Source organism: Coregonus clupeaformis, chromosome 15, assembly GCF_020615455.1.
Source record: "Coregonus clupeaformis isolate EN_2021a chromosome 15, ASM2061545v1, whole genome shotgun sequence".
NCBI classification, from domain to species: domain Eukaryota; kingdom Metazoa; phylum Chordata; class Actinopteri; order Salmoniformes; family Salmonidae; genus Coregonus; species Coregonus clupeaformis.
The window spans coordinates 58,633,462-58,705,550 of record NC_059206.1 but is presented as its reverse complement, the minus strand read 5'-3'; the positions used below and the strand labels follow the sequence as shown (position 1 = coordinate 58,705,550).

The window sequence follows — 72,089 nt, the reverse complement described above, 5'->3', positions numbered from 1 at the left end:
ATATTCAAATTTTTTCTGTCAATTACGTTTTGCTTTGATTTGATGTGACTGGTGTGAAGCCAAATCCAAACTGGCTTCCCTTTACCTTTTTTTTTTGGTGCACCAGGACCATTTACAGTTGAGCTCATTCAGTTTAGTTCACGATGCCAAATGCTCGCTGGCTTCCCTTGCTTTTGAATTCAACAGCATCAGCTAGATGGGCTACACATACTTCTTTTTTTATTGGTCAATGTTTTGGGGGAAGCCTGGCTTCCCTTGGCACCCATGAATACACGCCACTGATAGGGAAATTGTTTCCTAGTAGCAAGTATTTCTTGTTCACAAGGTTGACCGAATATTTAGCTCTATCTATCAATCTCCCTGTATCTACTACAGTATCTATCAATGTAGCTATCAATGTATCTATCTAGCCATATATCTGTCTGTCTGTCTCTCTCTGCCTGACTATATCTCTGTCCGTGTGTCTCTCTGTCTGAGCCTCTCCCTCCTTCCCCCCTTCTCCTATCTTTTCCCCCGGTGGTTCTGACGGAGATGCATGGTGTTTCTAATTTGGCATGCAGACATTAATTCCAGCACAGCTGCTGCCTCCTCTCTCTCCTCCCCATCCCCCCTCCTCCGCCTCCCTCCATCTCTCTCCCTCCCTCCCTTTCTCTCTCCCTGAAGGCTTCTCTCTAATGTGCAGCTTCAGAGACGTGCGGCAAATTAACACCATTTGTTCTGCGGAGCATGCCTTCTTCTCAACACTACACGCATATCTTATTCCTTGATGTTTGTCTAAATGTGAGAAAGGGAAGAAAAAACAAACTGAAAATGAAAAGACATGAGCTCTATCCGCAGCCTGAAAAATATTTCAAATTGAGTTAAGCGATTGAATTTATTTCCTTTATAAATGGTGCAGTCCCCATTTCCTTTGTCTGTGCAAGGTACGGTAATGCCTGTAGCTACTGTATATCCTATATATATATCCTGTATGTCTTTCCTCTATTTACTGGCTCTTTGAAGGATAAAAATAATTAATAAATAAAATGCCATTTAGCAGACAATCCAGCGATTACGTTCGTCATACATTTTTTTTGTGTTGATCCCAGGATCAAACCCACTACTTGCCAAGCGCCGTGCTCTACCAGCTGAGCTAAAGAGGACCATACAGTCCAGTAAAATGCGGACGCTATTAGCCAAAATCCTTTCAACTACAGTACAGAACTTGCTTACACATTATACTTCAATAAAAAAAAACTGTACACTGTACTAAAGCGTATGCTCAGGTAAGTCTGCCCTATCACACAATGACCAGAGCACCATGAAAACATAGTTTTGTCTAAATATTTTATAAGCCATCACATTCACAGTGGGAAAAAGTCTGTTTTGTTTTGGGATCAGATGGATAGGAGTAAAGACACAGGAGCGAATAGGGATGAACGTAGCAGGAGAGGAGGAGAGGAGGAGAGGAGAGGCTGGAGCATCTGCAGCCTCTCAGACAGGTTGTTTTGGTATTCTTGCAGTTGGCTGACTGGAATATTGAAGATGGCAGGCCTTGCATAGCTGTGTTGTTGTTTTGGGCAAAGGGGGAGGTAGGAGTGAGACAGATATCAGTCTGCCCCCACCTCTACCCCCTTCCCTCCACCTGGCAGCACCACCTGGCCTTCCCGCTGCAGGCCCAACAGGACTCACTCTCTCTGGGCAGAGCTCCCTTTGTACCACCAGCTGATTTATCCTTCCTCCTCCACCCTCCAGCTCAGATAACAGCCATATTAACTGGCCCAGTTGACCTAGACACCTGATAGACCTGTCCCACTGAGAGTCCTCCCTCCACTCCCTGCCTGTATGGAGATTACTGTCTCCAGGGTTACTGCTAAGGACAAACAGAGTGTGATGGGAATGCAGCACTCACTCACACACGACATGCATGCATACATACACACGTACACACACACACGCACACGCACGCACGCACTGTAAATTGTGTGCATATTTTTTTTCACCTACATACTCTACTCAGGTATGCTCATTCAATATAGTCATACAGAATGAGCATACCGTAACTATAAACTATCCAGATATGAGGTTGGTGCCAAGATAAAAAATGAGACAACCAGGACCCCACAATTCCCAATCCGTATGAAGAGTAATTACTTATTAGTTTCTAATTAGCTGGTAATTTAAAGTGAATGTGATTAGAGAGGATTAGGGTGGGATGTGGACTACAGTGTAATCAGGTGCTTCTCAGGTGGGAGAAGACTGGAAGACTGTCTGGCTGGCTGGCTAAGGAGGCTCTGTACTGCAGTAGGTGGAGGGGAGAGAGACACATGTTTTGGAAGGAACACTGACACAGATACTGGAGGGTAGAAGGGAACGAGTGAGGTAGGAAGTGAGGTAGGAAGTGATGGAGGAAGTGATGGAGGAAGTGATGAATGGAGTGGTGAGTGGCAAGGTGAGAGGAGGAAGTTGGTGAGACAGGAACAGGGTTGGTTGAAAGGAGAAAATGAGAGACTCATGTAAGCATAGTGTCAGTGTTGGGGTCAGTTCTGAATTGCTGAATTGCTCTTTAGTTGCACTTTAATTCCAATTTAATTTCCCTCACAGGAAGCAGAATTTGAATTGCATTTGAATGAAAGGAAGTAGAATTAAATTCAACAAAATTCAAATTGCTTATTTTTCTGCTCATCACCATAGAAATGTTTATTTTGACATCAGGTATGGTTACCAATACCATGTAGCATGAGGTTGAATCATTTATTTTATTTTATTCATTCTCCTAAAAAAAAATTTTTTTATGGTGGTCTGGAAATATTCTAAGATCATGTTGTGGGTTGTCTATAATATTTAATAATTCCCTTAATCTTTCTAAATATCAGAAAAAATTAATGTCCCAGAATGCATTAGATCAAACACTGCAGTGGGGAAGGGAACAATCTAACGCAGTGATTCCCAAATTTGGGTCCCCCTTGGAAAATCTGTAATCATATGAAACAAATTAAGAACTTGTTTCTCTTCAAATGGGTATAGAACACAACCTTTTAGTGTCAACTAAGGACCTCTTACACTATTAGAATGCACTTTCATGTCATTATTATGTGTCTGGACAGCCGGCAGGATCTAAAATTGAGTGAATGTGAACACACAGCATTAACTAGGGGATATAATTTTCCCAAGTTGGTGCATATTCTGGGGTCAGTTTAGGGTTGTGTGCAGTAGAAGTGTGGGAACATCTGATCTGACGTTTAATGACAAAGAAAAATACTGTTTGACATATTTGAGTTATAATCAAACTAATATTTGAAATGGTATGTGTATTATTTGCATTAATAAGTGGCATATCCTTTAAATAAAATAGTTTTCAAATGAATGAGACTTTAATGTTTCATGTCTCAGTTGAATTGGTTTGAATTAAATTCTACTTCCTTCATTTCAAATTCAATTCAAATTCTGCTTCCCGTGGGGTGTGGCCAATTTATAATCAAATTCAATCAATTGTTTGAATTGAATTAAATTCTGAAATTCCAAATTGACTCCAACCCTGTACAGAGTGAATGGTGATAGTAGAGAGATAGTTTACAAAGTGGAGGGAGGAAGCGAGTGGTGGCGGATGGCAGTGCTGCTGCACTTGGAAAGCTGCCTCCACATCTGCTCCTCCATGATGTGAGCTCAGCACCGCTGCCATCAGCTGTCGGCTTGGACCGCAGTCAAGTGGAGCAGGAGAGCAGCGTGGCTCTGTGCCTCTGTGTTTCCCTGTGTGTTTCCCTCAGTGCCGACTCTGTTTGTTTCAGCTCCCAGCAGGGCTCTGTGTGTGTAGGGGGACCTCCCCTCTCCTCTCTGTGGAGAAGACAGCCAGGCTGGGTCGGGTCTCTGCTCAGAGACAACGTGACATAATCTCACTTTCAGCCCTCGACCCCCTGACGATTTACAAGGTGCTCTTGTTTATATAGAGATCTGTCGTGGTAGAGCGTCATCAAGGATGTTATGTTTGAGAAATGAGATTTCCGTGCTACCTCCTCCTCGCTCTAGCCAGGCATTAACATGAGGGTCTGTGGTTCCTTGGCCGTGTTTGATCCATGTATGGACAGAGCAAGAGGAGGACACATGAAACCCTGAGGGTGTGGGGTTGAGTGGGTGAGTAGGAAAGGGACTGGTCTGACCTATCAACTGGCACACACTATACCGCCCTATTCCAGAGCGTGTCTGAGAAGAAATAACCTGCTGACTATATCTCTGTCAAAACAACAAGCCAATCTGTCATAGAAATGCTGGCACCCAAACAGGATGCGTGTAGAAATGCATTACAACATCCAGCCCAATTATCAAGACCAAACAAAGAATGTCAAGTGTTCCAATGCATTAGAGAAGGTAGTAAATTATGCCTCGATGTATTTAAGAGCCACCATTAAGTTTCGCAGACAGACATCAGTTAGTCAACACTCCCATTCACTCCCCACCCATCTGCCTAATAAAACACTGAGAGGAAAACAGAGAGGAGAGAGCGAGAGAGAGATGGCTAGGCTACAGATATGGAATAAGACTTTGGAAAAAAAGCTAGAATAATGTCAGGGGAAAAAAAGAAATGGAAATGCAAAGAGGGCGAGAGGGAGAGGAGGAAGTGAGAGGAGGGAGAGAAAATGCTTTGTACGTGGCCTGTTGTTGTGCAGAATGACAAAATAAATAAATAAGTCAGTGCCTGGTTGCCCATGAATATTACATTAGGAGGCGAGTGAGGAAGCGTGCTGCCTGGAACATCTGGTCTGGTCCACAGGGACCCTTGTGGCGAGAAAGCTTCAACTTCGGGAGAAAAAAACTGCCAATAAAAAGAACTATGAGCAGGCCTTCGCATCATATGGCTGATTTGTTTTGCTAATTTAGATTTTAACACCACTAGCCACGACAAAAGCTGATAGAAATGACGAAAGGCAAACGATGCTATTGTTATTTAGGCTTGTGTTGGTAAATTCTGGATGAGGTAAAACATTTAGCGTAGGCTTAATTATATCTTTTAAAAAAGCTGCACAGTCATATTATTGGTGTTTTTGAGAATTAGGTTTGCATTTGTGTTTTAAGTGTGGAGTCCTAAGGTGCCTATTGAATGGTTTATAGAGTTTTTGCCACCTTTCTCGATACCCATATTGAATGGGCTCAATGAGTGTATGAGTAATGGGAGTCCATGGCTGAATGGCTTATTGTCCACCTCCACAGAGTTTGTGTGGGAGACAGAGATGGCAGTGGGAAACTGTGATGAGGGAGCTCAATAGCCTTGACTCAGGTGTGAAGAGCGCTGTTAGCAGAGAAAGTGGGAGAAAGAGAGAGAAAGGGAGAGAAAGAGAGAGAGAAAGGGAGAGAAGGGGAAGAATGGGACTGTCATCAGCATAATGGCGGTAGCAGAATGCGGCAGAGTGCACCGGTGTACAATGACAGCGGCCTTGTGCTTCTGCTCCTGTGTGGGGACAGACCTGGCCCATTGTAACTGGTCACAAAGAAAATAGAAGCTGCCCTCTCTATTCCAGCACCATTTCAACTTCAACATTTCAACATCATCTAACCAGCTATGCTTAGTCTAATACAGTGACAACTAAAAGATACCAAAAACGATTTAGTCCAATCAACGTAAGCTAAATATGATGTGGCTGTCCATGGTTCTGATGTATCTGTGTGTGTGTGTGTGTGTGTGTGTGTGTGTGTGTGTGTGTGTGTGTGTGTGTGTGTGTGTGTGTGTGTGTGTGTGTGTGTGTGTGTGTGTGCGTGTGCGTGTGCGTGCAAGTAGAAAAAACATGTTGACTCACCCTACTTGTAGAGAAACGCCAATGCCATCCTCCTCTTTCATGGTGCCTAAACGGTCTATGACTCTGTCATACAGTACACGCTTTTAGTTGTTGTTGTCCTAGGCTACCTGGCTAAAATACTTGCTCGGTAGCGATACGCCAGGCCAGCTAGTTAACATTAGCATACTACATCTAGCTACATGTTGAACTTCCATCCTCTCAGGCCAAGGGCACAATGTATGAATTTATGGTTGGATCAGAATCGCAGTTATAATAATTGGCCAGTACGGAGAATTAGTCCAAATCCCTATCTCCATCCATGGCTAATTTAGGAAAGGGACGATTTTAGCTGGCTAACTAGCCACCGGAAGACAACAACACAACGAGATGCAAAAATTCAAGTTTTTTTCTTTCAATAATGACGTTTGGCTCGTGATGTGATTGGTCTGAAGCCAAATCCAAACTTGCTTCCCTTGACACTTTTTTTTTGGGTGCGCCAGTACCATTCACAGCTGAGCTCACTCAGTTTAGCTCAACGCTGATTGGCTATTATTTAATTATGGGATGCCAAATGCTTGCTGGCTTCCCTTGCATTCGATGCTACGGGTGGCAACAATGTCATACTCTTTCTGACCAGACAGCATCAGATAGATACACTACACATACTGAGACAGAGGGGCGCTGCTTCGTTCGCTCTGATGTTTTCTTCGGTGAGATACATTCAGCCTCTTGCGAATTGAAGGAAATGTATGAAAGACGAAAGATATATCATTTTGTATGTTTTTTTGTTGGTACATTTTTTGGGGAAGTCTGGCTTCCCTTGGCATCCATGAATACACGCCACTGACTGTAGTATGGAATAATTGCACTGGATCATGAAAGATCTCCTCAAGGTCATTTTCTCATTAATCTGAGTACCCATCAGTGTGACAGAGTGCATTACGGTGACGAAGAACATGTGTCCTTTTCTGCTTCATTTGTTAGTCAATACTACTTCCTTTCAGATGCTGTACACTGTATTGCATGCTGAGAGCACTCTCCCTACATTTTTATGACTTGAGGTGGAACATTTAAGGGGGCCCCAATTATCACTATAAGGTAAAACTATGCTCAGTATTCAGGTACTTCATTCAGCAAGCAAATAGTCTACCTCTGCAACAAAATTGTCATTTTACAGTATCAATCAATTCTGCTTCTATTATCTCATCATTCCGTCTCTGATTAAATTGGGACCCCAAGGTCTGACTGGATATTTCTTGGTCGTTGGCCATTGAGTTTCTGACCAGCTAGCCTCATCATGTTCAGCTGTATTGGAGTAATGTGTCAGGTTCAATGACCTTTTCAGAGGGGTGGGTGCAACTCAGGCTATTGATGACAGAAGTCAAGGGTCATCCATCTAAAGATTAAATGCTCTGAACAGCGCATATATCCCCGCAAAGTCTTTATCTTTAAAGTGTGAGATAAAAGGAGTAATATGAGGTGAGGAAGAGGTTGACTTTGTGCACGGTGTCTTCTGATGTTTCAATCTCACACACAACACAGACACGGGCAGAATCAGAGAGAACAATGGTAGTCGTTGAGGCTATTGATTTCCATTTGATTTGATCAATAAGAGCTTGTGTGACTACATTGTTAAACAAATGGATGGAGCTGTAACAGTCAGAAAAAGGTACAGCAGCAGTTTTTCCATCAGAATTAGCATTTAGTTCAGATTCCCTATCAACGATGGAAGGACACTCTTTCTCAAAATACCTGCACCTTTATATGTTGCATTCTCTCTGTCTCTGTTTCTCCTATACCATAATCTAATCAATCATCTTTTATTTTCTGTTTCCATCCACCTCTCTTTGTTTCTGCACTGCTGTCTCTCTCTTTTTCCCTCTCTCACTCTCATCCCTCGTTCACCCCTTCCTTCCTGTTGACTGGTGGCTGCACAGATGTAGAGTGTGATATTGTTATATAAGCATGGAGCTGTTTGTGTATGGATGGTGTGTGGAGTGGCTCCCTGGCCACCTCAATCTATGACCTTCTATTTGCCAAGAGCCAAGGGATGAGAATCACACAGCTGTCAGTGCCTACCTCTCCCTCTCTCCCTCCCTCCCTCACTCACACTCGCTATCTATCACTCTCTGAATGTTACATATGGGAGGCTGACCAAATATCGTCCTCTTTCCATTTATTTCTTGGCTCAGTCTCTGAGTTGGGATAGCATATGCAAACATGTTCTGTTGTTGGGATGCTTGTTAGTTTAGATAAACTTCATAGGAGCAGGAGAGAGAGTTGTTTTGAAACACAGATATATAGCTGGTGGGCATGTGCAATTAGTCTGACTTGGTGAAATGTTTATTTAAAATGTTTTCCGCTTGAGGATCGGAGAATGGATTTTTGTGGGGATATTTCAAAATATTTTTGACACTCTCATTAAAAAGCATTGGTTTTGCTTCAGCAAATGTTGTTTTGTCTCCTCCTGTCAGTGGAGTTCTTATTTTTCTTCAAAGACCCATTGTTTTATGTTCTTGTCTCCACCCATTTCTGCACTCATGAGATCTTCAATCCTTGTGAGGTTAATTCTGAGTCTTTTGTGTCAGAGAGCTTTTAAACTGAATGGAGCCCTTCTTACATTGTAAGTAGCATCACAGGGCCTGCAGTACGCTTCAGTCAACCCCCCCCCAAATAACAAAATAATGTAATGATTCACGTTAAAACAAAGTTGGCAACCTTGTACTCTGGGGGAATGCTTTCAAAAAGCAGAAGATGTTTTATTTAGATTGGTTTAATTGGTGTCCATGTACAGTGATACAGTACAATCATTATATGAAGTGTAATAACCCTGTTTGTGAGCATATTGTATAAAGTGACAGGTAGTGGTGTATGAACAGTATTTGGGGCTATTTCCTGAGTTCAGTTGGGTCATCTACGTCCATAAAATGGATCTTGCCGTGGCTGGCCAATCTCTTGTTTAAACTGCCCTGGTTACTCTGCCTGTGCTAGAGGGGCCTAGGTGCTGCTGAAAGCCTGGGGTAGGGATTGCTCTGGGGATGGGAGGTCAGAGCAGCCTGTCCTGGTTGTGTGCTCACAGAGGTCCCCTCATTAGGCAGACCCAACGGTGTGATGATCAGCCTGCACTACCCACCACCTGAGCACCACTCTCCTCTTCTCTCCTCCACACAGCTGCTGCTCATCCCTCATACACACTGAACACAGCACCCAGCTCCACTGGAGGCAATGTGCACAGGCACACACATGCACGCACACACACACACAGTTGAGTGCACACACATGCACCTACCCAATAGTCCCTCTGGAGGTAGGTTGGGTCCCTATGCACAATGCTGATTCTAAAGCGGTTCATCATATAGCAACACACACAGACACACTATCTGTTATAAGGACAACATTCCTTTTCCATTTCACTCTCATGTCAAATTCCATCCCACCAATCCAAACACTTATTTATGCAGTCTGTGTATCACAGAATACGTTATTTGGCATCCTCTGATAAAATGATAGGCGGTTGATGTGTACGGATGTCACTCTGGGAGACCCAATTCAGCAGACGCAGCTGCCACATAAGATGTGTAATATGTGGGTATCTCTTCCAGTGTCACATTATTGCCAGGTTTTTCAGGGACTCAGCGTGAATTCATTGGCAGGCATCTATAAGGAGCTTGCACCTGTGTATGTTTTAAGAGCTCCTTATACAGGCAACAACACGCATCCGAGGGTCCCCGCTGAAACAGCTGCTTGTGAGCATATAACAGCAATTTCTAGCCGTGAGTTTGAATGCATTAGCTGTTTTAGTTATTTCGATGTAGATGAGATATTCGGTCTATGTAAGAGGACTCAGTAGAGCATGCTGATCTGTGTAATACTGTACTGTACAGAGAATTGATCAGTGTGTAGGAATCCCCTGCTGTAAAACGCAGCAATGGATAATGTATTTGAGAATCTGTGGTGAGAGACCACATGAGATCACTCCATCCATCATCTAACCTCCCTCCAAGCACACACACACACACACACACACACACACACACACACACACACACACACACACACACACACACGTGCACACACAGACACACACACACGTGCACACACACTCTCCACCTGAGACCTTCACATACAGCAGACGAACCAAACCACCCACGTCTCTCTCTCTCTATCTCTATATAGTTCAGATACTTTTTGGCCACCTGTGAGAGTAAATGTCATTCCGGTTCACCTGTTCTGTTGTATTGTTAACACATGTTAAGGTTGAACACTGACAGTTTTGTAGCTTCAATGAGGCTTACACAAGTGTTTGAGTTCCTTAAAAGTGTATGTAAATCCCAATGTTGGGATAATTAACACTTTGTTACAATATGAAATCATTATTATTATATTAGAAATGTAACGTGCAGAAATATTCAAGATTTTTTTATATTTGTAGTGCACAAACTTAACATGATGAATAGGAATTACATTTACTCTCACGGGTGGTCAAAAATAACTACCTGAAAGCCACGTCCCTAATAAGGCACGCATCATCAAAATAACCTAAGGATTACATTAAAAAAGACCCAGCTGCTAGGTCATCCCAGCATGAAAGTATAAAACATCCCAACTGATGGTTAAAGTAATTCCATCAACCCAACATGTTGGGTTATTCACACCACCCAACTGGCTGGTAAAAAAAAACAGCGTGTGTTCTGTCCAATATTTACCCAGCACTGGGTTACCAAATAACCCAAATTGTGTTGTTTTTAACCCATAACCTTTTTGTGTGAACATAATTGTTAGATTAATTTGGATTTTAAGAATAATGACTAAAGGATTTTACCCCAAATACAGTATAAATGTTAGAATTATCATGTAGTGTCAACCCACTAACAGAGGGGGCGGTACAAAGGTGGGAGGAGTCAAGTCCAGGAGGTATAAAATCGTATGTTTGGGTCTTTGGCCCCAGAGCTCTCTCCATGAATAAAAATACAGATAAGACTTGTGAGTTGTGGACCTTGAATCATTGATGATTAAAACCAGAGCCTTACAACCTCTGGTAATGATTCAAGCTTAGGTTGAATTAGAGATAGAAATTCACATGACAATAATATCGAGCAGGGAGCACACACATATGCAGTAGCCTAAGATCCTTCACACCCTTGTAAGAAACATATGTTCCTCCACTGCAGACATGTAGTACTCTTGTGTTATTGGCACTTTGCCTCCCTAGATCATGAAAAGCCGCCTGAGATATAAAGAAGGACGAGTGGGTGTAACAGCTAGGTCTTCTGGAAAGTGTACTTGGACAGACACTCTCTTTGGCTGGACAAATCACATTCATCCTCTAAAGGTCACACAGGCACAGCAGCACCTTTTGGGGAATAGTGAACGGAACACAATGATTTTTACTGCTCAGATGCACAATGTGTGCGAGTAAGCAGTATGTATATATATGTGTGTGTGTGTGTGTGTGTGTGTGTGTGTGTGTGTGTGTGTGTGACTGCTAGAGTATAGCTCTCTCCTCCATCGCTCCTCGCTCTCCTGATTAAATCAGCAATCCAGATAAATTGTTGGTCTGTTTTCGCAGCAGACACAATGAGTAAATTAAAAGCAGGCGCTGACAGAGAACCATATGGTACAAGTCTCTGGAAGAGGGGAAAAAAGCAAAGATTAATTGATAATAGCTAGCTCCTTCACCACCTCCAACAGAGGTTTGTAGACGCTGGCGGAATTTTAACAGCAAGCTCATACTCAAAAACCCAGGAGGGAACAGCCAGTCCCAGACAATATGGTTTCTATGTTGATAATGTTGCTTTCTTAATTTTTTTAAGCTCTCCATATTGAAAGTGATGCTGAAGACTTAAACAAGCAGCAAATCCCTCATGTGTGAGAGAGAGAGAGAAAGGGAGAGAGAGTGTGAGTGCTCATAGCACAGTGGGACGTGTCTGTGTCTGTGTGTCTGTGCAAAGCATGGAACCACACCAGTGGAGGCTGCTGAGGGGAGGACGACTCATAATAATGGCTGGAACGGAGCGAATGGAATGGCACCAAACACATGGAAACCATGTGTTTGATGTATTTGAGACCATTCCACTAATTCTGCTCCAGCCATTACCACGAGCCCGTCCTCCCCAATTAAGGTGCCACCAACCTCCTGTGAACCACATCCACCTCTACAGATACTGTATTGCTAATAGATGTGATAAGAAAATAGATACAGATGTAGGATCTTAATTTGAGCCAGTTTGCTACAGCAGGAAAATAATGCACTAACAGGAAATGTGAATTATTATGTGGATTATAATTAATGGCATTTTTTGTAGGGCTTGAAACCTCAAATACGCTACTGTGCAGGAAAATTCCTGCAACAGGATGGACAAATTAAGATACGGCATCTGTAAAGAGGAAATTAGATATATAGCATCTGTTCTCAACTTGCACATAATTACAGTGAATGTTTCAAATGTTAGCATTCACCATAGGAGAGAACAGGCAAGGCATTTATAACCATAAACCTATGCTATATGTATGTATGCTAGGTTTTGTTTCTCCTTAGGCATTATGGACCAGCTGTTATGGAGGAGTAAGGCAGTGTAATTGCTTCCTTCTAAACACAGTCAGTGAGGTATAAAGATCCATGTTACTGTGTGGTGTTGTTTTCTCCGGCCCACTGTGAGTGTCAGCGGTCAGTGACACAATGTGTTGGTGCTGACCTCTCCAGCCTGTGATTGGTTGTAACGATGATGGTGTGGTGTTAGTGGGGTCTCTGGTGCAGGGCCGCAGGACCGCAGTGCCAGCCAACCCCAGGCTGCAGAGCTGCAGAGCTGGAGGGATCCTCACTGGGCTGAGGCAGAGAGAGAGAGGCCACTCAGGGGAAATGAGCACTCTCCACTCATAAACAGATTCATCATCAGGCCTGACAAGCGACGCACCGCATAAAGATGAGCTTAAGTGCAGAGGGAGGGAAGAAGAAGGGGGAAGAGATGGAAGAAAGGAGGGAGGGACAGGGAGAGAGGGAGGGAGAGGAAAGGGGGGTTAGAGCGCAAAGGAGAGAGGAAGTTCAATCTGAGTAAGGTGGAGATGAAAAATTAAAATAGATGCTGAAAGGTGCAAGGATAGTTGTACTAACAGAAAGCATGCATATAATAAGTGGGATATTCAGGTTTCCATGGGAAACTGGCATATTATTGTTGTATTTTATTTTTACCCCATCCACTACCCCTGCCCCTCTCCACATAGGGACAGAGTGGAATTTTTCAGGTGCACTTCCTGTCATTGTGGTTCGGTGATAGAGACTAAAGCTGAGTGATGTTGACAGAATAACATGTTCCTTCCATGGTGGAGGTGGACAGTAGAGATGTTGGGTGATGGGTGGTGGGTACAGGGTGTGCAGCAGAGGGGGAAGGGGGTCTGGGCGTGGGGGAGCAAAGAGAGCAGCCAGGCAGCAGAGGAGATGACATGGACCTCTGAAATGGAGGAGCGGAGGGGAGCCGTACATCGGACTGACAGCCCATAATTATGGCTCATTTTCAGTCATTAAACCATGGAGAGTGAGCAGCACTTACACAGGGAAGGGCCCTGATTAATAATGAAGCCCCCTCCCGTCTAATACACACGCGCACGTGCACTTGCAGATACGCACGCACACACACACGGATGCACATACACGCATGTGCACGCACGCAAACACACACACACACATGCTCATCCCATACACAATCACATTCAATATACCCAACGCTAAAAATTTATATATTTCAGATAAAAGAAGGGGCTAAAGACGAAAGGGGGAAAAGAAAACCGTCCCAGTTGTTCCATGAGAACAATGCCCAATCAGTAGTGCCCTTCGTCTTCCACTTCCTGGTTACTACAGACTAGTCTGGTTTTATCCAATTGGTGAGAGGCAGCTGGACCTGTCCACAGCACGGAGGTGCTGAACACAAAATGTGTCATTTTCAAGAGTTACCGTCCTATGTGTGACCAAACCAAACCCTTTACAGTCACTTTCAAGAGTTACCGTCCTATGTGTCACCATTCTATTGTGACACCTTACAGTCCTTTAATTACCCTTTGACCCAAACCCTTTACAGTCACTTTCAAGAGTTACCGTCCTATGTGTGACCAAACCAACCCTTTACAGTCACTTTCAAGAGTTACCGTCCTATGTGTGACCAAACCAAACCCTTTATAGATATGATTTCTTTGTGTGATCTACCTACAGCAGTCAGTAGAGTAGACAGTCCTTCCCCCCATCTATCCATCCATGCTGCTCCTCTCCTGCAGGAGCCAGTTGTTCCTTCCTCCTGCTCCAGGGCAGGTGTACAGTAGGGCTGCTTTGGCTGAGCTTCTGTCAGAGTCAGGCTGTTTGATGGCTGACACCCCCTCTCACCCTCCACCCTCCCCTGTTCCCCCTCCACCTCTCCCCCCTCCCAACCCCTGCTCCTGCCTGTCGTCAGGGGACCTCCATTGCCTTTGAACTCCTCCACTGGCACCCCGCAATGATCAAGCTTGGAGCTGCTCCTTATATGAAATATTAAAAAGACAGAAGGGACATATTCTAGTAGTCTATGTGGGCCAGGAGTGGGGAAGGAAACAAAAGGAGAGCAGAAGAGGGAAAGAGAGAGAGTTATGGGAGGGAGAGTAGAGGAGCTCTGATCCTTGTTCTGAACCCAGTGTGAGTGATATAGTGGTTCCTATCTCTACAACAGTTTTACAGTGTCTGTCAGATTTCCATATGACAGAGAATATAATACTGCTTTTTTGATTTTAAAGATGTGATATTTACCCCTCTACCAGCCTTAAAGCGTCAATCAGCAGTTAAAACAATAATTAAGCTGAGAGATGGGGTTGGAGATATGTAACCACACTCAAAATCATAGACAGAGGTATGGATGCAAGGACTGATATCAAAATGATAGTTTTAACCATGTTTTGTGGCTATATAGTGTTTGTTTACATTTACTTTGGGCGGCAGGTAGCTTGGTGGTTAAGAGAGTTGTGCCAGTAACCGAAAGGTCGCTGGTTCTAATCCCCGAGCCGACTAGTTGAAAAATCTGTCGATGTGCTCTTGAGCAAAGCACTTAACCCTAATTGCTCCTGTAAGTCGCTCTGGATAAGAGCAGGGCCTCTGACAAACAAAAAAAATAATTACAAACATCGGAGTAAAACAAACTTGTATTTTAGGTTCTGATGGGGTCGACAGTTGAACTAAGCTCATGAGACATTTATAAGTTATATTCAAGAATCAATGGGAACATGTCATTCATTTATAAGTCAAAAAATGGATAAAGCAACTGCAGAATGCCCCTTTAAAACTATCATGCAATATATATTTGCCCACCAAAATTATTATAACCATGCTCTCAGTGCTATTTGATCAAATGCACTGTTAGATTAAAGGCAAACATGTTTCTGTTTCTATGCTGTGTGGATGAAGCATGGCTTTACCATGAGGCACACCACACACCACAAACAACCCAACACTTTGGAGGAGATTATTAGTGTGTCTATGTCAAGTCCCATCAAGTCCCATCAAGTCCCATCAAGTCCCATCAAGTCCCTCAGTCAGTCAGTCAGGATGTTGGACCTCCCCTCTGGAGTCTGGCTTTGTGGCCAAACATCATGAGATAGAAATCACAGTAACACTTTATTTGTAGATGCTCTACATCTGTCTGTTGACTTTCAATAAGAAAGTGTCTATAGTCCATCTACAGATGTTCAACAAACTATCTGTAGACTATCAGCAGCATTTCAACAGCATGTCTTTAGCCTTTCAGTAGCATCTCAACAGCGTATCTCATCATTTTCAACAAGTTAGTCTATAGTCCATCTATAGATGCTCAGCAAACCATCTGTAGACATGTTACTGATAGTCTGTTGATAGTCTGTAGATCATCTACAGATGGACTATCCAAATAAAGTGTTACCAAAATCACACACTCTAATTCAGAACACAATCTCTCTGATCTCCGTTAGTATGACTCCTCATTCCCTCTCCCAACGCTGCCAGTCTTATATGACACCCTCTCTCACCACTCTCCTGGCCCTCTACAACCCCCTCTCTCACCCCTCTGCCATGCCAGCCCATCCAGTCAGGCTCCGGTGCAGGTGCCCCCTCTGGCCCCACCACTCCCCCAAAGAGAGCCAGGCTGGTCCCAGCTGGTTGCTCTAACACATTCCACTGCAGCCTAATGACGGTGGGGACCAGTGGGCCTCTCTGACCCCAGCCCTAACACCCCTTCATGGCCCCCCAGGGACGCAGCGGGGGGGGAGGAGGGGGAACGTGACACAGATAAGGGAGGACACTCCAGGTGGCAGGATAGCGCAGGGAATTGGAAGTCATGAATATATTAACTGACTGGAGTAATGAATTCAAATTAAATTATACGTGCTGAGTGGAAGGCCTAGTGAACACGCCGGGATATTTAGGTGGCAAATAATTACACCTTTCAGCCAGTATGATCAAAAAGGAACTGCACAAGACGTACAGACACCACTGTCAAATTCCCAACTCTAACTCAAGCTCTCAGAAAGTTAGCAGTGGAAAAGGAGAAGGGTAGTTATTAAAACCCAGTGTGTGGAGCTGGATCAGTGGAGTTCTCCATCCCCCAACAGCACCAGAACAGCAGTGTCCTCCAGCCTCCAGCCCTGTGGTCCTGAGTTGGCTGAGGCGGAGACTGACCCCATGAGGCAGGGCCAGGCCAGATCAGGAGGTGAGAGAGTGTCCAGCTGTCACTCTGGGCTGTGATTGGGGCACATTCAGAACGGCCCTGGGGGCGACTGTCAGTCCAGAATTCCCTCTGCTCTCCTCAGCTCGGGGCTGGGGGGCCAGAGGGATGGGGGCAGAAGGCTGGGGGCTGGGCTGGGCTTGGCATTAGGGGTAGGAACCAGGACAGCCTCCCCTGAAAATGTCCCTGGCCAAGGAGCGGAGGAGGAGGACAAGGGAGATAGGAGAGGAGAGGGAGGAGGCCAAGGTCCTCCAAACAGCCTGAGGCTAGAAGGGAATGATTCCCCTCTCTTTTGTTCAGCTGATCCTGTAAACAATCAAAGTCCCTCTTGGCCTGCTGAACACTAGTCTGTCCATACGGCCCGGGACCGCTCTGTTCGGTTCCATCAGCAACCAGCCAACAGGATCTGCTGCCAGGGTAAATAGCATCCAGATTTAAAGAGCTATTTTGATTTCCTCATGAAAGTGTCATTAACTGCCCTGGACATCACAGAGTCCTTTGTTTTCCTTATTCCCAGCATCCCTTGGGTCCTACTCTGCGCCTGCTTTATGTGCTGTAGAATTGTGGGATAGTGGTCTGGTAAATAGCAGTCTAATCAGAGAGAGCTGGGGAGGATGAGGCTGAATATGAAGGGGGAAAAAATGAAACACTTTAATTTGCTCTTGCATGGGGTAATGTGAAAATGACAACAGCAATCTGAAATTAATGGAAGACAATGTAGGATCTGCACGTCGAGGCATTGTTTTAATTATGAATGCTGAAAGCCAATTAAACCACAACCACAATGGCGGTGTATTTTCAGACTATTTGGCAAGATGGAGAGATGGAGAGAGAGATATGGAGGAGGCAGAGTGAGAGAGTCTCTCTCTCTCTCTGTGTCTTACTATTTCATTGCCATCTGATCTCCTCCACATCAACACATAGCTCCAGTGAATAGGCCTAGCCTTGAAAAATCACAAAGAGGGAAAACATATTCATCTGACTCTTTTCTTTATAAAGTGTATGACAAAGTGGCTTTGTGCTGTTACAAATAACAGAGAAAGAAGCCTCTCACCTCAGTAAAGCTACACACTGAAAGTACCACTGGACAGAGAATGTTTTCCATTGGGAAACATAAAGAAAGCTGATCAACAAAACACAGGAGAATAAAAAGTATTTGTGACGAATAAGTGTTTCTTTTGAGTATAATTGTCACGATCGCCAATAAAGTAGGACCAAAGCGCAGCGTTGGGAGTGAACATGATGACTTTATTAACTAAAAGCAACCACGAAGAAAACAACAAATGACGATCCGTGAAGTTCTATACTGAATACTACTAACAGCAACAAAGAAACAACCCACAACACAAAGGAGAAAAACACACAGAATATATATGGCTCCCAATCAGAGATAACGAGCCGACAGCTGACACTCGTTACCTCCGATTGGGAGTCATCGACCAATCACCACCTGACACAAACAAAATGAAACTCACCCATCCCCAACACCACCAAATGAAATACACCCAAACACATGAAAATGAACAACCCTGGCTCAATATAAACGTCCATAGAGCCAGAGTGTCACAGTACCCCCCCTAAAGGTGCGAACTCCCGGGCGCACCAACATCAGGACTAGGGGAGGGTCTGGGTGGGCGTCTGTCCATGGTGGCGGCTCTGGCCCGGTCGTGATCCCCACCCCACCACAGTCACAACCTGCTTCGGTAGCCTCCCAATGACCACCCTCCACCTAACCCCACCTGGACTAAGGGGCCACCCCGGACTAAGGGCAGCATCGGCCTAAGGGGCAGCACCGGGATAAGGGGCAGCACCGGGCTAAGGGACAGCACCGGACTACGGGGCAGCACCGGACTACGGGGCAGTACCGGACTAAAGGGCAGTACAGGACTAAGGGGCAGCACCGGGCTAAGGGGCAGTACCGGGCTAAGGGGCAGTACCGGACTCAGGGGCAGCACCGGACTCAGGGGCAGCACCGGACTCAGGGGCAGCACCGGGCTAAAGGGCAGCACCGGACTAAGGGGCAGCACCGGGCTAAGGGGCAGTACCTGACTAGATGGCGGATCCTGGCTGGCTGGCTCTGGCGGATCCTGGCGGGACGGCTCTGGCTGATCCTGGCGGGACGGCTCTGGCGGATCCTGGCGGGACGGCTCTGGCGGATCCTGGCTGGACGGCTCTGGCGGATCCTGGCTGGACGGCTCTGGCGGATCCTGGCTGGACGGCTCTGGCGGATCCTGGCTGGACGGCTCTGGCGGATCCTGGCTGGACGGCTCTGGCGGATCCTTGCTGGACGGCTCTGGCGGATCCTGGCTGGACGGCTCTGGCGGATCCTGGCAGGACGGCTCCTGGCGGATCCTGGCTGGCTGACGGATCTGGCGGATCCTGGCGGGCTGACGGATCTGGCTGCTCATGGCTGGCTGACGGATCTGGCTGCTCGTGGCTGGCTGACGGATCTGGCTGCTCATGGCTGGCTGGCGGATCTGGCTGCTCATGGCTGGCTGACGGATCTGGCTGCTCATGGCTGGCTGACGGGTCTGGCTGCTCATGGCTGGCTACGGATCTGGCTGCTCATGGCTGGCTGACGGATCTGGCTGCTCATGGCTGGCTGGCGGATCTGGCTGCTCATGGCTGGCTGACGGATCTGGCTGCTCATGGCTGGCTGACGGATCTGGCTGCTCATGGCTGGCTGACGGATCTGGCTGCTCGTGGCTGGCTGACGGATCTGGCTGCTCATGGCTGGCTGACGGATCTGGCTGCTCATGGCCGGCTGACGGATCTGGCTGCTCGCGGCTGGCTGACGGATCTGGCTGCTCATGGCTGGCTGACGGATCTGGCTGCTCATGGCTGGCTGACGGGTCTGGCTGCTCATGGCTGGCTGACGGGTCTGGCTGCTCATGGCTGGCTGACGGATCTGGCTGCTCATGGCTGGCTGGACGGATCTGGCTGCTCATGGCTGACTGACGGATCTGGCTGCTCATGGCTGGCTGACGGATCTGGCTGCTCATGGCTGGCTGGACGGATCTGGCCACTCATGGCTGGCGGAAGGCTCTGGCTGATCCCATCTGGCGGAAGGCTCTGGCTGCTCCTGTCTGGCGGAAGGCTCTGGCTGATCCGATCTGACGGAAGGCTCTGGCTGCTCCTGTCTGGCGGAAGGCTCTGGCTGATCCTGTCTGGCGGAAGGCTCTGGCTGATCCTGTCTGGCGGAAGGCTCTGGCTGATCCTGTCTGGCGGAGAGCTCTAGCGGCTCCGGTCTGGCGGACGGCTCTGAAGGCTCATGGCAGACGGGCGGCTTTGTAGGCTCAGGTACAGACGGGCAGTTCAGACGGCGTTGGGCAGACGGACAGTTCAGACGGCGTTGGGCAGACGGGCAGTTCAGACGGCGCTTGGGCAGACGGGCAGTTCAGGCGCCCGTTGGGCAGACGGGCAGTTCAGACGGCGTTGGGCAGACGGGCAGTTCAGACGGCGTTGGGCAGACGGGCAGTTCAGACGGCGTTGGGCAGACGGGCAGTTCAGGCCGGCTGGCGACGCACTATCGTGGACCTGGTGCGTGGAGTAGGAACAGGCCGGACCGTACAGGGAACACCCACCACTGGCCTTAACTGGGGATCAAGAACGGACCGGACCAGACTGGGAACACACTTCAGTCTCTCATGCCGTGCCACAACAACTTCCCTCCCTCTACTCGCCAATGGCTCCCGTAATCCGATAGCCTTCTCTCCTTTTCTCCCTGTGGCAGCCTCCTGCTGCCCAGGCGCCAAAGCCATGTGCCCCCCCAAAAAAATTTTGGGAGTAACCACGGGCTTCCAGCCTCGACTCCGCGCTTCCTCTTCATACCACCTCCTCTCGGCTGCAGCTGCCTCCAGCTCTTCACGAGGGCGGTGATATTCCTCCTCATACCACCTCCTCTCGGCTGCAGCTGCCTCCAGCTCTTCACGAGGGCGGTGATGTTCCTCCGGTTGTGCCCAAGGACCCTTTCCAGCCCGAATCTCCTCCCATGTCCAAAAATCCTTAGGAGGCGTCCATAAATCCTGCGTAGGTAGGTCTTGTTGCCGCTTGTTACGCCGCTTGGTCCTCTTGGGGTGGGTTATTCTGTCACGATCGCCAATAAAGTAGGACCAAAGCGCAGCGTTGGGAGTGAACATGATGACTTTATTAACTTAAAGCAACCACGAAGAAAACAACAAATGACGATCCGTGAAGTTCTATACTGAATACTACTAACAGCAACAAAGAAACAATAACCCACAACACAAAGGAGAAAACACACAGAATATATATGGCTCCCAATCAGAGATAACGAGCCGACAGCTGACACTCGTTACCTCCGATTGGGAGTCATCGACCAATCACCACCTGACACAAACAAAATGAAACTCACCCATCCCCAACACCACCAAATGAAATACACCCAAACACATGAAAATGAACAACCCTGGCTCAATATAAACGTCCATAGAGCCAGAGTGTCACAATAATAAGAATTTGTCATAATTAGAAAACACACAGGGGTTTATACTGATTTTAATATCAACACTCTTTATTTCTAAATATACGTAGATACACGTATCTTACATCTAGCCTACAGTACATTCCAGATGACAGGTCTATAAACGTCCCTGTGTGTGTGCATGTAATAAGCATATGCAATGTGGCTTAATACAATGTGAGCTGTAGTATTTGGTTACAGGGGGAATATATTATGCACTGGGTGATGGGTGGGTAGGATGGGGACAGGATGAGGAATACGGTGCCATTGGGTTCCGGGGGGTGGGATGCAGATTAAAAGGTGCGAGACAGCAGATGGGTCTAAAAAAGCCCCCCAGCTCCCGACACTGAACAGCAACTGGGGGTGGGGGATGATATTGAGGTGGCAAATTATTTTAATGGTAGAGGGATAAATGTATTATAATCATTATAGTATGAAGTCTTAATCTATAGCACCTGATTAATGAGGAAACTTACATTTTAAGAGTATGGAAAACAGCAACAAAACGCTTAAACAAAAACTATCTTAAACAAATATTTCTTAAAACGTCCCAATACATTCCCAAACATATAGCATCCCTCCACTCCTCATTAAAAAAAAACAGATTGAAGACATGAGTTTAACATTTTAATCTAAGACCGACTGATATGTGTAGACTTGTATAATCTCTTCAAAAATACATAAACACAAGCACGTCTTTGTCTTTCTGTCAGTAATGTGTATGTGGATCATTTGAGAGAGGACTTGAGCAGAAGAGATGTTGACGGGAGATGAGCAAAGTCATGATGCCCCGACCATATGGATAGGTACTGTGATGCTCGTCTCTCTCCCAGATGGCGCCTGCAGCTAGGATAAGAGCACAGCCATTGTTTTACCATCACAACTATTATAATAATGGAGCGGGAGAGAAAAAGGAAAAAAGATGTATGCATCAGAAATCTGTTCCCTATATTGAGCTGGTGTCCAGAAGGGATCTTTCCTGAGAGAAAGCACCCAGTAGTCTAGTAATTAACTGATATGATAATGAATTCCTAATTATGTCCATAGACGACCATGCTAGGCTGCCTACTCCCTCTGCCCCGTGACCCGCTTTTGACAAACTGTCACTTCATCTCGTCACATCATAGAAGGGCTTATCAAACATGACCTCGAAATAGACAGGCTTCTGCACACCCCTACCTCCCCCAACGCCCCGTCTGCCCCCACCGCACCCACTCTGGTCCTGAGTGGGTGTGTGGACATGACACCTAAAGATGATTGTGCGCGATGGGGAGACTGGAAGAGAGGGGGTCTGGCAGCAGTGCTTTGTGGGTATGAATTCCTCCTCTGACAGAGTAGTGTCTATTTGCCCTGGGTGCTGCTAGGATACGATGTGATGGGGCTGTTTTAGCAGGCGTGGCACGGCGGGAGGATTCTGTTGTCTAGCGAAGCTGTCATTACTTTTAGCCCTGTGAGTCCAAACGCATTAGCCCCAGTGAGAGTGATGCCCCTTCACTCTCCATTTGACTGTGTGCTCAGATAAAACTCACATAATGGCATGCCTGTCTAATTTCTGTGCCACTCATGCAGGCTTGAAAGTGATGATGAAAATCGATGGTATTGTTGCATTTTCAAACCATATGGTTTACAACCATTATGATATCCTCACATGCTGTGTACAGATGAAAGAGGCAAGAGGTAAATAGAAAGAGTAAAGTAGAGAAAGGTGTATTTGTCGGTTTATGTGTAATGACTAAATATGACAGAATAATCTGCTTGGTAATGTATAGTACCTGTCATACAATACAACGCCCCCTTCAGGGCTGTACATACTACTGCAAGTCCATGACCTTCCATGGGCTCACCCTCAACATCTCCCCAACATCTCAAAGCTCACCTCTTCAATTAGCTATACGGAGTTATGAGAATTTGGTTTCCATTACGACCAATACTCGGCAACGTTTTCCATTTTCCTCTCACATAGACACTAGTATTGCTATTAGGTGTTGAGACCTACCATACTATTACTGAACAAAAATATAAACGCAACATGTAAAGTGTTGGTCCCATGTTTAATGAGCTGAAATAATATATCCACAACATTTTCCACACGCTCTAAAATATTATTTATCTCAAATGTTGTGCACAAATTTGTTTACATCCCTGTTAGTGAGCATTTCTCCTATGCCAAGATAATCCATCCACCTGGCAGGTGTGGCATATTATAAAGAAGCTAATTAAACTGCATGATCATTACACAGGTGCACCTTGTGCTGGGGACAATAAAAGGCCACTCTAAAATGTGCAGTTTTGTCACACAACACAATGCCACAGATGTCTCAAGTTTTAAGGGAGTGTGCAATTGGCATGATGATTGCAGGAATGTCCAACAGTGCTGTTGCCAGAGAATTGAATGTTCATTTCTCTACCATAAGCTGCCTCCAACGTCATTTTAGAGAATTTAGCAGAACGTCCAACCGGCCTCACAACCGCAGACCACGTGTAACCACACCAGCCCAGGACCTCCACATCCGGCTTCTTCACCTGCGGGATCGCCCGGACAGCTGATGAAACTGAGGATTATTTCTGTCTGTAATAAAGCACTTTTGTGGGGAAAAACTCATTCTGATTGCCTGGGCCTGGCTCCCCAGTGGGTGGGCCTTGCTCCCAAGTGGATGGGCCTATGCCCTCCCAGGCCCACCCATGGCTGTGCCCCTGCCCAGTCATGTGAAATCCATAGATTAGGGCCTAGTGAATTTATTTCAATTGACTGATTTCCTTATATGAACTGTAACTCAGTAAAATCGTTGAATGTTTTTAATTTATTTTTAATTTCACCTTTATTTAACCAGGTAAGCCAGTTGAGAACAAGTTCTCATTTACAACTGCGACCTGGCCAAGATAAAGCAAAGCAATGCGATAAAAACAACAACACAGAGTTACATATGCGATAAACAAAACGTACAGTCCAAAACACAATAGAAAATATATATACAGTGTGTACAAATGTAGTAAGTTATGGAGGTAAGGCAATAAATAGGCCAAAGTGCAAAATAATTACAATTTAGTATTAACACTGGAGTGATAGATGTGCAAAAGATGATTTGCAAATAGAGATACTGGGGTGCAAATGAGCAAAATAAATAACAATATGGGGATGAGGTAGTTGGGTGGGCTAATTACAGTTGCATGTTGCATTTATATTTTTGTTCAGTATACATGGCAAAATTAAGAAATATTGAATCGAGAGCTTTCTCTCTCCTTTTGTCTGTCTGTCTCTCACTCTGACACCCATATATTAGCAAAATACAGGCACAGATATATACATTTGTCTACATGGAGTCATGCACATGCTGTATGTGTGCTCTCACACCTGCTTTTACAAACACACATTCACATGCACACCACACACACAGCAACACTAACACATACTCTGTCATTCTGTCTCCTCTTTGTGATGTGTAACTCATCCATCTGCAGTGCTCTCTGGTGTTTTTCTCCTGTCACCATGGGGATCCACATCTGCTGGAGCAGGAGAGGAGATGCAGCAGCATTGCTACAGAGCAGAGCAGAGCAGAGCTACAAGAACCAGTGATTAGGGTTGCAAATGGAGGGTATATTACTGGAAACCTTCAAAGTTGACCAGAGCTCTACCAGAAACTTTAAAGGATTTTTTGTAATCTGTAGTGACCATTTTGGGTACTCAGATGATCACAGGTGTCTGTAATAATCTCTGGCCCTCTGTGTGGCCGTATCACATGTAAAATATGAATGAAATAATTGAATAAGTTGATTTATTTAATGTTATTGAATGACAAAGCTGTGAAACATTATCCTAAATATAAACCATCAACTTAGTGAATACCATTGGTGTTAAATATGAGGGTTTCAGCATTAGATGTCCTTTAAATATGATTTTTTTATTTTACTTTGTCAATAAGCATTTGTTGTCAATGTTTTGGCGTCAAACTGGTAGCAGTTGTGAAAAAAGTCAATAGTTGGAAGAGTTCCAGAGTTAATTTAAAATAATGCTATTGTTGATTAGATGCTTTTTTCATTAATTAGGCAATTTTCTCTTGAACCATATGGTCTATCTACTAGAAACTCATGGACAATATGGACACCGTTATAATAAATTAATACTATATATTAATGATTTTTTTTAAAAAGTTATTCAAGTATAAATTGCCAAAGTTAAAATAGATTGCCATAGATTTTCTGTTAATTACCAACATTACTGAAGATTACGCTAATTTAAGTAAATTACCGGTATAATTGCAACCATACCAGTGATACACACCTCTGTCTCACCCTCCAAGGTGTGACAGAGCTACACCTGAACTCTACCCGGGGTGTCAATGACGCTATTTCTGATCTATATATCTTATATTTTCTATTAGGCAGTGTGAGAATTGTTAATGTATGTACAGCAGGGCCTCCAAAGCTTTCTGATAGGTCCAGATGTAATGGAAGACAGGAGATGTCTTAGATGGAAAGACAAAGAGAGAGAGAGACGGTTTGGGGTTGATGGAAAATGATAAGAGAGAAAGAGAGGGAGGGATGTGGAGGTCTGGAGAAATGCAGTGTCATGCAGGTCAGTGTAGAGTGTATCATTGGGGTGTGGCCTTGCTGGACAAAACGCCCCCACCCCCTCTTCACACACACACACATGTGCTCATGCACACACAAACACACACACACAGAGTCTCAGCCTCCAGATGGCCCCAGGCCCAACAGGTGCTCCCTGGGCGTGGGGGGGCTGAGAGGTCTGACATCTGCTGCCCACACACTACACACTACACTACCCTACACTACCTACCCTCTCCTCTCTGACAGACTGCCTCCTCCCACCCACACACCCTGTGTTATCTCTGGACACATACATATAAATATATGCACACATATTCATCCAAACACAACCACCCAGAAACACACACATTGCATAAATTCAAGCAAACACACAAACAACTGCCAACCACAACACACAAATAAACACAATGGATGCCTTATGGTAAAACACATGTCCTAACTCTATTTTCCCCACACTGACACACACCCGGGCGTACACAGTGTAACACCTCTCCTGCTCACTGAGTCCTGTTTGTATTCTATGACATCACGGCCCCAGGGCCAGGCATTCTGTCTGTCTGTCTGTCTCCTCTGGTTTCTACAGCATCATCCAACAGAGGCAAGGACAATATGGTTTAATGCTCAAAAGGCTGCGGCTGCATGATACAATGACGAATTACCATGTGTGGCCTTGGGTGTTATGAATGACACTGAATGAATATGGACGGCATTGGTTTTAACACTGCAAGATAATTAGAGCGCATTGATTCATTTTGGCTGATCTGTTGCATCAATATGTATTCTGGTCTTTAGTTCACTGTTGGCTTGTTTAATTGCTTACTCAAGTGAGATATTCAGGAGACACACTTCATTGATAAAGCCACAGTCATGGAGGGAAGTGGTTTTCTATTCCTATTACAGCAAATTTGGCAACTTATTGCCAATTGCTTTCAACATTGACTGGTAACTTAAAATACTTGGACAGATTGTTTTCCCTACGTCTGCTCACTGCTACCTTGAATCTATTTTGGAAGAAAATTGCTCACTGGTCTCACACATATTTCTCTGTGACTCCTCTCTAATCATGAAAGACCGATTCTGTTATGGTTGGATGTGGATGTGAAAACAAAGGATGTGTAAATTATGCTTTGCACAACCAATCTGTGAGAATCGTCCATGTTTTACAAACATGCTAGTTGTCAGAGCAATGCTTCATTCTCACATAATGTATGGGTGAAATCATAGTTTCTAATGTTGATGTGCAATAGGAAAATACCCCTTTCCAAATTCTGGACATCCAGACGGAGTGTCCTTCTCTCAGATATGTACAGTACTGCACCAGATCACTGTATAAAATCAGATTACAGTTTAATCATCAGGCCTCTAAACACAATTTTTCAGTTGATGTATTCATTGTGTCATTGACATCCTCTCCTGGCTGTGGGTGACAGTTCTCTGGGTGTGTCCTTATGTAGCAACACAGGCAGGAGCCAGAGGTTTGGACACACATAAACAGATGATAGTGGCGGGCATGGCGGGTAGGAGTGGGTGCGTCCTCGTTAGCACCAGAAGTGTAGGGCTAAATTGGGCACCGTTGTCTCCCCTGATCTGCTCTGCCGTCACACCTGCTCTCCAACTCTGCAGCTGTCAGTCAGCCCTGTCAACACACACACGCTGCCTCCGCCAGGCAAGGGAGAACAATGGAGCCCCGATACAGAGGATCAAATCCATATCTCTCTCTCTACCCTAGTCTTTCTCTCTCCCTCTCTCTCTCTCTCTGTCAGTCTTCTCTCCATCTGTCGTTCAGAAGACTACCGCTGACCTGTTTAGTTACCAGGGATTTGCTGCTTCCTCCTCCAGCACACACACGGTTAATCCTCTCATTACTGGGCTTCACAGGCTGAGTGGGGAAGAGGGGGGAGGTGATGAGGAGGTGGGGGTGAGAAGGAGGAGGGGATTGACAGATGGCATATGGAGCATGTTCTGTCAGGGCAGAGGGAGACAGGGGTGCTTTCAAATAGACCATACCCCTGGCTGGGCAGGGCCTGGGCAGTCTGACTGGGATTACATTAACCAGATGAATACCTCAGCAGCGATGGTCCGCCGCTTGGTTCCTACTACTCCCCCCTCCAGCTCCTACTGCCACATCACCCTCACACCATGTCACTATACTGGTACGGGTCCGAATACGGCACACTAACAGTACATACTGTAAAATAAAGCCGCATACTGTACAGACATTGGCTGTTGAAAATTAGCGTAAACATTCACACTGTGGCGCGACAACATAGCTGATGATGTTTTGTTAGTGTGGCAATGTGTTGATTTCTGTCCCTATTCAAATAAACCATAAATAAATACAATTGTGGAGACTTTGCCAAATACATCTATATTAATGTATTACAACTTCTAATATTTGCATTTTTATTTTTGTGGTGCTCATGAGAAGGCAGCAATAATCTATACTGATCGAAACAGATCGCAACCCCTTTCAACTCATTAATCATGGTGTTAAGTCCCTACATGTTTTGGTCTTTGTATGTCTCCCAGTGTGCACTGGTAAGAATGAAAAGACAGACCAGGCATAAATGAGAGCGAGGTCAAATGGTCAGTGGGGTCATGACCTTATCTGCCAGTTAGCATGTACCTGCCCTGTCTAGTCACCATCGCTGAGGCTGCTGGTCAGCTCCTCTCACATCTGTCTGGTCTGACCACACACAGCTGACCCTTGACCTCACAACCCCGCCAGATTTTTCACCTAGTTGGCTCAGGGATTTGAACCAGTGACCTTTCAGTTACTGGCACAACGCTCTTAACCACTAGACTACCTGCCGCCCACCCCCATCTCCCAGCACCCACATCTCCCCCTGCTTCCATCCCTGACCGCCTGCCCATCTAGTTCAGGCTCACATCCTCTCTCTCTATCCCTGCTCTCTATCCCCCCCTTTCTAACTGAAACAGCGTGACCTCCCTCCAGCACTCACACACTGGCTCCCTCAACAATATTGCTTTTGAACAAGCTCCAATAAACAAACAATTACCAGAGAGGATGACTTATAAGGCTGAATTGCTTCACGATGGCGATGCGTTTAATTTCAGATTTCACAGTCCCCCAGAACAGAAGACAGGAGGCCAAACCAAACATGCTCTCTCTTTCCCAGGCTCTGAGCCTGTTGTGTGTGAGAACACACACACACTCGCGCACAGACACACACACACACACGCAAGTATGCACATACAGCCAGCCAGCCAGGCACACACGTACACACACACACTTACTGACTTCCGCACCCTGGCAATTTTGGATGGTCTTTAATTGACTCATAGCCTAATGTGCCATTTTCATGTTAATGTATAGAAGTAACACATAATGACTTGAAGAGAAGACATTCATCTCTATCTGGGGATTACATGGTCCCATAACTGCATTGCAAATTAAATTGTTAAATTTACAGGCATATATAATCATTAGGGGCAAGTGACCACAGTTTCAATACACATCTAAAGTAATGGATTGATAAAGTTGTTATGGCAGTGCCCTGGAGTAAGTAAGTAGTCCTTCACAAGCCTGCCTGACCGCAACTCGCCATTACGACTAACATAAAAAATACACCTAGATCAATACACAGCGAGATAAAACAATTTGAGGGGGGATGTAAGTGCTGACCTCGGGGAGTAGAGTTCTAACAAAGTGCTCATGTTCACCACTCCACCATGAGGATAACACTTCAGAAAGCTAGGGTCACATTGTCCTATACTGTAGATGGGGTCAAATGAAACACTAGAAAAAAAGAGAAAAATATGCACTTAACAGGTGCAGGACAGAAGAACGTATCAAAGCAAAAATAAATGTCTGCAACTCTGGCAAGGGGATTTAATCAGATGCACAAAAAAAGACAACGTTTTGATCCGAGTTGGATCTTCGTCAGATCATACCACTGTGAAACACACCTACTTAAATAAGCTCTAGAGGAGGCGATATTGACAATTTCCTCCTGAGACAAGAGTCCTTTTGGATACATTCCCTCAACACTGTTTCCAAGAGGTCTAAACTTCAGATTTAAAACATTTTCTATAAAATGTGTTCTGCTCACAGGGTGCATGGCTAGATAAGATACAGCTTATGTCAATTGACGTCTAAAGTAGATTTTTGGGACATTTTAGCTAACCCTAACCTTAACTAATTTATCATAACCTGCTGTGTAAGTTCTCCTAACCTGCTACGAAAAGTATATTCTGACATAAGCTTTCCCTATATAATATTGTATGCAAAATGATTGACACATTTGTCTCACCTGTTTTTAATCTATTGCACACCTATATTACTGACATGGATAAACAAACCAACATGTATTCATGTTTACTGTGTAATATTTATTGTTACGTTAATGTACTATATGTATTAAGTTGACCGGATGTTCACGCCTCTAGGGGTTATTTAAGTAGGTGTGTTTCACAGTGGCGTATGACCTGATGAAGATCCAACTCGGAGCATACCATTTCTTTTTTCGTCAAATGAAACAGAACATGTTTCCCCCATAGTCTGTGAGTACAGTATAGAACTAGGGCACGACTGTCCCCCTTGAGCCAGACAGGTACATCAACTCAGAATACCAGTGTCTCAGAAATTGCTGCAGGGAGGTGTCCAGACAAAACTCTTGCTTTGAATTTTGTTAGTCAATTTCCATTTTCAGGCCATCACTGGAGATAAGGCAAAACTAGAAATTACATTTCCTATTTAATTCCTGTATCATTTCCTCTCCTCCTGTCATCTCTGCTCTCTGCAGTAACCCTCCATTGTCCTCCTGCTGGTATTGTTCTGTGGGCTTTGTCTATGTTACTGGCTCCCTGTTGCATCTGCCAGCCATGAGCCATTGTTCAGCTCCATGCCACACAAACAGAGCTCAATTAGGCAGACGTCCTCTCTGTAGCAACGTGATTGTTTTGGGCAGATCTCCATCGCAGCACCTGTCTCACACATGTTCAGCCCATTGATGGGCCTTTAACTTCACCCCTCTCAAATTGTTACGATATAAATAGCACAAGCCACACATGTCTCGTTCCTAGAAAAAATTACTCATCTCATGAATACTTAAAATGAACAATTAGATAGAAAGATGGGAATGAGACCCTCTCTTTTGTTGTGTTTGACATTCTATATCCTCAATGAGGATCTTTAATGAAAGAGGGCATGACTGGAGCATCATCCATCATCAGGCCTTAGACCCCAATTTTGTATCCCAGAAAGAGCATTGTTGTTCAGGCTGTGGCCGGTCCATCTCTGGGTCCAACGGGCGTCCTGTGGCTGGAAGTGGAAGTCCCCAACGGGCAGTTAGTCAGTCTGTGGGTTGGATGCAGGAAGTACAGAGCGGTGATTGCATAATGAAAGCCAGGCAGTGGGCTGGATCCAATCTTCCTAAAGAGGAACCATGTGGTAGTCCCTTCCTCAAACACCAAATCCACTAAGGGACAAACAAACATTCATATGTAACACACACACTGATAAACACATACACATTGATTACAAACTCACAGAAACAGTCATGTGCACTCACACACAATAGCACATAATACATGCTACACTGCTGAATTGCAATGTCATTATCTGCCTCTATATGGGAACCTATGAGCTCTCCTCCACTGTAAGTCACTGCTGGAACCCTTCCTCACCAGTAGGACTGCATCTGTGACCCTTGATCCCTCAGTTGCTGCCACATTTCACGGTGCTGTGACCAGGCCGTTACCATGGGACCCTGTTGCCTGTAGGGTGGTGAGATGAAACCAGTGACCTCATTAACCCAGCCCACCAAAGATCCATTAATGGCCAATTCATTAGGCCCTTTCAAACACCTCACCACCACAAACGTCTTAAAGGGATACTTCAGGATTTTGACAATGAAGCCCTTTATCTACTTCCCCAGAGTCAGATGAACTTCGTGGTCATGGATACCATTTTTATGTCTCTGCGTGCCTGTTGATGGAAGTTGCTAACTAGTGTTAGCGCGATTGCTAACTAGCATTAGCACAATGACTGGACGTCTATGGTAACTGCTAGCATGATAGTAGATACCATAGACTTCCAGTCATTGCGCTAAAGCTAGTTAGCATTGGCTCGCTAAACTACCTCTAACTTCCTTCATACTGGATGCAGAGACATAAAAATAGTATCCATGAGTTCATCTGACTTTGAGAAAGTAGAAAAAGGGATACTTCGGAATGTTGGCCCTTTAACAAAAACAGACCGATAGCAAATAGAGGGGAAGACATGCCTAAGAATGTTAATTCAAAGGATCGTATTTCTCTGTGTGTGTGTCTGTGTGTTTGTTTGTGTGTGAGTGTGCGTGCGTGCATGCGCGTGATGTAACAATGTGTGGCTGACACACAAGCATGTCAATTGAAAAGCGAAGTGTTTTCTTGTTGTTTGCCATCACAGTGCTTTTAGAGACTATAAATAAATAATAACTGAACCAGTGGTATTCAGTATTAAGAGATATCCATATCCATCCAACTGTTGTGTCACATCATAAGGTTAATTCATAAGTAATAAGATCAGCTATCTATCACCAAAGGATTTATTGTACCTACACCCTTACAAAAAAGGTGCCATCTAGAACCTAAAAGGGTTCTTCAGCTGTCCCCATAGGAGAACCCTTTGAAGAACCCTTTTTGGTTCCAGGTAGAACTCTTTTTGGTTCTAGGTAGAACCCTTTTTTGGTTCCAGGTAGAACCCATTCCACAGAGGTTTCTACCTGGAACCCATAAGGGTTCTAACTGGAACCCAAAAGGGTTCTCCTATGGGGACAGCCAAAGAACCCCTATGGAACCCTTTTTTCTAAGAGTGTACAGTGGGGAGGATGCAACAACAAAGGATCATAATCATCATATTGTAAAAGCATCATTGTTATTATTTACAGCACAGTTTGGAGCAAGCTACATATCAGCATTAAAGGATAATTTACCTGACAACACAACAGTCTCCACCTCTTTAGAATGACATACCTTTCTGTTAAGTTTATGATGGCATATCCTAGGGACAAATAATAAAGTATGCTTGTCACAGACAGTTACGTAAGCAATGTGTGCTCAGCTTTCTATTAACACCCAATCTGTAATTATTTCATGCAGATTTACAGTACATTACAAATTATAAACATGAGTGTATTAGAAACCACACTAATGTGTCGGTGTACGCATAATTCAGTGGAAAACAGTTTGTTTTTACCTATTATTTAAAGAGACTTTAAAAAAGACATTAAAAAGCAACTATATAATTCATACCATACATATTATCATCTGTTTTGATCAACACGACTACTGCTATCTAATTCAACAGGGTCAGCTCTGATGGAATACGTATTATCTTGTCACTGAAATAGATACTCTTAATCTGTTCACAAACTTCATGGCTTAAGAACCACAGCTAATTAACCAGACATGAAAACAGGAATACATTTTAATATTGATTTTCACCGCCCCCTTTCTCCCCAGTGCATTGTGTGTGTGTGTCTGTGTGTGTGTGTGTGTGCACGAGTATGATTATGAATATTTTAAGAGCACATTTAACACGGTGAAGCCAGACTGCCTCAGAGAGGGATTTGCGCCCACTCTTCAGCTAATGACCCTGGGCGCTTCCAGCAAGCTTCTTCATATTTTAAAGAAAGTCGATAGCGCACCAGCCCAGTCAGCAGCATTAAGATTCATACAGACGCCACGGGACCTGAAAAAATTAATAACACGCGTGCCTAACAATCCTTCCTGCGATTTAGTGGAGCACTGAACCCCTCTGCTTGAAATGCAAAGTGGTAATGAATACACAGACAAGATGAATTCTGAACACGCATCCCCCTCAACGCACACACTCACATCCTCTACCTACACACCCCCTCCTCCCCCACCACCACCACCACCACTCAAAGTACACAGAGGGAAAAAAAAAGTTCCGAGCATCTTTAAGACTTGAGATACGGAGCCTCTGAACAAAAGCTTTTCACATACATCACTGCCTGTGATTAATTTTTGAAGACTGTGGGGAGGCATTGACAGGTCCACTCCCTACAAGGTGGACCATTTTCAAGAATCAATCCCAACAGCTCTCTGGTTGTTTACGACAGATGTGAAGTGTTCACTAGTACGAACGGCTTTCTGAGGCTCCCTTGTTGAAAAATGGGAGTGGTCTGGCAGGAGCTGGCAGCTCACAGAATGAACACAACAGCTGAGGGTGCAGTCACAGTGCACCGCTACACAGAGGAGTCTGCCCTCAGCCACAGAGAGAAGGTGAGGACACAGAACTAGAGGACAATGATGAAGATCCACTGTAGGATTAGAGAGGAGCTCTGTAGATACGGTGTGTGAAGTTGCTGGATGGAGGGACAAGTTAACTGTATGTCTGGCTGTCAGATTATTCCCAAGAAATCCTGGATATTGACTATACTATTCTCCTTACATAAAGACCCTTAGGTTAACACTTTACAGTAAAAAGTTATAATGCTTGATTGATTACTTGTTAAGCATGTATGAGCCTTTAGAGAGCCTATAAACTGTGATGATAGACTCTTCCATGTACAGCCACAGTCCCAGCCACAGCATTGCAGCAGAGCTGGTACTGTTACATTCTCCATGGGAGGCTAGACAGCATATGGCACTGTCTCTCTGTGAACACGCCACCCAAGCAGAGTGCCAGTCTCAGATAGAGGGGGAGAGAGAGGAGAGGGGATGGGAGGGGAGGAGGTGGGTAATGTAACGAGAGAAGAGTGAAGCGGAAGACAGACAGATGTCAAGCTCTGTGAAGAAAAATATGATAGGGGAAATAAAAACAGTTCTACATGTTAAAAGAGGAGGTTGTATGTTTCAGGTGATTTATTTCTCTCATGGCCACATAAACCATAAACATAATGTATTGCAAACACATGCAATGCCTTAGACATAATAAACACAATCCCTCCATTTGAATTTAGGAAGGAATTTGGCAATTTTACTTAAATTAGGAACATATTGTGAAAGAGGAGGTATATGGATTAGATTAAAGAATCAAAGTTGACATCTGGATGTAATACAAAAGCACGTTCAGATGAATTAAATACTTGAACTTTTCCAACTGCAAACCCCAAACAGAGCAGAGACATTTTTTGTGGTGGCTTGCGTTGAGGCCTCATCTCTAAAAGCGACTGCTAAATGACATATATCTCTGAAAGTTAAAGTTAGTCTGGGAGTACAATTGGGAAAAGTCCTGATTGTCAGTCCTGCTCAATTGTTTCAATTTCCTTGGAAGGATGATGAAAGGGAAAGAAGGGAAAGTATAAGTGGGAAACCATCAGCCGGTCCATTGCTCTATGAAGCTTATAATAAAGCCAGTGGAGCAAGCCCCTCAGTGTCTGGTTGGTTGAGGATACCTGCTGGAGGCACCTTCACTAGTTATCACACTCCTCCTATTCATCAGACTTCTTACTGTTTCTACCTGGTGCCTAACTGTACAGTCACTATACAGTCACTGTGTGACCTAGAGGAAGCAGCACCTACCTGCCACAAGGCTATCATCTCAGCCCTGGCCTGGCCTGGGTTGGGTCACTTTGATTGAGTCAAAGCTCATATAGAGTAAGTAGGTAGTAGGCTAGAGAGCCATTAATCCCCCATGCAGACGAAGCAGCTCTCCAAGGCCATCAGCGGCTCACATAAGCAGCTCATCACCAGCCTGGTGCTCCATATGTGCCTCACACACCAAGGTCCCCAATGGGCCTCAGCCCTGTGCAATGATACTGTCTGCACGACTGTCTGCCAACAAAGGGCATTTGTAAAGTCTCTAGTGCCACTGCCCTGGCTATTGAGCTGCATGGCTAGTCTGCCAACCCCATGGTTGTTTGTTGGCCAGCTCAGTACTGGAGGGTGGGGAGACAGGGGGGTGTCAGAGGTCAGACACTGAGCAGCTGGGCCAATGACAATGCACACATTATAGCCGATATTAGATTGGCAAAACATCACATACACATAAACATACAAACACATACTGTACAAACAAAGACACAGAGAGAGAAATATACACCCCCACCACACGCCCGCCATAACCTCATTTTAGCAGTTGTCACACAAAGGAATACCCCTCAGAAGGAGGAGGGTTTTTCCAAATCCACCTTCAGAGTGAGTGTGATTCTTGGGGGCCAGCATTGATGACATATGCTGTGGGAAGATGGCCAGACAGGAGATGGGTCCAGTGTCATATCTGCAGTGTGTGTTTCAGAGTCCCGAGTGGTGATGATCGCTTATCCCCCTGCCACACCACATATGTTTGGGATGCGGAACAGTTGGACATGGCCGAGGGCTAAATTGGGTCAGAGCAACACAGATGGAGCCAAACTCCCAGTGCGTCACTATCAGCAGAACACGAAAAAGAACTGCCTTTGAATCTTGACAGAAATTATCTGCTCGCCTACAAAGTATTATTTGCTGTTTAAAAAAAATCCAGAACGGAACAAGCACTTGAAATCCAAATTAGGTCACGAAGCTTGCTAGGAGCGAACCCCAGGCTCCAAAGTGATGTGGATGTCTGGATCGCTTAAATGTAATGGAAGATGTGCTTTTGTCAAAATTCTTTGCCTGATGTCAGGTCTCACATACGTGGTTAATGCAAAATCCTGAAGGAAAAAAAAGTTGTTTTGCACTTCAGTCGAGACTCGAGAGGTTTCTTTTCATGTTACTTTGAAAGGACATGACAAGAGTTATCCTGAGAAGAGACACTGTATATCCCTTACAACTGGTGTGAGTACTCTGTAATCACCGTAGGAGATGGAACTGCTGACGTTTGGAAAAGGGTACAGTACTAAAGCTCAGGGAATTGCCCCAGAAAGCTAGCATGTGGGCCTTTCATAGTAGACATTTTAATTAACGGTTCAGCATAAACCAAACATGTTTTTGCACAGATGGGGAGCATTAGGCATCAGTGAGGTCCCAGTCAAGTCCCAAAGAGTGTATGGAGCACAGCTATCCAGTCATAGCAAAGAATGTGATACAATTCCTCTCCAGACAGCTCTGCAGGAAGATAAACACTGTGTTAACCAAGGAGATTGTCTCTTGCTCTGTTATTTATTTCCTTTCTGAGTTGAAAATAATTTTAAAGAGCTTTTCTAACAAATGACCTTGGTGCCTCCGCATCGATCATTTTGAAAAGACTCAAAAGAGAGTGGAAAGGTCATCCATTCATTCAGAATCATTCCTTAGCAAAAGATTAAATGCATTTTTGTTCGCTTTGTACAGCAAAATCCTCAGCTGGCTTTTTGAAAGCATCAACAACTTCTCCCAACAAGAAAAATGCGGTATCTCCATCTTTCACCTAGAATAAACCATCACCCAAGGAGACATGTCCCAGTACGCTTGGTTACAGCCCAAACGCAGTGGTCCGGCCGTGGTGGTTAGTATGTGGGTGGTGTGAGACAGTCATATGTTTACAGAGCTGCATCTCTTGGATGGAAGTCAAGTTTGCAGCTGCAGCTCGGAATAATTCATCGCCCCCTCCACGCCCGGGAGGATCCACAGGTAGTTGATGAAGTGGCAGTGCCAAGCGTCCCAACTGGCGAAGACAAAGCGCAGCTGCTGAGAGTCAACGCGGCCAGATGCCGCTGCCGACGTACCATGTGTTCCAAGTGGGGCAAGAGGGGGAGAGTAGAGGCGCTTGCCAAGATCATTCTCACATGGTGCCAACCTGACACATGTTCTGGCACTCCCAACGCTTTCTTCTCCCAGCTCGCTCCTCTCCTTCCCTCAGATATGAGGGGGGTCCTCTCTCACTCTCACGCGCTCTCTCCTGTCTGAAGTCTTCTATGCCAGTCCTGTGCCAACCGAAAGGGGAGTTGGCGCCCGCTGCCGGCCAAGTTGCACGCCCGCTCCGGAGCTCCGTCAAGACGGCAGGCGCTGGCTGGCATCCTGAGAGGAGAGCGGTGTGCCAAGCGTCTGTTCGCCAGGTCGCCATGCCCCCTATTGTGTCCATCCCAGTACGTCTCTCCAGAGCAGCTCCATATGTAGTGCTGAGAGGCTGGAATTCCAGATCTGCCTCATGCCATGTGTCAGCAACATGGCTGACCTCGACAGCTGAAAATAAGCAGTTTTAATCCAAACAAACATGGTGTTTGTGACCAAAGTACAAACGTAGAAAACAAAAATATTTATCCACATTCGACAGTTTAGGTTGTACCAGTATAGCGGTGTCATCTGTATGAATAATTACTGAGGCAATGTTCTGATAAAGGGATGCTCTATGAAGATTATATAGCTGCTGGTGGCATCTTCTCGACTGGCGTTTCCTCTGCGAATGGAATGGCTCTCCCTTTGACGATACTACTTCTGAAACTGGAGGGGAGTTTTTCTGAGACAAAGCCTCCAGTTTCATAGGAACATGCCATCCTCGTTTGCAATGTAGGGGTTCAGGGAAGTGAAAACTTTTTGAATGAGTGCCATGTCTGAACAATTCTTATCTGAGGCCCGCGACTGCCAGCTGGTGGCTGAATGTGCCCGGCTCTGTGAGATGATGCCAAGCTAGTTGGCACGCTGGAGAAGTGGCATAGAGTGATCTAATGCCAAAACAACTCTGTGTGGTGCATATCCCACTTTTTCTCCTCTCTCTTCCATCTCCCTCATGGCCCATGTCTCAGTTTGAATTGACACGTGTTCACAACAGAAGTCTTAGTGAGACTCTCAACAACAGATGCCACCCGGTTGAGGCAAGAGGAGGTGGAAAGAGATTCAAGTTTGCAAACTCCACATATTGAGATTTGACATAGTTTACATTCATTAATGGGTTAATCACAGTCATAGAGGTTATTTTAAGAGGTCAGTGAAGTCTTCTACCACTTGATTCCTCCCCACTCTTGATCCAGGAAAACAAATCCTGAAGAAACTGAAGAAAAAACAACTAGAATTAGCAAATTGCATAAACATAACTCAACAAAATGTACAACAATCTAGCAAGAAGTTATTGGCTCTTTTGTGTTACAAAGTGGAGTAGCATCTCCTCCTCCACACCTTTTCCTGGAAAGTGTAGCCTAACATCATAATAAAGCACAGATACATCTGTGTTTTAAAGTAGTCAAGCACTGCAGTATGAATAGCACATGTTTGTACTATTGTTTATATATCCTGCAAATTTTACAAAACTCACTCACCTGGATTTTCAGTCTCAGATTGCTTTGTTCCGTGTTTCACAACCAGAACCCTAAACTCTAGCTGTAGTTTCCATTCGGAATTTTATTCTGACGCACCGTCACAAGAATAACCGGTGTTTGGGTAAGGTTAATATTTACATTAGCGGTAGGTTTGAATTACCAGGTTAGCAAACATTGCCCTCTTTGTGAAAACGGGTATCGTTTAAACATACTAACATCGCATGTTAGAATGTAAAACACAGTCGGGTTTTCTTGCTAAAATCACAGTCTTCACCTTCAACCACCGGCATGAACTAGCTAGCTAAGTTAGCTAGCTGCTATGAGCATATTCATTGAGTAGTGTTACGTTAGCCAGCCAGTTAGCTAGCTAATTTATCGTATCACTCATGCTGGCTCAGTAAGTTATATAATATGTTAGGCAACTTGCGAACGTTGTACATAAGTTAAAGCAACAGGATAATTAACTTGCAAACTGCACTATTACCTCAAGTCCAAAGATCAAGTCAGGTGACAGACAGACTGTTTGCTGAAATTCCAGAGCTACTTCACTGTCTCTGACTTGAAGCAAAAACCATCACTGTGGTCACACCACAAACTGAATATATTCTGTGCCACTGCCTGTCCCTGAATGTTTTGTTCTTTCAAAATAAAAAGCGTGGCATAGCAAGATATTTGCCAGCAGGCTAGCCTGCACAGTATTCATAGAGGTGTCACTGTGGATAAAGGCTAACTGCAAGCCTGTCCGAAGTACAGTCATATCACCATAGCAGGTATAGCGCCTATTCTTATGAAAACAATTTCACTTAGCCTATGTTAATTATGAATCTCTCTCAAAATGAACAGGTATTCCATTGTGACCGTCGTGTGGCTTGACATCATGAATATGGACTTTTTATGAGGATAACACTGGTAGCTTTGAGCAGCATAGTCTCCCATCATGTTGTCAGGGGCAGTATGTCACTCAGTCCCTCTGTGGCGCTCTGCCTTGGCTGCTGGCTGCTTACAGTGTGAGGCAGGGCCAGGGAGATGGCTGCTGGGTGGGGTCCTGAGGAGAGCCTACACCTCCACCAGAGCAAGGCAGGCTACAGCAGGGGACAGTGGCCCTGTGTTTTCCAGAGCCCCAGCGTACAGGGACAAGCTGGCCATAGTGGATGACAGTGGAAGCCACAGCTACAGGGACTTGTATGGCAGTAGTAGGGGCCTGGCTGGGCGTATCAAGGCAGCTCTGGACTGTCCCTCTGGGGACCTGCATGGGAAGCGCATCACCTTCCTGTGTGCCAACGATGCCTCGTACACGGTGGCCCAGTGGGCGTCCTGGATGTGTGGCGGCACGGCCGTGCCTCTCTACAGGAAGCACCCTCTATCTGAGCTGGAGTACATCATCTCTGACTCCCAGAGCTCCCTGCTTGTGGCTGGGCAGCCGTACGCAGACACCCTGGAGCCCCTGGCCCACAGACTGGGGCTGCCCTACCTGCAGCTGCCCCCCACCTCCAGCCTCAGCTCCCTGCTGGAAGCCCCAGAGACCCAGCCTGAGCCTGGCATCACAGACTGGGCCCAGCGTCCTGCCATGATCATCTACACCAGCGGCACCACAGGCAGGCCCAAAGGGGTTCTCCACACTCACAGCAACATCCAGGCCATGGTAAATGGATTATTCAGTTGTTATGTGCATGAATTGTGAGCATAAGATGAATACTAGTGTTATTCTGTACACTGCTTTTTATCATAATGATGTACTGAGGCATGTTGAATATTTGATCAGTCTGAAGGTTGGACTGAATTATGAAAGCTAAACTTCAGCTTTTTTTCATTACTAATACTAACCAGGTTTCCATCCAACCTTTTTAGAGTAAAATACATATCTGATAAAAATGTCATAACAGGCCTGATGGAAACAGATCATTTTTACGGTAAACTTTCCAAATGTCGACAAAACAAAATACGCTAGACAAGGTGTCGGTAAAATGAATTATGCAAGAAATGTAGGTAGAAACGCTTTTATGCGCAAATATTGATATAATAACCATCATATCAAAGTAAACTTGGAGTCACGCGATGACATGTTTTGTGGTCGTCCCACTACATCTCGTCCGGAAAGCATGCAGTTTATTAGGCTACAGATGAAATAAGTTATGATGAACTTCAAAGGGTGGTGAAAGTGCAAGGTGATGAGCTTGATGCTGCTTTCCAATAAATATCGAGGATCTTATTCTGGTGACATGATCATCGATGCTTGGCTGCCGTTTGACAAATCAAAGTAAATCTCGCTATTTTTTCCATAATAATCTCATCGTGGAGGCTATACGTGCGCATCATGTAGGCTATAACGAACCATTTATTGTGAGACAAGCATCAGTATAGTTGAAAAAGCGATGGAAACCCATTTAGCTTGTATTTTTTATTTGGTACATGGGAATTTAACCGCATAAAATATTTTTATATGCACTAACGTTACGTCATCACGCACAGCCTTTTATACGCAACAAGTCAATTAGATGGAAACACAACTCATATTGTTTTTATAAGGATTTTATAATATTCGCATGAAAACCTGTCGCCAATTGGATGGAAACTTAGGTCATGTTCGTTTTTTAAATTTCCTGGTGTAGGTACTGTGCACTTCAGAAGTATTTTTCTTTTGAGGTATTAATAGGGGTTCTGTTGAGACAGTTTTCTGTAGCCCAGTGGTAGTAGGTAAGAGGGTTGGGGGGGTTCCACATACGACAAACACAGTGTCATTTTGCTTTTGTTCCACATGAGCTTTCTGAATAATCGCCCAAATTATTTCATTACATGGGGCACTTCAGGCTGTGGATTATTTTTTGGGGATAAAATCTCAACCAAAATTGTGGAAAATTAGATCACCCTCAATTAAGGAGCTTCATTTGGAAATGACAAGCCCAGGGAAGGAGCTCAGTGAGGGAACACGGAAGAGAAGGTTCCTGGAAGGTTGAAGGCTCGGGCACACTATCCATTCCCTCTGCTCCTTTCAGCTGTTTGGCCCTGCTCACTGAAGACAGGGTTTTACTCTCTTCTTGCACTGTGGTTACATAAAGTATGTTTGATAAGGGGTGGCAGAAAGAAACCTTAAGGCAGGACCACCATGAAAGCTTTTTAGTGAGCTACCCATCATTTTTTAAAAATGTAACCTTTATTTAACTAGGCAAGTCAGTTAAGAACAAATTCTTATTTACAATGACGGCCTACCCCGTCCAAACCCTTTATGACGCTGGGCCAATTGTGCGCCGCCCTATGGGACTCCCAATCACGGCCGGGTTGTGATACAGCCTGGAATCGAACCGGGTCTGTAGTGACGCCTCGAGCACTGAGATGCAGTGCCTTAGACCGCTGCGCCATATTATATAGAAAGGAAATATCCAAAGAACTGGAAGGAAAACATTGTATGACCAAATAGCTCAGTGGATCTCTCATGATTCTGTCTCCCTCTCTCCCAGGTTCAGGGTCTGGTGTCAGAGTGGGGCTGGTCCAGAGATGATGTCATCCTCCACACCTTGCCCCTGCACCACATCCACGGCATCGTCAACAAGCTGCTCTGCCCTCTCTGGGTGGGTGCCACCACCGTCATGCTGCCTACCTTCCAGCCTCAGAAGGTACATTACAACTATACTACACTACTACTGCTACTACTACTTGTAACATGCTGTTTCAGTTGACTCCCACCTCATGTCCTGTCTGTGTTCTGTCAGGTATTCTACTGCAGTCTGCCTTGTGTGTGTTAGCAGTAAGTAGTGCCTATGTAACACTAACAGTGCTCTGTAAGGGACTTCAGTGGAGGCTGTCTGTCCTCCTCTTGCGGGGTCCACTCCACAAACCTGAACAGTGGAGACACACTGGGGCGGGAGGCGGGTGGGGAGTAGAAGGGGGCTTCTGTTCAACCTTATCGGCTAGTTGTCAGCCATCGGTGCTAATTGTGGCAGTGTTGCTGTGCTGCCAGCACCGGGCCGGGAGCGTCAATAACAGAGCCTGGAGCCGAGCTGACACGGACAGGTCCATGATGCCCCCTCTGCCTAATACCGCCGGGCCGCTGGGGGTCGGGTGAAAGCAGCCAGGCAGGCAGAGCTCCAGGTTGGATACCCCCCCCCTCAGACTGTCACACTAAGCGTTTGGGGCTGGGTGATGGATTGCCCTGTGTGGCTTTGTATCTGACCACGCCAACTCACAGCACAGGCTTTAGAGCCAGATCAATCGATGAGCTGACATTGAAGGATGATAGTGCTTGTTTGGAGAGGTGGTGGTGGTGTAGTGGAGTGGGGGGGGGGTGTCATAGGGGTTTTAAGGTCTAGGAGAACTTAATGGGAGTCAAGGGTATGAATGACAGGTAAGGGCTGTAGAGGGCAACCAATAAAGAGGAGGTTTACTGTAGTATCAGAGCATTTCACTTTCTTTGTACCTAACCTGACCTTGTGTAGCAAACAGACAGCAGATGCTTTGCTCTCACCCCTGAGGATGCCTTGTAGATTTTCTTTCATTTTCTTGAAGTCATAATGAGAAACAAATCGATATACTGTAATATATTAATATGGCTCTAGGCTATTTCTGAGTGACTGTCTAATAGACCAGTTGGACATTGTACTGAGAGCAGTACACTGTATATACAAAAGTATGTGGACACCCCTTCAAGTTAGTGGAATTGGCTATTTCAGCCTCACCTGTTGCTGACAGGTGTATAAAATCGAGCACACAGCCATTCAATCTCCATAGATAAACATTGGCAGTACAATGGCCTTACTGAAGAGCTCAGTGACTTTCAACGTGGCACCATCATAGGATTCCACCTTTCCAACAAGTCAGTTCGTCAAATTTCTGCCCTGCTAGAGCTGCCCCGGTCAACTGTAAGTGCTGTTATTGTGAAGTGGAAACGTCTAGGAGCAACAATGGCTCAGCCACGAAGTGGTAGGCCGCACAAGCTCACAGAACGGGACCGCTGAGTGCTGAAGCGCGTAAAAATCGTCTGTCCTCGGTTGCAACACTCACTACCGACTTCCAAACTGCCTCTGGAAGCAACATCAGCACACTAACTGTTTGAATGGACCTCGTGAAATGGGTTTCCATGGCCGAGCAGCTGCACACAAGCCTAAGATCACCATGCGCAATGGTGTAAAGCTCGCCGCCATTGGACCCTGGAGCATTGAAAACACGTTCTCTGGAGTGATGAATCACGCTTCACCATATGGCAGTCTGGCGGATGCCAGGAGAACGCTACCTGCCCCAATGCAGAGTGCCAAATGTAACGTTTGGTGGAGGAGGAATAATGGTCTGGGGCTGTTTTTCATGATTCGGGCTAGGCCCCTTAGTTCCAGTGAAGGGAAATCTTAATGATACAGCATACAATGACATTCTAGACCAGGGATGCCCAACCCTCTTCCTGGAGATCTACCTACCTGTAGGTTTTCAGTCCAACCCTAATTTAGCATATCTGATTCAGCTAGTTAAGGTCTTGTTGAGCAGCTAATAAGTAGAATCAGGTGTGTTAAATTAGGGTTGGACTGAAAACCCACAGGACGGTAGATCTCCAGGAAAAGGGTTGGGCAGCCCTGTTCTAGACCATTCTGTGCTTCCAACTTTGTGGCAACAGTTTGGGGAAGGCCCTTTCCTGTTTCAGCATGACAATGCACAAAGCAAAGTCCATACAGAAATGGTTTGCCGAGCTCGGTGTGGAAGAACTTGACTGGCCTGCACAGAGCCCTGACCTCGAACACCTTTGGGATTAATTGGAATGCTGACTGCGAGCCAGTCCTAATCGCCCAACATCAGTTCCCGACCTCACTAATGTGGCTGAATGGAAGCAAGTTCCCGCAGCAATGTTCCAACATCTGGTGGAAAGCCTTCCCAGAAGAGTGGAGGCTGTTATAGCAGCAAATGGGGGACCAACTCCATATTAATGCCCTGGCTGTTTTACCAAGAAGGAGGGTGATGGTGTGCTGCATCAGATGACCTGGCCTCCACAATCCCCCGACCTCAACCCAATTGAGATGGTTTGGGATGAGTCGGACCACAGAGTGAAGGAAAAGCAGCCAACAAGTGCTAAGCAGATGTGGGAACTCCTTCAAGACTGTTGGAAAAGCATTCCAGGTGAAGCTGGTTGAGAGAATGCCAAGAGTGTGCAAAGCTGTCATCAAGGCAAAGGGTGGCTATTTGAAGAATCTCAAAAATATGATTTGTTTAACACTTTTTTGGTTACTACATGATTCCATATGTGTTATTTCATAGTTTTGATGTTTCACTATTATTCTATAATGTAGAAAATAGTAAACATAAAGAAAAACCCTTGAATGAGTAGGTGTGTCCAAACTTTTGACTGGTACTGTAAACAATCAAAAGGGCAAACAATTCACACAATGAAACAATGAATGCAGAATTGGTGGGAGACAGCTGAGCCATTCTGGAGAGAGACTCGCCTATATCTTCGCCACACACCCCTCCCCTTCTTCTTGTCTGATTTTTTTGTATTATACTCAAGACACATTATCTTCACACATATTTTAGATGCTTTTCACTGACAGCTTCAACTCAATAATCAACTAGGCCTATTGCCACGCGTGCTGCCCAAATTCGGGCTTCCCAAATAGGCATAGTCCTACAAGCTTGTGATTTGTGTTTTCCCGCTAATTGCATTTTGGCAAATGTGTGAAAATGATGTTTTATTGGCTGCTTCATTACATGAGTTGCATGTTCTGTTAACATGAATTACCATAATCACTGTGGGTGGATGCCCTAGTGGGTTACGCAACCAATGCGTATGGGTCTGGTACATTTCTCAAATGGTGGGTAAATTAAAATCTTCCCGGTCACGTTGTCCAGTGCCACATTTTCCTAACGGAAACCCTGGTGTGTCTTTGTGAGTGGATGGTTGGAGGTCCCTGTGCATGACTGTGTCTGACCCCAGAGGAAGGAGTGCTCTGCTCAGTCGATCAAGCAGAGGAGTGGGTGTGTGGCTCCAGCAGGCCTCCGGTGTCCGGTCTGGAGCGTGAAATCACAACTCTGCTGGTCGGCTACTGCGTTGCAACCTAGCGTTGCCAAAAGCCCTGGTCAGCCCTAGAAAGCCTATGTAAATGACGATCGCCAGAACGGCCAAACACATTTTTTTTGGACAGCAGTTTTGGGCTCAAAAATTTGTTTAGTTTTTGGGTGCCATTCAGCCTCATTCAGGAATATGGAGCGCTTCAAATTCAAATAATTCCGGCTTCATGCGCCATCAGGAGTTTTCCACAGGAATACGTGGATGACGTCAGCGCTATCACCATCTACTGGTTTTAATGTCTATGGGCTCCAGCTCCAGCCATGAGTACAGTAGGAGAGAGAACAGAACATACCAGGACTGGAGTCTGGACCAGAGTCCAGGAGAGCAGAGAACCTGAGGTTAATGGCATGGGAGGTCATGATCCATCCTCACACAACTGAACTGACTGCAGCATTGTGTGGTGGAGAAAAAGTAATGGCTACAGGGCTAGTGGAGAATAGCTGGGTGCTGCTGGGTTAAGGGCTGTTTGGGATGCAGGCTGCAGCCGAGGGTCTCCAACATAAACTCCCCCAGGTGGAGGGCAGCTCTTTGACGGACATAAATTGGCTTTTCCCCCCTCCTGAGTGGCTGCTGGGGGAAGCGCTCCACTGAGCTTGATAGACACGGCCCAGAATGCCCAGAACAGACACAGGAAATAATATTCCCCTCTGAACCCCGCTATCTAGTCTGTCCGTGTGTGGATGTGTGTGGCTGAACAGATAAAGTTTTGTGAGTTTGTGTGAATAGATGTCTCTGTGGGATAGTCCACACTTCTGCCTGTTTATTTAATAGACACATCATTTTTAAACCTTAATTTATTTTGATATTGCAATATTTAGAGCTTGATGATAAAATTAGGAAGCAGATATGTTGAGAAGGGGTAGAAACCTAAAGGGAGTAGGAAGTAAAAGAGGGTGATTTAAGAGGACAGGGAGGAGGGGAAGTTGAGAAATTGGTGGCAGATGAGGAGAGAATCGGTATGGGGGTGATTGAGAGAGGGACAGACAGAGGAAGACTGATAAGAGTAGGGGCAGTGAAGCAGGAAATTATGAAATGGAGAGAGTGAGGGTGTGTGAGAGAGGAGAGAGAAGGAGGAAGAATGAGGGAGGAGGTTCTATGAGGGAGAGACGTGCGCGTGCCTCCCAGGGGGGACAGAGCCAAGGAGAATCTGTCGTTCACCTTCAATTAATTCACACTGTCCTCCTACTGTGTGCTGGGGGTGCAGCCAGGCGTGCCAGGGGTGTGTATGAGGGACTCGTAATATCTGTGTGTGTGTGTGTGTGTTTGTATGTGTGTGTTTGTATGTGTGTGTACTGTGTAAGTAGCTTTGTCCTTGCGTGAGTGTATGCGTGGCGCATATGTATAAATGTGTAGCCATGTGTCAGTTAGTCTCTATTTATGGGCATCTGTCTCTGTGTATGACTGGGAAAGAGGAGGAGGGGGCGACTGGCTCTGGGCTCCTTCACAAATGCTCTTGGAACACATTTGCCAAAACAAAAAAAATGCAGGAAAAAATGTTTTTTTTAAAGGCAACGTGCCCCAGCGTTATGACTGACCTCAATATCATTCCTGTTGAATTCCTCTCTAAGATGCTGTTAGACTGACCTTTACCGATTCTGTCAACGTTTTTGTAATAAACTAGCCTGTTGACAGTTTATCTTCAGCCAGGCCCTCGCCTCGCTCCCCATTTATTGTAAATAATGTACACACAACACTATGGCACCCTATCCATCTTCTTTACATATTGTAATCTGGATGTAATGATTTTGTTGGCATTAATATGGGGTGGCTAATCAATCTACGTACAATGTAAGAGACTGTTTTTGACTCCCTCCCTCTTTTCTCTCCCCCTCAGGTATGGGAGGTCCTGCTCAGCTCCAAGGCACCTATGGTGAATGTGTTCATGGCTGTTCCTACCATCTACTCCAAGCTGATCCAGCACTATGAGCAACACTTCACCCAGCCACGCGTCCAGGACTTTGTCAGGGCCGTCTGCAAGGAGAGAATCAGGTAACAAGAACCTTATGGTCTACTTATACTAGTAGCAATACCACAGAAAAGGAGTAGATCTGCACCAATAGCAGTATCATAATATTCATATAACTGGACGAATATCATTAACAAACTCATTGCTTATCTATTGTGATGAAATTGCATTCTTAAAAACTCTGACAAGACATCTTCGGAGCGAATGGGTTCTCATGAATCTGGACAGTGGTTGCTCATTCCATCAGAGAGTGAAGAGATTGTTTGAAGGGGAAGGGATATGTGTCAGAGATCAAAGGGATGGGTTTTAAAGAGAGACCAGGCTTTGTAGTGAGATGTGACAGACGCTTTCTCCAAATGTACCAGGGCTTATGCTCAAGAGAGATGAAGAAAGCAGTGGGACACGACAGATGGAATGAAGTTATAAACTCTATATAAAGCCTAGCACTTATGTTACCCCAACCTAATGTTGCAAAGCTGCCGGTAATGTACCAAAGTGACCAGAATCTTTGGTAATTAACATGTAATTTATGGTAACTTTGGTAATTTATAATTGAGTAACTTTAAAAAACTGTTCATATAAAGTATAATTGTTTTATGTTTCTAGTGGATAGACCATATGGTTCAAGAGAAAATGGCCTAATTAATGAAAAAAGCATCTAATCAACAATGGCATTATTTTTTAATTAACTCTCTTAACATTGCGCATCGCATAAAAAGTGAAAAAATTTAAGGTAATATACAATACATAATAGTAAATAAGGTTATCTAACAATAATGATATGCCTACAGCAGTAAAATAATATACATACATACAGATGAATAACATATCCAGATAAATAAATCCAGACACATTAAACAGAAGGCATTTGAACCCAGTCTGGCACCAAGAGAAGATCCAAGTGGGAGACAGGCCTTCACACCCCTTGGCATTTTTCCTATTTTGTTGCCTTACAACCTGGAATCATTTGATTTACACAACATGCCTACCACTTTGAAGATGCAAAATATTTTTTGGGGTGAAACAAACAAGAAATAAGACAAAAAAAACAGAAAACTTGGGCGTGCATAACTATTCACCCCCCCCCCCAAAGTCAATACTTTGTAGAGCCACCTTTTGCAGCAATTACAGCTGCAAGTCTCTTGGGGTATGTCTCTATAAGCTTGGCACATCTAGCCACTGGGATTTTTGCCCATTCTTCAAGGCAAAACTGCTCCAGCTCCTTCAAGTTGGATGGGTTCCGCTGGTGTACAGGAATCTTTAAGTCATACCACAGATTCTCAATTGGATTGAGGTCTGGGCTTTGACTAGGCCATTCCAAGACATTTAAATGTTCCCCTTAAACCACTTGAGTGTTGCTTTAGCAGTATGCTTAGGGTCATTGTCCTGCTGGAAGGTGAACCTCCGTCCCAGTCTCAAATCTCTAGAAGACTGAAACAGGTTTCCCTCAAGAATTTCCCTGTATTTAGCGCCATTCCATAATTCCTTCAATTCTGACCAGTTTCCCAGTCCCTGCCGATGAAAAACATCCCCACAGCATGATGCTGCCACCTCCATGGTGTTCTCGGGGTGATGAGAGGTGTTGGGTTTGCGCCAGACATAGCATTTTCCTTTCATCTGACCAGAGTACCTTCTTCCATATGTTTGGGGAGTCTGTCACATGCCTTTTGGCGAACACCAAATGTGTTTGCTTATTTTTTTTCTTTAAGCAATGTCTTTTTTCTGGCCACTCTTCTGTAAAGCCCAGCTCTGTGGAGTGTATGGCTTAAAGTGGTCCTATGGAAATGTACTCCAATCTCCGTTGTGGAGCTTTGCAGCTCCTTCAGGGTTATCTTTGGTGTCTTTGTTGCCTCTCTGATTAATGCCTTCCTTGCCTGGTCTGTGAGTTTTGGTGGGCGGCCCTCTCTTGGCAGGTTTGTTGTGGTGCCATATTCTTTCCATTTTTTAATATTGGATTTAATGGTGCTCCGTGGATTTGAAAGTTTTGAATATTTTTTTTATAACCCAATCCTGATCTGTACGTCTCCACAACTTTGTCCCTGACCTGATTGGAGAGCTCCTTGGTCTTCATGGTGCAGCTTGCTTGGTGGTGCCCCTTGCTTAGTGGTGTTGCAGACTCTGGGGCCTTTCAGAACAGGTGTATATATACTGAGATCATGTGACAGATCATGTGACACTTAGATTGCACACAGGTGGACTTTATTTAACTAATTATGTGACTTCTGAAGGTAATTGGTTGCACCAGATCTTATTTAGGGTCTTCATAGCAAAGGGGGTGATTACATATGCACAAACCACTTTTCTGTTATTTATTTTTTAGAATTTTTTGAAACAAGTTATTTTTTTCATTTCACTTCACCAATTTGGACTATTTTGTGTATGTCCATTACATGAAATCCAAATAAAAATCCATTTAAATTACAGGTTGTAATGCAACAAAATAGGAAAAACGCCAAGGGAGGATGAATACTTCTGCAAGGCCCTGGAGACACATACCATTTACCACATAGAAGCTTTCAATATTTGTATTTGAATTTCTACAATTTATAGTTGGTTTGAAGTTTTTAAGTCATTGAAATTTGGAGCTATAGTCATCTTAAAATATTGTCCATGTACATTGTGTAATTTACTGATGGGTCCCTAACTAGCCCCATAGGGATATTGAATGTCAAACCAAATTGACCATTGGCGTTACGATTGGGTCACGTGCAGCTGCACTCCGAATGTATGATTACTTGGGTGCTGCCAGCTGTGGGCATATGGGCAAGATTGAAATAAACCCAACCCAACCCAAGGAAAACTGTTACGGTACCCTTCATTCCATGACATACCATTTATTTTCTATCATCTCGCAAATCTCAGTTAAGAAAGAGACTGACTTTATAACCAAAAATATCCTATTTACACTTTGTAGTAAATGTTGACAATAGAATAAATGTTTCTGACTCATATCAATGCCACATAGGCTGTTTTCAAAACGAGAAGTTGCTTTTTAGGGGTGGTCACCAATGGTATTCACTAAATTGATGGTTTATATTTAGGACAAGGATCATCGACTAGATACAACTAGATCGGATGGTCGGGTGCCGGAACATAATTACAAATCATTTGTAGACTGCAAATTGACCCATAAGAAGCCCAAACAGATACAGTGGGGCAAAAAAGTATTTAGTCAGCCACCAATTGTGCAAGTTCTCCCACTTAAAAAGATGAGAGAGGCCTGTAATTTTCATCATAGGTACACGTCAACTATGACAGACAAATTGAGAAAAAAAAATCCAGAAAATCCCATTGTAGGATTTTTAATGAATTTATTTGCAAATTATGGTGGAAAATAAGTATTTGGTCACCTACAAACAAGCAAGATTTCTGGCTCTCACAGACCTGTAACTTCTTCTTTAAGAGGCTCCTCTGTCCTCCACTCGTTACCTGTATTAATGGCACCTGTTTGAACTTGTTATCAGTATAAAAGACACCTGTCCACAACCTCAAACAGTCACACTCCAAACTTCACAATGGCCAAGACCAAAGAGCTGTCAAAGGACACCAAAAACAAAATTGTAGACCTGCACCAGGCTTGGAAGACTGAATCTGCAACAGGTAAGCAGCTTGGTTTGAAGAAATCAACTGTGGGAGCAATTATTAGGAAATGGAAGACATACAAGACCACTGATAATCTCCCTCGATCTGGGGCTCCATGCAAGATCTCACCCCGTGGGGTCAAAATGATCACAAGAACGGTGAGCAAAAATCCCAGAACCACACGGGGGGACCTAGTGAATGACCTGCTGAGAGCTGGGACCAAAGTAACAAAGCCAACCATCAGTAACACACTACGCCGCCAGGGACTCAAATCCTGCAGTGCGAGACGTGTCCCCCTGCTTAAGCCAGTACATGTCCAGGCCCGTCTGAAGTGCATTTGGATGATCCAGAAGAGGATTGGGAGAATGTCATATGGTCAGATGAAACCAAAATATAACTTTTTGGTAAAAACTCAACTCGTCATGTTTGGAGGACAAAGAATGCTGAGTTGCAGCCAAAGAACACCATACCTACTGTGAAGCATGGGGTTGGAAACATCATGCTTTGGGGCTGTTTTTCTGCAAAGGGACCAGGACGACTGATCCGTGTAAAGGAAAGAATGAATGGGGCCATGTATCGTGAGATTTTGAGTGAAACCCTCCTTCCATCAGCAAGGGCATTGAAGATGAAACGTGGCTGGGTCTTTCAGCATGACAATGATCCCAAACACACCGCCCGGGCAACGAAGGAGTGGCTTCGTAAGAAGCATTTCAAGGTCCTGGAGTGGCCTAGCCAGTCTCCAGATCTCAACCCCATAGAAAATCTTTGGAGGGAGTTGAAAGTCTGTGTTGCCCAGCGACAGCCCCAAAACATCACTGCTCTAGAGGAGATCTGCATGGAGGAATGGGCCAAAATACCAGCAACAGTGTGTGAAAACCTTGTGAAGACTTACAGAAAACGTTTGACCTGTGTCATTGCCAACAAAGGGTATATAACAAAGTATTGAGAAACTTTTGTTATTGACCAAATACTTATTTTCCACCATCATATGCCAATAAATTCATTAAAAATCCTACAATGTGATTTTCTGGATTTTTTTTTCTAATTTTGTCTGTCATAGTTGACGTGTACCTATGATGAAAATTACAGGCCTCTCTCATCTTTTTAAGTGGGAGAACTTGCACAATTGGTGGCTGACTAAATACTTTTTTTCCCCACTGTATAATATTTGACTAAAACATAATCATTTCAAACCTTTCTCACATTTGTATACTTGTCTCTCTAAATTAAAATCACTTGGAGCTGATTTCCTGGTGTTTTTATAGTATTTTATGTCCAACAATGAAACATAAAAAAATAAAAAAATATTTCTTTATTTATTTTTTGCTCTGAAAACTTGGGGGCAAATAAAACCACCCCCGGGGCAAATCCGGCCCATGGGCCACCAGTTGGGGAATCCTGATTTAGGATGATATTTTACAGCTTTGTCATTACATTTTTTCTTTGAAAATCATCTTATTTCTTTATTTGATATATTTTACCTGTGATAAAGTCCCCTGTAGCTCAGTTGGTAGAGCATGGCGCTTGCAACGCCAGGGTTGTGGGTTCGTTTCCCACGGGGGGCCAGTATGAAAAATGTATGCACTCACTAACTGTAAGTCGCTCTGGATAAGAGCGTCTGTTAAATGACTTAAATGGAAATAAGGCCACACAGAAGGCCAGAGACACCTGTAATAATCTGGAGTACCCCAAAAGGCCACTAGATGTCATCTTGCAAAATTCACCCAAAAACTTTAAAGTCACCAAACTTCTGGTAGTTCACTGGTAAACTTAGAAAGTTTCCAGTAATATACCCTCCCTTTGCCAACCTGAATCTACTCCAGTCAATGCTAAGGGCATTGAAAAGAGATGGCTTCATCAGAGCCTGGGCCTTTACTGAGTGTGACCCAGACTGCCACCTCTGTCCCCAGGCTGATGGTGTCTGGCTCGGCCGCCCTGCCCCAGCCCACCCTGCTACGCTGGGAGGAGATCACAGGACACACCCTGTTGGAGCGCTACGGCATGACAGAAATAGGCATGGCCCTGTCCAACCCCCTGAAGGGGCCTCGCATCCCAGGTACACACACCATTTACCACCACCATTTTCCTTTGTACAGTGACGTCATAACCTCACACACATCCAGTAACTATATGACAGTGAGTCTGTCTTTTAATTAATATTACAACATGCAGACAGTAATTAGGCTCTGTTGAAGCTCTATCTTTTTGCCCTGTCTGACCGTTGTCTCAGCTGTCTGAGGAACATGGTGTTGATCAGACTATTTCTTTCTGGTTTACCTATGTTCTTATTCCAGGTGACTTGGTATCAAAGCTCTATGCTGTTGTTGTTATTGTTGTTGTTGTTTCTGGTTAGATCCTCAGGTGACTGGAGGGCTATGTTCCTTTCTTTAGTCTTTTCATTCCTCTTCTAGTCTTTTGAGTGGAGGATCTTCAAAGCAGCGTTGTGACAAGGCAGGGTAATTTGACTGTCAGTAGCCCAGCTAATGCAGTCTCTGTTGTTGTGAGCGTGTGTTTGAAATAAAGAGGCAGGTTCTATTTAATCCTGGGAGGTGATTATTAAGACCAGCTCTGAGACGTTGCGGTCGTATTGACGTCTTTCCAGTAGCAGTCTATGAGACACTTGTTGAAGAGTGTGTGTGATGCCGTCTCCTTTTAAAGTAGGTTAAAACAAATCAATATCAACCACAGAGCTCTCAGAAAAGAACACTCCAGTTCCCCCCTCTCCCTCCACGGCACCCCACGCCTTCAAAACAACTGTCAACTGTTAACCAATCAAATTGTGTTTTAGTATGACTTTATTTATGACAATCTATTAAAGACGTATTGTCATTTTATGAGTGAGTATATACACAGTAATACACAATAATACAAGAATAATGGTAATATTTGTATCATGTTGATGGTTGTAATTTGCGTCCATGTTTGGCGTCTGAGAGGAGTAGGCTATACCCTAAAGCTATCTCTCTCTCATAATCTATTCATCTCCATCTCATTTGTATTTTTTCTTTCATCCTGTATTTTTTTCTTCTTCTTTTGTTTTCCCCCCTCTAACACCAGCCCTGGCAGGAGACACATGTCCCCTTTCAGCAGAATGACTTTGAGCATCTCAACCCCCACCCTTCCTGTCTTTCACTTCACACCCTTTCCCCCTCCCCCTTCTCTTCTCTCCCCTCTCCATCCCACTTTCTCCCTTCCCTGTGCTTTGTGTTTGGGGGAGGTTGTGGGGGGTTTGAGCAGCAGTGCTCCAGCAGGGCTCCAGGGGGCGCAGGGCTGTCAGCTCCCCAGGGCGGCCCAGAGAGAGCACAGCGTGAAGGAAGGCTGCTGAATTATGCATGGGGGAAGGCAGGCTTGGAGCTGCACCGCACACAGCTCTCTCTCCTCTCTGCCTGGCTGGTCTCATTTGAAAACTCTGGCTGGCTGGTTGTGTGTGTGGCTGGCTGGCATGGCTACTGCTGCAGTTGTCATTAGAGGTTCAGATGGGCCCACTGATGGAGCCTTGTTAATGGGCCTCTGTGCAGTCAGGGGAGCCATTGTGTTTCTGACAGGGCTGTCGCCACAGGGCCGGCTACATTCCACTACACACACACACACACACACACACCTACGTACTGTATATCTATAAAGCTATATTAATTCAGCTCTGCTTTAATAGGCATGAAGAAAAGGGCAGTAATGAGAACATGAGCATAATAAGATGTTATCTTATTCCTAATACCACTGGAATGTTGTTGTTGTTGTGATTTGAATTGATTATTTCTGCTATTTTCGGCAGAGGGCTGCTGTTGGCCGTATCATTTCATTAGTCGTTTCCAGCTGTCACTCAATGACCTTATGTTCCCTCTCAATGCTGTCCTCATTCCCCTGCATGGTTAGTAATTGTACCCTGTGTGGAATGTGGGTAGAACACTACTCTGTAATATTTCTATCTTCTATTTAGAGTTTCTAGTCACTCGTTTAGCCCTTGAGACAAAGGCAGTGCTATCAGAACCCATTGTATTCTTCACACCCATCGTCCCCTTTTTGTAATTCCACTCCAGTCTTTCTATTCTGCCTGTAGCCTTTGAAGTGGCAGTCAATCTCAATTCTCTGTAAAGTAACGGTGACTTGAATGTTACATGGCTCCAAAATATGTCTGGCCTCCCTCCCGAATAGAGAGAAAAAGCGAAGGAGACAGAGAGGGGCAGAGAGAGAGATTGCTCGGGCTCAAGTATAAATGGATTTTGGTTACTTTGTGATTGAGGGGTGAAAGCTCTTTTTATCACCCCATCGTTGGCATCTTCCTGCTGTGTTTGGAGGGTGAGGAGGAATGAGGACACGCTAACGATTTCCCAGCGCACTGGGAAACAACCCCGGGAGAAAAACAAAAAGACAGGGACTGAGATGGATGTCATCCTCTCACACAAAAACACTCTCAAATGAAGGGGATGGTGGCAGGAGGGATAGGACAGGAAGTGGCTTTAGAGAGAAGACTGACTTAACAGAGATAAACTGGCTGGTCTGGTTTTAAAACAATGGGAAGAAAGTTTGTATCTCTGTGTTTCTCGCTCTGCTGATGAAGTGGAAATGCAGTGTGTTTGATTGGCATTGCCAATCAGGGCTAAAGTTGATTAGATCAATATGAAGCAGGGAGTTATTTTGTAATCATGGCCTGTCTGCCCTGTTCTTTATTGGGAGAGCAGTGGCCTGTGAAATGACATGGCCCACAGTGTCACACAGAGAGCGAGAGAGAGCAGGCTGCACAAAGGTTTCCTTCTCTTCTGGTGGTGGCAGTCATTAGAGCTTATCTCTCTATAGGTCACACAGACAGAAGGAGAAAATGCCTCAGGAGAGGGGAACGTGTGGGTGGTCACATGCGTATGTGTGGGTGGTCACCTGCGTATGTGTGGGTGGTCACATGCGTATGTGTGGGTGGTCACATGCGTATGTGTGGGTGGTCACCTGCGTATGTGTGGGTGGTCACATGCGTATGTGTGCGCACTGTGTAGGAGAAGGACTGTCATTAAATCACTATTTTCATTTGTATTTGTTGATGCAAATATTTTGGGGATAAATTGTTTTATTTAAAACTGTTAGCATTAATTGTGATAGTGTAATTAGTTCCATTGTGTATGCATGATGTGAGTATTTACCGTTGTATGTGTTTATGTGTGTGCAGGTGCAGTCGGTGTCCCTCTTCCAGGAGTGGAGGTTCGCATCGTCATGACGAACGCAACCAGCACCACCATCGCCGAGGGCAACAGCAGAGAAACTCAGGTATTCAGTAGTCAGAAACACTCACATCCATAGATACAGTAGGAGTATATTAATCAGTCTGAGGAGTATATTAATGTTGTTAAAAAAACAGTTAGCATGTCCAGGACCCTGTCTGTCTTACCCATCCACTTGTGTGTGTGTCTCTTTAGGTGCGTTCAGGGTTGGAGGGGAAGGAGGGGGAGCTGATGGTGCGAGGAAACCAGGTCTTCACAGAGTACTGGAACAAACCAGAGGCCACCAGGGAGTCTTTCACTGAGGACGGCTGGTTCAAAACAGGTACAGTACACTGCCTCAGTCAGAAACACACCGCCATCTCATGATTTATTGACTGGTATGCAGCTACACAGGCTCTTAACTTGAGGGACAGCCTGATGATACAATACTATGAGAGGGCTGCAAAAGACTAGTGAATATTTCACATGGCCACTAGGTCTGTGGTGGCTAGGGTTCACCATGTTCTCTCTACTTCACCAATTACACCCAGAAGACTGGATGAGGCACGTTGTCAGAACTGTGTTTGTCATGACCTCTCTTTCTCCAGGAGCTGTATTTAAACATTTAGGAGGAAGGCGTCTCGCTCCCCTCCAGTGACTGGGTTGTGATAAATGGAGGATGTGTGTTTTTGATGCTGGGAGGCATTTCTCCTCTCTAAGTGGTTGTGACTCCTCTGTGGGTTGGGGAGAAGAAGAGCAGAGCTGTCAGTGGTGCAGAAGCAGGCTAGGCCCTCTCTGGCCCAGTACATTCCCCCAAGGAGCCCCGCTTTAGAACAGGGCTACAGGGATGGAGGAGCTGCTGAGAGAGAGAGAGAAAGAGAGAGAGAGATGGGCAGGGATAAAGGATGGAGAGAAGTGGGCAAGAAAGAGTGGAGTAGGCACAGATGGAGAAGGGGCTGCAGAGAGGGAGAGAGTTAGGGAGAGCTGGCAGGGAGGAAGGCGGGAGCTGGCAGGGTGGAGTGGGTTTAATTGGCTTTAAGGGCTGGAAGGACAGAGTTCCAGTGCGCCGCACGCTGCTGTCACACTCCATTAGGCCCACTGGCCGGATAATGAGAGCCAGCACAATCAGCTCCCAGCAGACAGACCAGCCAGTCAGTCAGTGCCCTAGCCGGCCACTGCTACTGCCAAGCACCCTGCCTGCCTGCCCACCCGCCTGCCTGCTCCATCCTACACACACATACACATGCACACACACGCACCATCGCCTCAGGCAGCCTGCTTGCCATGGCGACCCTGCATCCACCAGCTCCATAGGCAGCTATATCCTCACTACCAGAGGAGGCTGGTGGGAGGAGCTATAAGAGGACGGGCTCATTGTAATGGCTGGACTGGAATAAATGGAACGGAGTCAAACATATGTTGGATTTGTTTGATACCGTTTCACTTATTCCATTCCAGCCATTACAATGAGCCTGTCCTCCTAGAGCGCCTCCCAGCAGGCTCACATTACAGCACTACTTTACATTTACTTTGACATACATGCCCAGGCCTATTCACCCTATTCTGCTGCCCCCCTCCCTGACACTGTAGGTGTTAGAAGTGTCAGATCTGATGCCACCTCATCTGAAGGCTTTGTGGCCAGTTCATATAGTTGAATAGGGAGACTGGAGAATGGGCACAATGCTATTCCCTGTCCAGTGCATGGTTCTTTGTTTGTCAGTATGCGTGAAGATTTGCTCTGTTGGTGTGAAGGCAGGGTGAAAAGGTGTGAGTTTCAACAACAGTACTACTTACACTCTCCCTCACTTCCACCAACTTCCTCTCACACTCATACCCTTTTCACCCTCACACCTGCTCCCCCTCTCCCCCTCTCCTCCTCTCCGCCTCCTCGCTTCTTCATCTAACACTCCTACTTACCTCCACCCCTCCCTCCCAACCTCTCCCTTTCTTCACTCTCACCTGAACTATCGGTCTGTCTCTCACCATCTCAACTCTTAACCCTCCCATCCTCCTCTTGGATTTGACCCTGTGTGCTCACCCTTTACCATACACACAGACTCCCTCAGAGAGAGAGGGGGAAAGAGAGAGGGAAGAGGAGAGAGATGAAGAGAGGGAGGAAGAGAAAATAATAGAGAGAGCCAAGAGATCAACATGGTTTCTGTTTGCCTGGCGGTATCTTTAATTGGGTAAGTGTGGCCTGACTGGCACCTCTATGGATAAGCTGTCACCCTGTTGAGTGCTCACTTTGCGCCCATCTCCACACTACGTTTGTTCCCATTGATTTTCCTCACTTCTCTTTGTGTCAACTCACTCGCTCGGCCTCTCCTCTCCTCCAATCTGCCCTGCTTTCAAACGTATTCCTCAGTAGCTCCCTTTCAGCTGTCTGTGTCTGCTAGATTACCTACCAGGGAGAGGGACAGAATGTGTGTCAGTCTCCTTAACTGGCCAGTGGCTCCAGGCCACCTATTGACATGCCACCAGATGTCTCTTCACAGTCCCCAAGTCCAGAACAGACTATGGGAGACGCACAGTACTACATGGAACTCTATTCCACATCAGGTAACTGATGCAAGCAGTAGAATCAGATTTAAAACACAGATAAAAATACACCTTATGGAACAGCAGGGACTGTGAAGCAACACAAACATAGGCACAGACACATGATCACATACACACTATACACACACGTACACATGGATTATGTGTTGTAGATATGTGGTAGTAGAGTATGGGCCTGAGGGCACACACTTAGTGTGTTGTGAATTCTGTAATGAATGTATTGTAATGTTTTTACAATTGTAAAGCTGCCTTAATTTTGCCGGACCCCAGGAAGAGTATGCAGCAGCTAATGGGATCCATAATAAATACAAATAAAAACAAATTGACATTCACACTGGCTTAGAGTTACTGACTGTTTGATTTGGGTCTACCATGCCAAACACTAATGATGAGCCAGTCTCTGGACATAGCAACTGAAACCATACCTCCACTAGTCTCATCCCTCTTTCAGGATCTTAACATCATTTCAACCACGTGACAACCGTGCTGACACACAAGCACACAGACGGTGTGAGGAATCCTGCCAAGGCCTAACGCCATCATGAATTCATAACCTATGTTGTGGATGGATCGTTATCTTCGACTCCCTCCATGAAATATTGACTGTTGCGGTCAGATTTCTTCTGCCTCTGGTGTTTGTGTGCAGGCTCCCTGCCTGTGTGGTTAGGCTCTTACTAATAAGGTTTTTCCATTCTACCAGTGCAGTCCTTAAGACTGTCCCTCGTAAACAAGACCATTAATTGTATTAGCGGTAGCGCTACAGAGATAGAAATGGAGCGAGAGGGGTAGAGGAAGAGAGCGGGAGAGACTGGGAGAAGTGGGGTTCAGCTGGTCTCCAGCGCTCTAGCAGGACAGCTCACTCTTTCCCCGGAATGGATTATGCGCTGAAAAACAATAAATAAATATATCAATAAATAAAGATGGCTGGGAGGGGAAAGCATTAGCAATTTTCCAAATGCTGCGTGCACATACTTATGAATAATGGAGGCATCTTAAAAGTTGCCAGTGCTCGGGTAAGCACTGTTTGGGGACTGCACATTAGCCTTGCTGAGCTCGTAAATAACAGGCAGGCCTGGATGTGGGTGTGCAGGCCACTGGAGGGAGAGGGGAGAATGTTAACTAGGGTGAGAGGAGAGGAGTGGAGCTCAACCTCCCTCAGCTCATCTCAGGGCGGAGAGGAGAGCAGAACCTCTCACAGAGCCAGGCTCATTACCGTTACATTACCACACACACCGCAAGCACACACACATACACTACAGTATATATACTGTATATTATATATTTTTTAATGATACTTGGAGTTATAGAATCAATATAATATCGTCAAAAATAATGTGGCGATACTCTCCTGTATCGATTTTTCCCCCATCACTAGTCTGTGGTCCGTTGATTTTGTGTGTAATTTGTACTGTGGCCGGATTTTGCATTCAATCTGCAAATATTTTTTACATTTGTGTGTGTGTGCTCAGTGCGTGTTAGGTTTTAAAGTTTTGTCAGTCTTAACCTCTCAGCTAGAAAGTCTGCAGGACAGACAGTCAGACAGTCAGCAGTGTGCCTTATTTTCCAGGCAGGCACATCGCTAGTGATTTAAGCGTTCCGCCATTGCTCCCAGCAGTGTTCTTCTCCCCTTATGCGTCTCTCCTCCTCTCCCTTCCTCCCTCTCCCCTCTCCCCTCCCAATGTCACATTTCACCTCCGCTCAGAACGCGGTGCCCCTCCAATGTCACGTTCCCCTCATGGCTCTACCGCCCACCTTCCCCTTGTTCCATTTCCCCTATGGTAAGGCTACACATCCATTCCAATGATATGTTCCAATCAAGGTGTTGACATGTGGAGCTCTGTGTAGCCATATACTCTGGTACAGGTATTGTACTTCAACTCAGTAAGCACTTGTGTCTGCAGGATATGTGGTAAGCCACTAGTTCTACATTGGAATGCTATAAACATTCTGTGTGCCCAAAGAAGAAACAAAGACTGGTAGAACAGCCCACATTAGGTTTATTGACCTACTCTACTTTTGTCTTGGCATTTATTTTCTCTTTTTAGTGGAAAGACTGATTGATAAATAGTGAGTATTTTCTGAGCTGGCTGTCAACTGTAGACATGCTGTGGCTGATGGCAGATGGAAGGGGATGGAGGGACCTCTTTGTGTTGTTCTGATAGAGTTGGCCATGAGATGAGAGGATGGAGGTATAGGTAGGATGGAAGGAACAGGCTGTAAGTCTTTTTAGACTCACTGATAAGGCAGGGAAATGCCTACAGTACATTGATAGGCATACTAGCATTACCACTACAGTGGAGGCAGTGTGCTGCCATGTTGATCTCTGCTATGTCTTTGTATAAATGGTTACTGTTTCGATTTTAGGGAGCTTGCTACTGCACCGGCTCTGTGTGTCAACATGGTGAGCAGTTGCATGCAGACTGTAGTCAAGTAGTTAGTGTAAGTACACGCCAGATCTCCGGGAGAGGTTATCAATCGTAGAAGTTTTGCTCGCTATCTCACCAAGACGATAAGCAACCGCGAGCAACATAGTCAGTAACATTAACATAAAGCAATTCTCTCCCTTTTAATTGCATTGTATTAAACAAATTAGATCACTCATCCAAGTGCGAAGCCGCTTTCTTGTACGATATTAATTACGCAAAAAGGAGCTGTGACAAAAGTTAAGGATGATAAATAACATCAGAGCTGGTGATTTTTGTCAGCGGTTGTCTGTTATTCATCCTCATTAGCTGTTCCATTTAGTCGCCTGGGTTTTAATGTTGGCATTAATATTAATGTCTCCCTGCTTTGTGTTGACTGTTGTTCTTAAAGAGAGATGGCTGATAAACAGAGTAGCAGACCCCCCATTCATCCAGCTCAGATAAGGCCTTCTGCTCTTACTGCGATGCTGGATGTTCTCACTGAGAACATGGCTACTGGCTTATCTTCATCACTGCGTTACTTAGTAAGTTGATTGCGTCTTGTGTGAGGTGAAATGCTGACTGGCTGATACAGGACCTACTTGATGTCCTTAAACTTGCAACTTGTACAGACATTGTTCCATGTGTCTGTCCCTCTCCAACGGCTAGAGCAGCGGCGCCTGGAGCTGACAGAAGTGTGTGTGACGCTGAGCGTGGCCTTTGTCATTTGTCTCACTCTGCCCTTTCTAGAGCCCCCCCCCACACACACACCAAAACCTCCCACAGTGTAACCTTACCACTGAGTGTGCCCAGAGCAGCCCAAGACAAGAGTGGGTGTATGTTTGTGCCTCTGCGTTTACAAAAATGTGTCTGGCTTTGGGCAGTGCTGACTTTCACTTCCCTGCCTTTTCCCTGTCTCAGACTTCCAGCCAGGCTTGAGATCATGGTGCCAGGCAGGGGGAGACAGACACTGGCAAGGAGGAGAGAGGAGAGGAGACATGCCACTGCAGACCAGGAACTTTCTCTGCACACCATCTCCATCTTCTATTCTATTCTTTCCTCACTCCACTGTTTTTCATTTCTTCACTGCCATCCATCGTTTTTTTTTTTTTGTTCATGCCTAGGAAGGAGATGAAAGCCCAGCGCAATTAGGCTTCTTATCGTTTTAATTAAGAAAGCCACTCGTCCATATCTCCCTCCTCCGCTTGTCCTCCACAACAGTAATGAGACTGGGATGCCAAATCACAAGTATTATTCTGTGTGTCCTGGTAACACACTTGCAAACACCCCCCTCACCATTTTTATCAGTTTCGTCTCCAATCACTATTCCCACTGGCCCCTCATTCCAAACAGCCGCTGTTTCTCTCTCTTTGTTTTCCAGGTCCTCAAAGACGTAAGGTCACAACAGCCATCGTCAAGTGAGCACCAAGTGTCTCAAAGTCAGCTGAAGTGTGTTTGACTGTACTGTGTGTTAGTAATGTCTGCCTGCTGTGCAGTGTAGACCTCTCTCCCCTCAGACATCATTGAGCAGTAAAGGGGTGTGAAGTGAAAAGCAATGCATATATTCCCACTCCACCCCCATGGCATCCCACTTATCTGTAGTCATGTAAAACATGTTCTCATTCTACTTTCTATTTACATGAGAACGGGGCTACACGCCTGTGACTAAATTATTCCTGGCTTTTGGGGTTTTCTTCCTTAAAACTGAAGGGGAAACTGTAAATATACTATTACTGATGTTAACACCCATCCAGTTCCTCTGCTAGCCCCCCTCCTCCCCCCCTCCTCTCTACCCCCCTCCTCCCCCATTGCCCCGGTCTATCAGTGCAGAGCAGTGGTCTGTGAAGAAATTCCCAATATCTAAATTTACACACTGTATCAATCTTGTTTAATAGACTAGAAAGCTTATTGCTCCGGTGCGGAGCCGGGAGAGAGGGCAGCGGTGATAAATTGCGGCGTCCCTGCGACAGCCGCCCGTGATGTATAATGAAATATTTATGATTTATCCCGGCTAATAAACTGAAATGAAGTGCGTGATGTATGGGAACAGATGGGCCCTCTATTGATGCTGTGCTCGGCGGAGGCAGAGAGGAGAGAGAGAGAGAGGAGAGGGAGGGAGGGAGGCAATGGGAGAGGAAGAGGAAGAGAGAGAAATGGGAGATAGAGAGGAGGGGATGGAGTCGCAGGACTGAAAGCGGAGCGTGCTGAAAGAGGCAGGATGGATAGAGGGATGTAGAGGAAAGATGAATGTATTTTGGGAGGTTGATATGATGGAGTGGGTGAGTGATAGAGGGGAGATGAGAGACTGTAACTAAACTGCTTTTGATTTATGCTTAAGTCTTTATCTAGTATTTCCTTACCTTGATACCATATACGATGGTAAGTGTGTACTATGCATATGATAATGTACACTGATATGATCTGAGTCATAGAATGTAGAGGTGACTGTATGGTCTGGTAGAAGTGAGACTGAATAGAAGGTCATGTCGTAGTTCTCTTCTCCTGATGCTGTATCTCTAATGAAGGCAGTCAGAGAGAGAGGCTGGGTGACCTTGTGCATCTGTCACCTGCTGCACCTTCCACTTGTCCTCCACCAGTCACCACCCACCAGCCCTGGGCCAGGCGCCGTCTCCAGCACCCGCTTAACCCCCTCATACGCAGCCCAATACACCCCAATACACCCCCACACCTCTCACATACCTCAATACACCCCCACACCTCTCATACACCTCTCACACACCCCAATACACCCCCACACCTCTCACACACCCCAATTCACCCCCAAACCTCTCACACAGCCTTCATTTCCCTCTCCCTGCCTCAGCTGGGGACACTGTAATGATCCACCAGAACTCTCGCCTTCTCTCCACACCTCCCCCTCGCCCTCTCTCAGTCCAACACTCATCCTCCACAATGACCCACTTCCCCTCCTCATCATCCCCCAGCCCCAGCTGAGCCCTCACACTCAATAACCAGCCCCCACCAACCACCCACACACACACTTCCAACACCCCCACACACACACACATAACCTCCTCTTTCCACACGCCACTCCCAAACACACACAATTACAGTTCTCCCCCGTGGTCACACCAGTAGGTGTCTAGCATGTCTCTTCTGTCTGAGGGCACAGCTCCTATGACAGTCAGTCAGTGTTCCACTCAGCTCCTCTCCTCAGCCTCTCTGAGCCCTGGCTGATAGGTGTGGCGTTTTCCGCTGAAAGAAAGTGTTACCTAGTGATGAGGTGTCAGGTGGCCTGGATGTCAGCCAGCTCCCAGATATGGTCCACGGATGTTTGTGTTTTTTTAAAATATATTATATAGGCTGTTGTTCTTACAGTGCCACTGAGACAGCCCGGCACACCTGAGTCTTGGCGTTGTGCTGCTAATCAGTGGTGTGCATGGGGGAGGTAATTAAGGGGAACTCCAGCTGAGCTGCTCTCTCTCTCTCTCTTTCCTCTCAGCTATTTGCCCAAGAGATAGAGCCAGAGCAGGTTCAATACTCACTTATTAGAAAGCAGAGGGGAATGCATCAGCAGCCCTGGGTGTGTGTTTTCGTGCATGTGTGCAGCGTCCAGGATATTGCCATTCACCTGCTGATTGATGGAGCTCTCAGTCTCAGCTGTTCTGCTGTGGTCTGGACTGTGCTGGCCATGTTTACTGTGGTTCCACTGAGTCTCTGACACGCTAATGAAGCAGGCCTGCTTTGTGGTACTATGAGCCCACCCTCTCTACCTCCTCCACACACAAGCCTGTATTAGACACAATATGGCAAGTCATATGACAACCCGTTGGGAGTAGGGGTTGAATTATGGCGTTTGTGCGTTTTTCAGTACATGGTAGATGTGCATACCTTTGATAGACGAGGACTAATTTTTTGTTTAGCGTGGGCTTGTTTTGCTGTGTTTCTCCTATCTAAGCCCAGTCTTCCTGTGTTTGTATGGTGTCCTGTAGGGGACACAGCGGTCTATAAGGATGGGGTGTACTGGATCATGGGCCGCACCTCAGTGGACATCATAAAGAGTGCAGGATATAAGATCAGTGCTCTGGAGGTGGAGCGACACCTGCTAGCCCATCCTGACATCACAGGTAAACACACCCTCCATTGGCAGCTTGGCCTAAATACTCGGACTTTTGTGTTTACATTTACATTTTACATTTTAGTCATTTAGCAGACGCTCTTATCCAGAGCGACTTACAGTTAGTGAGTGCATACATTTTTCATACTGGTTTCCATGGCTGGCACCATTAGATTAGCACCATTTAGATTGGTTGGGTTTAAACAACATTAATTATTTTACTAGTTGACATATTACAGTAGCTTTCAGGGTGTATCTTATTTCAGGGTGTTATGCTGATGCCCATGTGTGGTGACCCTTGACCTCTCAGATGTGGCTGTGATTGGAGTTCGGGACGCCACCTGGGGACAGAAGGTGACAGCGGTGGTGCAGCTGAAGAGGGGGCTGAGCATGACCCTGTCAGAGCTGAAGACTTGGGCCAGGTAACAGGCAACACAAAGGACATTATTGTCACACTAGTTTTACAGCGCCATAAAGCAGCATTAGTAAAAAAATATATATATACATAACTCCCAATACCTGTAGAGGTATTTATTTCAAAACCACTCATTTTACCAAGTCCATTAAGGTGCTTATAAATCGTAGATCTCTTGTATTACAAACGTGTGCCAGACCGAATTCTAATAGATATTGGATGTATTGGTATGTCTGCTAGCTAGTTAGCTACGCTTTGTCATGCTACTCCATTCCATCAGCTATTTGCTGTTTAGGGTTCTGTGGCTTTACTATTTGGGAACATACGAAAACCTTAAATTGTGTGTTTTTGAAAATAGAATGGCGTCCACTGCATTTATTGAATTAGAGGAAGACTTCACTGCTCAGTCCCCCAAGGAGTCATCCAGACTTGTTTATAGTAACTGATGCTGAAGCCACAAAATCAATGAGAGAGAGAGGTGAGAGAGAGGTGAGAGAGAGAGAGCGAGCAAAAACTCATTTAACTGAAGGGGCCAAGGGCAGATGTGGACTGAAGAAGGGAGGTTGAGGAAATTAGGGTTTTTGATGGAGGACTCTCTGTCTGGCAGGCAAGCCGTTTCAGTCTTGGCTTCTTTTTTCCCCTAAATGTCACTGTGGTTTGTTTTGCCCTCCAACACTGGCAGAAGACACATGTCCCTTTCTGTGGAATGGCTCAGGGCATGTCTCTCTCCTTCTCTCTCTCCCGCCTTGTGCCACCCCCCCTCTCTCTTTCACTCGCTCTCTGTATTCTTTCTTTCCGTCTCCCTCCCTCCATCTGTCTTTGTCTTTCTCTCTATCACCCTCTGCCCACCCCGTTTGCGTGTGTGCTGTGGGCTCCATATGGTGCGGGGGTGTGCAGGCCCTACTGCTGTGCCCTGCTGGTCCTGCATGGTGGATTAACAGCGCTGCCTGTCTGCCAATGACCCTGTCCCCCTCACCCACAGGTGCTGCCTGCGGACGGGCAAGCACAGGGCCAAGGCAGGGCCAGCCAGGGTGAAGGAGATGAGAGGAGGAACAGAAAGGGGGAGAGAGAGGAGGGGGGACACAAACAAGTGCATGGATGCTCACTCCTCAGTGCCCCGGCTTCAGCTGTCACTCTGTATCTGTGTCAAGCGCTGTGTTCCTCACTAGCTAGTGCAGACACACACATATACATACACACACAACAGGCAGAGCCTCCGAGAGATGGGTGCGTAGTGTACAGACATGAACAAGCCCCATTAGACAGACACACACACCACGTGCACATAGTTGTCTGACACAGTCATGCAGTCACATGTATAGAGAGAGACAGAACCATATGCTGCGAGGGACAGAAGTACGCTATGCTACAGTATAATTTATTGATTTACTATTCTCTGTCTATCGCCACAACACAGCCATTAGATAATAAAAAAGCTTCAGGCTTCACGACTCGACATAACAACCATGCATTCAAAATGGAAAACATTTAATTAGCTCAGCCTTCTGTTTTTGCCATGACTTTTTGTTTTTTATTTTGTGCTGATTATATTGTTTTGTATTAACCAAATAGGAAATGTCTTGAAGCAGTCTGGGGGATAATACTGAGGAGAGAGGCGCTCTAGTGCGTATGAAGGACGTTCTCTTATCTCTCAAACTGACTGCAACACCAGAGGCTCAGCCTTTGTTCCGCTGTAATTGTTATTGTGTGTATGCTCAAGTAGTGTCTCGTGGCTTTGTGCCTGTGTGCGTGTGCCTGTGTGTTAAGCAGTAGAATTGTTAATATGTGAATGCCTTTATATGTGTTTCTGTCCTGTGTGTTAATTGTCCTGTGTTGTGTTTCAGAGAGCACATGGCTCCGTACACCATCCCTACAGGCCTGGTCCTTGTGGAGGAGATGCCCAGGAACCAGATGGGGAAGGTCAACAAGAAGGACTTACTCAAGCACTTTTTCCCCAGCTAACTAGTAGAGAAGCCTGCACCTCCTTCACGCCCGCCTCCTCCATGACACCTCCCTCCAGCAGGAGCAGAGACCCTCATCATACTACAGTAAACCATCGAGATGTACCCCAAGTGACTGACTCACCAGACAGTGGTCTGGGGAAGAATGAAGAGACCTCATTGAGGATCCCACTAACTACACCATTGACCCCACTCAGCTCTGAGTTAGTGGTATAAATACTGTAGGACTGTTCACTGCTGGGCCTGGAGGCACTGAGCTCAGCAGTGCTGTGTCTTACACATGATTAAACTGCTGTAGAGATATATTTAGTTTGGCCGCTATGATAGAGAACTGATTTAATACGATAACGCTGTGGTGCCTTCTTTAAAGACTGAGTGCTACGATCATTAGCATGACTGGGGATCATGACATGAATAATTATGCAAACACACAAGTACATTAAGAAACTGTGAAAATGATAAGAGCAGCAAGAGATCCTTGACATTATACACAGAAGAAGAAGAGAGGGGAATACAGTGCATTCTTAAATTGTTCATAATTACAATCCAGATGGATGCCCTTGAATTGGCAATGAAGTTTATTTTAATGTAATAAAATGGATGATGTATGGAAATGCAGTTTTTGCTGTTTGGTTTATTGATTGCAGCCTTGCTTAATATTCAGCTACTGTGTAAGGGGTGACATATCAAGAGAGTGTGTGTAGGTGTGTGCAGCTGTGGGTACACAGGTGTGATGAGAGCCTAGAGGCAGAGAGGAAGGAGTCTAGATAGAGAAGTGTCCCACAGCTGGAAATCCTCCAACCTCCTCTCTTTTCCACCCTCCTCCTCTCTTTTCATCTCTCCTCCCACAGGCTAATGTGAGAGATCGAGTACCTACGCCGTTCATTGTTTGACACCATCATCATGGGTCAAGAACAAATAACATGAGCATTCCCTCTTAGCAGAATGGTGGCATTTCATATACTGTATTGAACAAAAATATAAACCCATGATGTAAAGTGTTGGTCCCATGTTTCATGAGCTGAAAGAAAATATCTGAAATGTTCCATATGCACAAAAATGTCTCTCAAATTTTGTGCACAAATTTGTTTACATCCCTGTTAGTGAGCATTTCTCCTTTGCCGAGATAATCCATCCACTTGACAGGTGTGGCATATCAAGAAGCTGATTAAACAGCATGATCATTACACAGGTGCACCTTGTGCTGGGGACAATAAAAGGCCACTCTAAAGTTTTGAGGACGCGTAAAATTGGCATGCTCACTGCAGGAATGTCCACCAGAGCTGTTGCAGAGAATTTAACGTTAATTTCTCTACCGTAAGCTGCCTCCAACGTCATTTTAGAGAATTTGGCAGTACGTCCAACTGGCTTCACAACCGCAGACCATGTGTAACCACGCCAGCCCAGGACCTCCACATCCGGCTTCTTCACCTGCGGGATCGTCTGAGACCAGCCACCCGGACAGCTGATGAAACTGGGTTTGCACAACCAAAGAATTTCTTCACAAACTGTCAGAAACCTCAGGGAAGCTCATCTGCGTGCTCTTCGTCCTCACCAGGGTCTTGACCTGACTGCAGTTCGGCGTCGTAACCGAATTTCAGTGGGCAAATGCTCACCTACGATGGCCACTGGCACGCTGGAGAAGTGTGCTCTTCAGGGATGAATCCCGGTTTCAACTGTACCAGGCAGATGGCAGACAGCGTGTATGGCGTCGCGTGGGTAAGCGGTTTGCTGATGTCAACGTTGTGAACAGAGTGCCTCATGGTGGCGGTGGGATTATGGTATGGGCAGGCATATGCTACGGACAATGAGCTGAATTGCATTTTATCTTTGGTAATTTGAATGCACAGAGATACCGTGACGAGATCCTGAGGCCCATTGTCGTGCCATTCATCCGCTGCCATCACCTCATGTTTCAGCATGATAATGCACGACCCCATGTCGCAAGGATCTGTACACAATTCCTGAAAGCTGTAAATGTCCCAGTTCTTCCATGTCCTGCATACTCACCAGACGTCAAACATTGAGCATGTTTGGGATGCTCTGGATCGACGTGTACGACAGCGTGTTCTAGTTCCCGCCAATATCCAGCAACTTCGACCAGCCATTGAAGAGGAGTGGGACAACATTCCACAGGCCACAATCAACAGCCTGATCAACTCTATGCGAAGGAGATGTGTCGCGCTGTATGAGGCAAATGGTGGTCACACCAGATACTGACTGGTTTTCTGATCCACGCCCCTACGTTTTTTTAAGGTATCTGTGACCAACAGGTGCATATCTTTATTCCCAGTCATGTGAAATCCATAGATTAAGGCCTAGTTAAATTATTTCAATTGACTCATTTCCTTATATGAACTGTAACTTACTAACATCTTTGAAATTGTTGTATGTTGCATTTATATTTTTGTCCAGTGTAAATAGAGTAAGTGTCTATAGAAATACAAGTACACAAAGACTCCATGGGTTCTGAGAAAGACAGACTCAATAGTACTGCTACCATTGATGTGTTGGCTTGTTAAGGGCAGCCAGAGGCAACATCTTGTTCAATCTGAATATAAAGTTTGTATATAATTTAATATACAATTTGATAGTCTGTACACACTCTTGAAAATAGCAGAGTAAAATTCAGTTGGAGGTGTCGGCGGCAGGGGGAGATCTGTGTAGTTAGCCCATGTATCAGAGCCCCAACGTTCCTTCTCTTTGTGTTTGCAGCTTTGGGAATGATCTTGTATAAATTATGTTACGGTATGGCGCAGCTCTATATCAATACATCAGCACAATTAAAGTGTGTGTGCCAAGCAGCAGGCAGGCAGGCAGGGCTGGAGCCTGGCAGCATCAGGCTGGGAGCCAGCGGTGCTGCTGGGCCAACCTGGGATACTGGCTCCCTGAAACCTGGCAACCTGCTAACACAGACACACTACAGTACAGCATGGAGAGAGGGATACAGTAGAGAGGGGAAGACAACACAGACACCTACAGTAAAGTGTGGAGAGAGGGAGGACGAGAAGGAGAGAAATGGGAATAAAACAAGTATGGAGTAAACGGACAGGAAGGGAGGAAAATAGAGGAAAACAAGAGAGTGGTAAAGAGGTGGGGAGGGAGAGTGGAAGGAACAAGCCTCCCTCTTCCTCCACTACCCACAGTCACCAGAGACCTGATTAAAAGAGCAGGTCTATCGATCTGTGGGCTGGCAGGGCAGGATGGATGTGCTGGGAAGATTGCTGGGGCACCAGTGGACAGGCTCTGTGCTCGCAGCGACCACACCGTGGCTGGGCCTGGCCAGCATGGCAGTCACTCAGGGTGGGCCCAACACTCAGGTGGTGGGAGGTCACTCCCAGGACTCTGGCGTGATGGAGTGCTTGTGCCCTTGGACTACTTCCTCTTCTCTCCTCCCCTCCCCTACCCTCCCCTACCCTCCCAAACACACACACAGATACACACACCCCCACCCCACTGGCTGTGTGGCTGCTGGAGCGTGGTGGTGGAGGTTGTCTGCAGATGGCTGCTTATTGGGCCACCAGGGAGAGGAGGCAGCAGAAAGGGCAAGCGCCGCCGCCGCTGCTGCGTTTGACTGGGCTCATCTCGTCTCCTCCACGCCTGCCTGCCTGCGATGAATACTGCTATAGTTGCATGCAGAAAGACAGCAGCCTCTCCCCTAACACACGGGGAGAAGAAAGAGAGGGAGGAGACTAGAGCAAGCCAAATGCCATCGCAATCTAACACTGAATTCAAATGAGCGAGGGGGGTTTAATATTTGAAAGGGTGTGGGCTTTCAAAGAGAATGCCCTGCTGCTTTGTATTGATACCTGGCTAATTGAGAGCTTTTGTATTTCCACTCAGTTGTTGAGCTCAAGGTGTTTCTTCATTTTTCCCTCCATGTTTCTTTTTTCAAACTTCTCTCTTTTTTATTGAGTCTTCTAAGTCACTCGGCACATGAAAGGGATCCATCATAAATTATTCAGAGAGAGAGCGAGAGGTTCATACTGGATCGTCTTTGAACACTCCTACTGCAGAGTAAACAGGTCTGACTTTTGAAGTAATTGCGAGATACAGAAAACAACAAAGAATAAGTCAGGGAATGAAATGTATTAAAAACATGGTACATAAATGGTATGTACTGGGAGACAGGGAGGGAGAGGAGGAGAAAAAAACAGCCCGCAAACATATACAGTCAAACGTGCACACGTACACACTTTTGACAATAACAAAAGGCTGTGTTCAAAAGAACATTGCCGTGCCTGAGTGCCAAGCCGGTGGCTAATT

At 45.5% G+C, this 72,089-nt stretch overlaps 1 protein-coding gene across 4 annotated transcripts; it reads left to right on the top strand.

The window, feature by feature from the left end:
- The first annotated feature begins 38,682 nt into the window (after positions 1-38,682).
- On the top strand, positions 38,683-68,441 carry acsf3 (acyl-CoA synthetase family member 3). Of its 4 annotated transcripts, none has more exons than XM_041872692.2 (10): positions 38,683-38,753; positions 39,476-40,274; positions 42,088-42,243; positions 47,509-47,663; positions 53,133-53,278; positions 56,378-56,475; positions 56,625-56,751; positions 65,323-65,457; positions 65,758-65,869; positions 67,707-68,441. In XM_041872692.2, the coding sequence occupies exons 2-10, from the start codon at positions 39,570-39,572 to the stop codon at positions 67,822-67,824; spliced, it is 1,752 nt and encodes a 583-aa protein (XP_041728626.2). In that variant the 5' UTR covers positions 38,683-38,753; positions 39,476-39,569; the 3' UTR covers positions 67,825-68,441. The 4 variants fall into 4 exon arrangements, with proteins under 4 accessions (XP_041728626.2, XP_041728629.2, XP_041728627.2 ...); XM_041872693.2 differs by having other exon boundaries at positions 38,724-38,777; XM_041872694.2 differs by having other exon boundaries at positions 38,737-38,758.
- Positions 68,442-72,089: the final 3,648 nt, after the last annotated feature.

What these genes read in the sequence shown, in the direction of transcription:
- acsf3 (XM_041872692.2), top strand. Translation starts at nt 39,570, where the DNA reads ATGTTGTCAGGGGCAGTATGTCACTCAGTCCCTCTGTGGCGCTCTGCC. An exon ending in GGACGGCTGGTTCAAAACAG is followed by an intron (nt 56,752 to 65,322) that starts GTACAGTACACT and finishes GGTGTCCTGTAG; the next exon opens with GGGACACAGCGGTCTATAAG. An exon ending in GAGCTGAAGACTTGGGCCAG is followed by an intron (nt 65,870 to 67,706) that starts GTAACAGGCAAC and finishes GTTGTGTTTCAG; the next exon opens with AGAGCACATGGCTCCGTACA.